General features: G+C 44.1%; 2 protein-coding genes across 5 annotated transcripts in view; both read left to right on the forward strand.

The window, feature by feature from the left end:
- Nucleotides 1–22,408: 22,408 nt before the first annotated feature.
- Nucleotides 22,409–50,762, forward strand: TRAM1 (translocation associated membrane protein 1). The gene is made up of 11 exons (XM_056522095.1): nt 22,409–22,960; nt 32,161–32,224; nt 34,726–34,844; nt 35,047–35,163; nt 37,454–37,512; nt 40,784–40,868; nt 42,781–42,851; nt 44,066–44,170; nt 45,675–45,818; nt 47,785–47,939; nt 50,040–50,762. Exons 1-11 carry the CDS (start codon nt 22,838–22,840, stop codon nt 50,111–50,113), a joined length of 1,116 nt encoding a protein of 371 aa, XP_056378070.1. The 5' UTR covers nt 22,409–22,837; the 3' UTR covers nt 50,114–50,762.
- Nucleotides 50,763–63,630: 12,868 nt separating this feature from the next.
- ORC5 (origin recognition complex subunit 5) overlaps nt 63,631–72,089 on the forward strand; it is a 31,853-nt gene continuing 23,394 nt past the window's right edge. Inside the window, exons 1-4 of one of the 4 annotated variants that reach the window (XM_056522098.1) lie at nt 63,631–63,722; nt 68,111–68,244; nt 70,375–70,467; nt 71,337–71,540. In XM_056522098.1, coding sequence (XP_056378073.1) covers nt 68,134–68,244; nt 70,375–70,467; nt 71,337–71,540 — 408 coding nt within the window. In that variant the 5' untranslated portion in view covers nt 63,631–63,722; nt 68,111–68,133. Of the gene's footprint in view, nt 63,760–64,768; nt 64,787–68,110; nt 68,245–70,374; nt 70,468–71,336; nt 71,541–72,089 lie in introns of those variants that run through there. The other 3 variants (XM_056522097.1, XM_056522096.1, XM_056522099.1) reach the window with 3 other exon arrangements.

Consider the following 72,089-nt stretch of genomic DNA (forward strand, 5'->3'; position numbering starts at 1 on the left):
GCCCTTCATACCATATCAGCTGTAAACAAAACAAAAAGCTATGATGCACATGCAACAGCCCACCACCAGGGAGAAGGATGGCAGATCTGATACACTGAAGAAATTTAAACTCTTTCCCTAATTCCCCCTACTATTCTCCCTAATTCTATCCCTTCATTAAAACTGACCCTACTATCACCCTATCTCTATCCCTGTATGCCTGTCCCTAACCAAAATAAAGGTACTCTACCAAAAAGGTCTAGTACCTAGGGCACATGAAAAGAAAACCCTCTCCATAGGAGAGAAGCCCTACTGGTACCAAGACTGCCATACTCCAAAGACCTGATCTTCCCGAGGTCACCGGTGATGTTCCTACAGACCTCCACCTCGGAGAGGACTTTCTGCTGGGTGGACACTAAACACTGTGCATTCCACGTGTGATACCTAACCACTAAGCTGACTAAAAATAAAGTGCCCCGATCTCGGCCACCGAGGGTCCTGAATGCCCCATAAGCCCACTCCGGATAGGTAAGGCCGGCAAGTTGACTCCAGCCGATGGAAGCGCCCACCCGGTTGTAGACCCCTACGTTAAAGGGACAATGAAGCAGGAAGTGGTCCATGCTTTCCAGCGTGTCCACACACTCTTCTCGGGGACACCTCCGGTCATCAGAGTTCCTGTACTTCAGGTTGTCCCTTACACCTAGCTTCCCCTGAAAGCAGCGCCAGGCCAAGTCCCAAAACTTCTGGGGGATCCTTTTCAAGTTTAAAAGATACAACCCCACCCTCAGATCCCGACCTGGGCAGTCCCTGAGCACCAGAGGCTTCTGGAAGTGGGTCAACAGAACCCGTTTGTCAAGGAACTGCCTTGACTGGGTCCTGATCTCCCACACTCCCAGACCCCACCGACGTATCGCCTTCAGAGTCGAGGTAGCGTAAGCCGGAAGATATCCATGTGGTGTACGGAGGTCCTTCACTTGCCCTCCTCTCTCCCATTCCTGGAAGAAAGGCCGAAACCATTCCCTGCAGGAGAGTACCCACGGAGAAGCCCTCTCTTTCCAGAGGTTCGAGATGTTAGCTTTCAAGGTGTTGGTTAAGAACACCACAGGGTTTACCATAGATAAACCCCCTAGTCTCCTCGTACGGTACGTAACCTCCCTCTTGACTAGGTTCAACCTGTTCCCCCATAACAGTTGGAAAAACAGGCTGTAGACCCTAGTGTAGTAAGCATCTGGCAAGATACATACACTGCCCAGATAGATAAACAAGGGGAGCAGGTATGATTTGATCAGGTGCACCCTTTCCCTGAGGGTCATAGACCAACCCTTCCACTTATTCACCCTCTGAGTGGCATCATGGAGCTTACCGTCCCAGTTTTTGGTGGAATAATCATCCTGGCCGAATGTGATGCCCAGAATTTTTGCTGAGTCTTGGGGCCCTGGGAGGGTGTGCGGGAGATCAAACGTGGGATCCCCCCCTCCCAGCCAGAGACTTTCACACTTTTCCCGGTTGATCTTGGACCCGGATGCCTCCGAGTAGCACTCCACCTCTGACATCACCACATCGACCTCCTCCCTCGAGGAGACGAAAATAGTGACATCATCAGCGTACGCCACCACTCTCTGGGTGACATCCAGCTCCACCAGACTCATCCCGACTCCCGCCAACGGCCCACGATCTACCCTCCGGACGAAGGGATCAATCGTGAACACGTATAAAAGCGGGCTCAAAGGACAACCCTGACGGACTCCGGACCCCACCTCAAAAGAGCGGCCAGACCACCCGTTCACCAGTGGGAAACTCTCTGCCCCGGCATACAAGATCTTAAGCCAATTCACGAAAGTACTCGGTAAGCCATACCTCAGGAGGACGGACCAGAGGTACTCGTGGTTCACCCGATCAAATGCTTTGGCCTGATCCAAGGACAGTAAGTACCCCTTCCAGAGACCCGCACTACTCCGCTCCACTGCCTCCCGGACACTGAGGACAGCACTTAAGGTGCTTCGGCCTGGAACAGAGCAGTGCTGAGCCCCCGAAAGGAGCCGGGGTGCAAACTTCACCAGCCGATTAAACAGTATCTTGGCCAGAAGCTTCCTGTCCGTATTGAGAAGAGCTATGGGCCTCCAATTCTCAATACGGCTAGGATCTTTACCTTTTGAGAGAAGAATCAGGGCCGACCTCCTTATTGACTTTGGCAGAGTGCCCGAGGAGAGACACTCATTGAATACCTTGGTCAAGAGGGGAGCTAAAGACTCCTTAAAGGTCTTATACCACTTGGATGTTAAGCCATCCGGACCTGGCGACTTCTTGGGGGCGAGCCCCTCAATCGCCAGTCTCACTTCCTCTTCCCTGATATCTTCTGCCAAAACATCAAGAGAGGGGTCTACCCCTGGCTAAGGAATGGTTTCAGCCAGGAAAGCCGACATCCTGTCTCGATCTAGATCCTTCCTCCCCAAGAGGTGCAAGTAGAAAGATCTGACGACCTCCAGGATCCCTGATCTGGACCGATTCAGGGATCCCGTACTATCAACCAGTCCACTTGAGACTACTTTACTACTCACTGACATCTTGCAGTTCCTGTAAGGGTCGGGCGAGCGGTACTTCCCGAAATCCGTCTCAAAAACCAAAGATGCGTGCCTATCGTACTGACACCTCATCAGCAAGGACTTCACTCTGGAGATATCCTCCCGACTACCTCCAGTCGATACAAGGAGCTCGAGTTTCCTACTCAGACCCTGATACAAGCGATACCTGTTCAGGGACCTGAGGCTCGAGAGCTGGCGGAAGAACCCCGCAACCCGCTTCTTGAATATCTCCCACCACTCTGACTTCCTACTGCAAAGGCCCAGTAAAGGTACCTGACTCTGAAGAAAATCCTCAAAGGACTGTCTTATCTCTGCTTCCTCCAGGAGGGACGAATTCAGCTTCCAATAACCTTTACCCATCCGGGGGGTCTCTGAAATATTCAAGGAAAACAAAATCATACAGTGATCAGAGAACTCCACCTCAACCACGGACAATGCGGAAGAGACGGCTTCCTCCTTCAAATAAAACCTATCTATCCTAGACCTGCGACTACCTTGATGATAGGTGAAACCCGCGTGGCCTGAGGGGCTCCGGATGTGGGCATCCTCTAGGCGAGCTTCCCTAACTATATTATTAAGGACCACACTATCGCAATCCAGCGGACCATTGGAGCCTCTCCTATCTTGGGACCTCGTGACATTATTGAAGTCCCCTCCAAAGATCACCTGCCGGCTTGTAAAAAGGAAGGGCTTAATCCTCATAAAAAGATTTTTACGGCCCAGCTTAGTTTGTGGGGCATAGATGTTTATGAGCCGGAGCTCTTGTCCCTTCATGAGGACATCTAAGATCAGGCACCTCCCCATTTCTAACTCAATAACCCGTCTGCATTCAACCGGAACGGTAAAAAGGACCGCCACCCCACTATACGGCTCAGCCGCAAGAGACCAGTGGGAGGGCCCGCGCCTCCACTCTCTTCTGGCTTTCACCAGAGAGACTAGATCTGACAACCTGGTCTCCTGTAAAAAGAAAATATCGGCTTCAACACGGCCAAGAAAATCGAAGGCTGCGAATCTAGCCGTATCAGACTTTATACTGGCACAATTAATAGATGCCAGCGTCAGTGGGGTGAGTGCCACCATCATGGGTGATTGAGTTAGACGGCCACACCTTTACTTCTGCTTCCCCTTCTTTTTCGCCCCCTCATCCCCTGAAGAAGAGGAAAGGGCAGGACCACTTTTGGACCTTTTCTTAGATTCTGATTGGTCCATGTGGTCCCCGTCTCCATCCGGCCCCAGTCTAGCCTTGCCCTCCGAGGAAGATGCCTCCGCAGGACAGGGCCCAGTTCCCCCCAGAGGCTCTCTCATCCTAGGCACCCCGCCCTCACCTTCCCCCTCCAAGGAGGGGGAGGAGATGGTATCGAGGACGAGGTACCGGTTTGACAGGTCAATCAGAGGGGGGGCAGTCAGGCTTCCGTTTTGGACCTGGTCCGTAGTACAAGGCTTAACAGAGGGCTCCGACCTCTTCTTTCTCCCTTTCCTTTTGCCCTTGTCTTTCTTTTTTGGCCTTTCCCCACTCTCCTCATCCACACTTTCATAGTGGGAGGAATCAGAAGGGTCGGCCATTTTGCCTTCCTCTCTGCGCAGCCTCCTGATCTCCTCATCCAGCACGTTCTCCCCCAGGGCTTCAGTGGTTACAGGGCCAGCTTCAGGAGCAGGGGCCGGAGCTACCCCAGTCACCTGGGCACTCTCCAGCTCCCTACTCCTCCTACGATTTTCCTCCCGCCTTAGTTTGGCGGGGCCCTTTTTCCTCGTCACTAGCCCTGTTATGCCCCCATCCCTGCTCGTACCCTCCCCAGCCGGGGCAACTTTACACCTCTCCCCGGCCGGAGCGGCCCCAGCACGGGCGAAGGCGCTTGGACAACGGCTGAAAGGGTGCCCGAGGACACCACACAGGTGGCACCGGATCTGTCTGCAGGATGCAGCCAGATGACCCACCCCACCACACAAAGCACAAACCTGTACAGTACAGGCTGCACTAAAATGGGTGGGGCTACCGCACCTGTGACAGACCTTAGGCTGCCCCTGGTAAAAGACCTGGATTCTGTCACGTCCAAGGAAGGCAGCTGACGGAATGTGGGCAACTGTACTACCTGAACGCTTGAGTTTGACGGAAAACGTCCAGGCCTCAGACCAGATCCCGTGCTCATCTAGATTTTTCTTGGGCATGTCCGTCACATCCCCATACCGTCCCAGCCAGGTCATGAGGTCATAGCAGGAGAGTGACTCGTTACGAGTCAAAACGGTCACTTTCTTGACTGAGTTCTGACGGGAAATAGCCTTTACAGCAAAATCCCGCCAGCCGGGCTCATTCTTCACCACTTCGTAGTTCGACCAGAAGAGTTCAAGACCCTCCGGTCGAACAAAACTGACGTCAAATTCGGACGAACCATAGGGGTGAATCAGGGCAAAGATGTCACTCGCCCTGAATTCCATCTGGAGGAGGAGCTCAACCACTTTAGCGCGAGGGGGGCACACATCCTTGCCCCTCCAAATCAGACGGACCACGTTCCTACTGTTATTGTCCTGCCCGGGTGTCGGGAGGGACCAGACCACCTCCCCATTCTGCTCTCGGAATGCCCCCAAACCGTGCCTCTCTATCCAGAAAGACAGGTCGACCTCACCCCTTCCCTCTACCTCGACTGACCTGTCGCCCCTACGTAGAGCCTCCAGGAGGCGCTGCTGCAAGTGACCCCCGGGGCCGGATGGAGAGGGGGACCCCCCGGCAGCGACATGAGCATAGCTCCTAGGAGCAGTCACTACCGGGGGGGCAGCCGAACCAGACCCAGACTCAGACCCAGGACCACCATTCACACCACTACACCCACCAACATTCACACCACAATTCTCATCATCCATACCAGACTTTGTATTCATACCACCACTACTCCCACCATTATTCACTCCACTAACACTCCCACATGCACTCTTCTCATTCACAACACTACCACACCCATCATCCTCACCCCCTACACTCGCGTCGTGCCTAACATATCCTGGGCTGGCTGGGACTTGTAGTACTGCCGGTTTTAACAGAGTCTTTTTTGCTGGCTTTGCTGTTGCTGGGGTCGACTCTGATGGCTCCTCCTCCATGGGCGATGTTACTGCCTGAGCCTGGGGCTGCCCCTCTAAGCGCACCCCAGCTCCTCCCACAACGCCATCACCATGTCTTCCCGATTGCACGGGCTCTGAGGCTGGCACTGGCACTCGGACACTCTCCCCCCTCACAGGAGAGTGCCCCGCAGCACCCACAGAACACACAGACCAACCGTTTTCCACTCCCGATGCCCGGACACTCCCCCCCCCCCCCCTCACAGAGGAGTGCCCTGCAGCGCCGGTAATGTCCACGGCACTCGGGGGACCGCCCCCCAAGCACACAGACATATCACTTATCTGGACACTCCCCCCCCCCTCACAGGGAAGTGCCCCTCAGTGCCAGCAACACCTGGGGAACCGCTCCCCGAGCAAACAGTAGCATAGCTTGCCCCTGGTGCCTGGACACGCCCCCCACCACCCTGGGGCGCTCCCGCAGCACCAGGGCTGCTCACCTTAAGCCCAATAGGACTTGCTGGCTCTATAGCGTCCTCTGCAGTCTTGGACACCATGCTGTACCCCCCTTTCTGGCCCTGCTTCACCACAGAAACGGGGACTGGCAGTTTGGAGGGCCCAGCAGTCTGAACCAACTTTACAGCTGGCCCGGACTGCTGGAAAGGACGAAACACATAAGTCACTGTCTCCTGAACCTTCTGCCTTTTCTTCCTTTTCTTTACTAGATCATCTTTACCGAGATCCTCACCAAAGGTAAAATCCTCCATACGGGTAGGGGACTCCTGCTGTATAATGGCTTGCAGCAAACCCCCACTGGCCAGCTCCTCCTCACCGCTCTCCTCTGTCTCCCCATCACTGGAGAGTAGCGCCACCTGGGCGGGCTCAGGGTAGCTATCTTGGGGGGGCTGGGGCTCACACACACTAGGGGTGGCATCCATTTCACTTCCCACAGCCGACTCTCCGCCATCTTCCTCCCCTCCTTCCTCCTCCTCCTCACTGCTCTCCTGAGGGCAGCATGCACCATACTTCCTTTCCTTGAATCTCTCCTCATTAACCAGTTTTTCTTTTAGGAATCCTGCCCCCTCAGAGATTTTTCTTTTGGCCTCCTCCACCTCTATCTTCAGAGCCCGCACCTGGGCAGTGAATTTCTGCCTCTTACCTGTAGGGCCCTGGTCAGCCTGGTAGCGGGCAAACCTCAGGTCCTCTCTCAGACTCCTCAGCTTCCTGCCCAGCTCTTCGTACTCTGCCATCTTTGCTTGTATCCTTGAGCCATATGTCGCCAATGACTCCCTTGGTCCCCGTACCCCCCATTGCTGGGGTTCCGGGGTAACAGAAGGACCGCTGGTCTCTGCTGATGCCTTATGTCCCTCTGATCCGGTCAGGGGAGTGGGCTCCACATTTCTGCGGGCCCTGCTGGAACGTCTCACCCCGACCTTGAATCCGGCTGTAGACACTTTATTCCCCCCTCTCGCCAGCCGGGAATGAGAGGTAGAAGCCCGAGACTCCATGCAGGAAAGCCCTCCCAAGGAGCCTGCCACGCTCCTGGGAAAGCCCGATGTAAAAACCTGCTTCTCTGCCTGGAAGTCTGGAGAGCAAATGGAGCCACACTCGACAGCTGCACACACTGAAACCACAGGATGTGCTCTCTGCTGACACCTCTGTCCATGTCAGGAACTGTCCAGAGCAGGAGAGGTTTGCTATGGGGATTTGTTCCTGCTCTGGACAGTTCCTGACACAGACAGAGGTGTCAGCAGAGAGCACTGTGGTCAGACAAAAAGAACAACTCAACTTCCCCTGAAGCATACATCAGCTGATAAGTACTGAAAGGATTAAGATTTTTAAATAGAAGTAATTTACAAATCTGTTTAACTTTTTGGCACCAGTTGATTAAAAAAAAAAAAATTCCCTCCAGAGTACCCCTTTAACCTCTATTTTCTTCTTACATTCTTGTTGTTTGAATCTCTTTGTCTTAGTGTATTGCTTTTTTGAAGTTACTTGGCTGACAACCACCTCTTCCTCTGTTTCTTTTTGACAACTTTGCTTTTTGTGTCATCCCCAGCACAAGATTGATACACTTCTCCTGTACACTCCTCTTTATTTTGACCAGAAGTTTTACCCTACTTACGAAAAATAAAAAATAAAAGTTATCTTTAGAATTCTTGTTTACTATCAGGATTCCTCCGAAAAGTAACTTTAAATTTCCATTTACATGTTTAAAATCCACACTTGTATATTTTTCCCAAATGTTTAAGTTTTTCACAACATCTTATCAAAATAACAACAATTTTCTTTTCTGATAATGTATATCCCCTTAGGGACTCAGCCTATTTTCACCGACTCTATTTTCACCGACTTTTTTGTGTTACCAATTGTACTTTGCAATGACCTCACTTATTTTAGAATATAACCTGCGGCGAAACCCCCAAAAAATTATTTGTGGGGTGAAATAAAAAAAACACACCATTTTGTAACTTTTGGGGGCTCCTGTTTCTACGCAGTGCACCTTATCTTTATTCTGTAGGTCCAAATGGTTACAAGGATACCCAATTTATGTAGGTTTTATTTTATTTTAATACTTTAAAAAATTATAAACTGCATGCACCAAAATTAGTATGTTTAAAATTGGCATCTTATGACCCCTATAACTTTTTTATTTTTCAATATATGGGGCGGTATGAGGGCTCATTTTTTTGTGCTGTGGTCTGTAGTTTTTATTGGTACCATTTTTGTTTTTATGGGACATTTTGATCGCTTTTTATTAATATTTTTATGGTATATGAAGTGACCAGAAATGCACAATTTTAGACTTTGGTATTTTTTTTCGTGTACGCCATCGACAGTGTGGTTAAGCTAACCCAATATTTTAATAGTTCAGACATTAACGCACGCGGCGGTACCCCATATGATTATTTTGATTCTTTATTACATTATTTTATTTAAAAAAAATGGGAAAAGGGGGGAGATTTTAACTTTTAATAGGGAAGGGGTTAATTAACTTTTATAACTTTTTTATTTATTTTTTTAGCCCATAGGGGGCCAAAACATGCAATCTTCTGATTGCATACACTGATCAGTGTTCTGCCATTGCAAAGCACTGATCAGTGTAACCGGCGATCTACTGCTCTACCCTTCTGCGCAGGCATGGAGCAGTAGATCGCCGATAAACCCGATAAGCGGGACCAGGGCGTACAAGTACGCCCTGAGTCCTTAAGGATCGGGGATGCAGGGCGTATGCATATGCCCTGCGTCCCCAAGAGGATATATATGGAGTATACATCTTCAGAATGAAAATTCTTTTAATATTTGAAAAATAAGCAAATATTTTTAGGCCTCCCAACCTTCCATCAGTCTTGAATCTCCCCATCTTTCATAAACACCTTTACAAATGTCAAAAGTTTTGAAAACCTACACTGTAGTTTCCCATCTTGAGAGAGTTCACCTCATTCATCAGTGTATTTTCCCAAAAATGGGATATTCTATTTATTAAAGGGGTTGTCCAGGGAATTATTTTCCATGGTACGTGTGATGTAAAAATAATAACAAAGTTATACTCACCTCTACTGACCCCCACTGCTACCACACAATATCTGTGTAGGTTTATTTCTGCTTTCATAAATTTCTTAGACTTTAATGCAGTTTCTATATTTTTTGCTTTTTCTAACTATACAAAAGCGACATCTAGTGTCAACTGCAAGCTATGACTTATTACTGATCAATGTAATAGTCCTTGGTCCTTTTTTTCAAGGAATACTAAGTGTTTTCATGTTGATAGGTGGGAAGTTCCATCACCCTTCATTTAGTTAATGTCAAGATTCCACCACTTATTATCAAGATACTATTCTATATATATGAAATGTCACATCATTGAGTTTTTAACCCCTTAAGAACGCAGCAATTTTTACTTTTTTCCTCATATTTAAAAGCCATGCCGGTATCCAGTATAGGAGATTTCTGCTGTATGCTATACAGCTTAGCTTCACTACCTATGAACGAGCGCAGGAAACGCGCACACACAGGCAGTGTGGAGTAATCCTGCAGTGTAAAACCTCCGCAGCATCTAACCCCCCAGTATTCAGCTGCGCCCGATCCTGTCCAGTAGCATCATAACCCCCCCCCCCTCTTCAGCTGTGCCCGATTCTGTCTGTGTGTGTGTTTGGGGGTTGGGGGACTGCTACCTAATGTGGGGGAACTGCTACCTAATGTGGGGGAACTTCTAATGTGGTGGAACTGCTACCTAATGTGGGGGAACTGCTACCTAATGTGGAGGAACTGCTACCTGATATGGGAAAACTGCTACCTAATGTGGGAGAACTGCTAATGTGGGGGAAACTATGCTAATGTGGGGGAACTGCTACCTTATATGGGGGAACTGCTAATGTGGGCGAAACAATGCTAATGTGGGAAGAACTGCTACCTAATGTGGGGGAACTGCTACCTAATGTGGGGGAAACTATGCTAATGTGGGGGAACTGCTACCTAATGTGAGGGAACTGCTACCTAATGTGGGGAAACTGTGCTACTGTGGGAGAACTCTGATATCTGAAGCTACTGTGGGGGGACTCCAGTGCCAGTAGCTACTGTGGGGGAACTCCGGTGCCTGTACCTACTGTGGGGGAATTCTAATGCCTGTGCCTACTGTGGGGGAACTCTGATGTCTGTAGCTGATGTGGGGGAACTCTGATGCCTGTTGCTACTGTGGGGGAACTCTGATGCCTGTAGCCACTGTGGGGAACGCCGATGCCTCTACCTACTGTGGGAGAACTCCGATGCCTCTGCCTACTGTGGGGGAACTCCAATGCCTCTACCTACTGTGGGGGAACTCTGATGCCTGTTCCTACTGTGGGGGAACTCAGATGCCTGTAGCTACTGTGGGGGAACTCCGATGCCTGTAGCTACTGTGGGGGAACTCTGATGCCTGTAGCTGATGTGGGGGAACTCAAGTGCCTGTGCCTACTGTGGGGGAACTCAGGTCTCTGCGCATACTGTGGAGGAACTCCGATGCCTGTAGCTGATGTGGGGGAACTCAGGTGCCTGTACCTACTGTGGGGGAACTCCGATGCCTGTACCTACTGTGGGGAAACTCTGATGCCTGAAGCTGCTGTGGGGGAACTCAGATGCCTGTGCTTACTGTGGGGAACTCCGATGCCTGTAGCTATTTTGGGGGAACTCTGATGCCTGTAGCTATTGTGGGGGAACTCTGATGCCTTTAGCTGTTGTGGGGAACTCAGGTGCCTGCACATACTGTGGGGGAATTCTGATTCCTGTACCTACTGTGGGGGAACTCTGATGCCTTTAGCTGCTGTGGGGGAACTCCGGTGCCTGTACCTATTGTGGGGGAACTCTGGTGCCAGCCAGTGACAGCTATGTTGATTAGCATCCAACTTTACTAGAAAAAGCTAAAACAGATAGAAAACATATTCATTAAAAAACTGTACTTTTATCTATAAAATCCTTGCACTCATTTTATGAAGATCTATTCTTATATTTATAAATTTTATCCTGTTATGGACTCTCCATAATGTCTTTGGAATACTGCAGGCAAGCTCCAAGCATGTACAGCATGAAACCAGAGAGGAAAGGGGTACAGAGTAGAGTGCGGTGATTGGCTGACAGCACAGGCTTTCTCCTGAGACTCAGAGCAGATGAGTCATCACAGTGAGGGAGACAGACAGACACGCCCCCTCCAGACTGCAAGATGGAAAAGTAACTGAGCAGCAGATAAATGCTTTTATCTCTGGATATAAAGATCCTAGAGATATAAAACATATATGTACATGGTCGAGATTATGTACTGAGTAACAGATCACTTTTTTTTTTTAACTATGACAGGTACGCTTTAAAGGGGTGGATAGGGGATAAGTTTCAGATCGTGGGGGGGGGGGGAGGGGGGCTTCAACCACTGGGCCCCCCAGCAATCTCCTGTACAGGCCCTCGGCTTGCTGACCAGATAGCGGGTGTCGAACACTGCATGAAGCGGCGGCTGACACGCCCCCTCAATACATCACTATGGCAGAGCCGGAGATTGCCGAAGGCAGCACTCCAGCTCTGCCATACAGTTGTATTAAGGGGGTGGTCAACACGCCCGCTTCACCGCGGTCTGCCAGGGCCCTGTACAGGAGATCGCAGGGGGCCCCAGCGGTCGGACCTTAGGATAGGGGATACATTTTTCAGCATTGTATATCTCCTTGAAGGACCAGAGCATTTATTGCACATCTGACCACTGTCCCTTTAAGCTGGGATGCTTTTACTCTGGGATGCTTTTAACTCTGGGATGCTTTTACTTTTCATTCTAATTCCGAGATTGTTTTTTCATGACATATTCTACTTTATGTTAGTGGTAAATTTTCATCAATACTTGCATCATTTCTTGGTGAAAAATTCCAAAATGTGATGACAAAATTGAAAATGTTGCATTTTTCTATCTTTGAAGCTCTCTGCTTGTAAGGAAAATAGACATTCCAAATAAATTATATATTGATTCACATATACAATAAATCTTATTTATGTTTGCATCATAAAGCATGTTTTTACTTTTGAAAGACATCAGAGGCTTTAAAGTTCAGCAGCAATTTTGTAATTTTTCACAAAATTTTCAAAATTGGAATTTTTCAGGGACCAGTTCAGTTTTGAAGTGGATTTGAAGGGCCTTCATATTAGAAATACCCCATAAATTACCCAATTATAGAAACTTTAGGTGCTTCACAGGAATAGCAGCAAAGTGAAGGAGAAAATTCAAAATCTTTATTTTTTACACTGGCATGTTCTTGTAGACCCAGTTTTTGAATTTTTACAAGGGGAAATAGGAGGGAAAAAAAAACTAAATTTGTAACCCAATTTCTCTCGAGTAAGGAAATACCTCATATGTTTATGTGAAGTGTTCGGCGGACACAGTAGAAGGCTCAGAAGGGAAGGAGCGACAATGGGATTTTGGAGAGAGAATTTTGTTTTTTGGGGGGCATGTCGCATTTAGGAAGCCCCTATTGTGCCAGAACAGCAAAATAAACCACATGGCATACTATTTTGGAAACTACACCCCTCAAGGCATGTAACAAGGGGTCCAGTGAGCCTTAACACCCCACAGGTGTTTGACGACTTTTCGGTAAAGTTGGATGTGTAAATGAAAATAAAATTGCCCTGACGTCTGATTCCCCCCGTACCACCTTAGCCTCCCCGTCCTTCTGCCGCCTGACCGCGACGTGACATCCGTTACTACGGACCTAGGATCTGGTGAGCTGCTACACAATTCTTTTTTCTTTTTGTGTAGTGATTTCATATGTTTGATTAGCGTGCAGCACCACCCGCAGTGATTCACAATTTGGCATTCAGTTACCATCAGCATACACAGAATATTGTAATTGGATTACCCAGGAAAAAACAAATGCAGTGACGGAATCTTTTTGACTTTCTTTCATGTGAATTCATCAAAAATAAAAATGTTTTACTAAAGTGCCGTTTTTTCTCCAAATTTACCATTTTTACAAAGGGTAATGGGAGAAAATGCCCCCCAAAATTTGTAAACCCATCTCTTCTGAGTATGTAAATACCCCACGTTAGGACGTAAAATGCTCTGCGGGCGAACTACAATGCTCAGAAGAGAAGGAGTCACATTTGGCTTTTGGAAAGCAAATTTAGCTGAAAAGGATTTTGGGGGGCATGTCGCATTTAGGAAGCCCCTATGGTGCAGGAACAGCAAAAAAAAAACATATGGCCTACTATTTTGGAAACTACACCCCTCAAGGAAAAGGAAAGTAATAAGGGGGTACAGTGAGCCTAAATACCCCACAGGTGTTTGACGATATTTTGTTACATTTGGATGTATAAATGAAAAACACTTTTTTTTTTCAATAAAATGCTTGTTTTTCCCCAAATTTTACATTTTACAAGGGGTAATAGGAGTAAATGACCCCCAAAAATTTGTAACCCCCTTTCTTCTGAGTATGGAAATACCCCATGTGTGGACGGCAAGTGCTCTACTGGCAAACTAAAATGCTCCGAAGAGGAGGAGCACCATTGAGCTTTTGGAGATAGAATTTGTTTGGGATGGAAGTCGGGGGCCATGTGCATTTACAAAGAACAGTGGACCCCCCCCCCCACACATGTGTCCCCATTTTGGAAACTACACCCCTCACAGAATTTAAGGGGCTCCATTTTTCATTTTCACGGACCACTGTTCCAAAAATCTGTCAGACACCTGTGGGGTGTAAATGCTCACTGCACCCCTTATTACATTATGTGAGGGGTGCAGTTTCCAAATTGGGGTCACATGTGGGGGGGTGTCCATTGTTCTGGCACTATGGGGGCTTTGAAACACAAGTGGCCTTCAATTCCAGACAAATTTTCTCTCCAAAAGCCCAATGGCGCTCCTTCTCTTCTGAGTATTGTAATGCACCCACAGAGCACTTTACATCCACATATGGGGTATTTCCATATTCAGAAGAAGTGGGGTTACAAATTTTGGGAGGCTTTTTTCCTATTTTCTCTTGTGAAAATGAAAAATTTAGGGTAATACCAGCATTTTAGTGAATTATTATTTTTTTCTTCATTTTCCCATCCAACTTTAACAAAAATTTGTCAAACACCTGTGGGGTGTTAAGGCTCACTCTACCCCTTGTTGCGTTCCGTTAGGGGTGTAGTTTCCAAAATGGGGTCACAAGTGGGAATTCATTTTTTTGCGTTTATGTCAGTACAGCTGTAAAATCAGCCAACCCTGTGCAAATCACCAATTTAGGCCTCAAATGTACATAGTGCGCTCTCACTCGTGAGCCTTGTTGTGCACCTGCAGAGCATTTTACGCCCACATATGGGGTATTTCCGTACTCAGGAGAAATTGCATTACAAATTTTGGGGGTCTTTTTCTCCTTTTACCTCTTGTGAAAATAAAAAGTATGGTATAGACCCCAACTTTTCCTTTTCATAAGGGGTAAATGGAGAAAAAATAAAAATTTGTAGTGCAATTTCTCCCGAGTACGGAAATACCCCATATCTGGCCCTTAACTGTTTTCTTGAAATACGACAGGGCTCTGAAGTGAGAAAGCACCATGCGCATTTGAGGACTAAATTAGGGATTGCATAGTGGTGGACATAGGGGTATTCTACGCCAGTAATTCCCAAACAGGGTGCCTCCAGCTGTTGCTAAACTCCCAGCATGCTTGGACATTTAGTGGCTGTCCGGAAATGCTGGGCGTTGTTGTTTTGCAACAGCTGGAGGCTCCATTTTGGAAACACTGCCGTATGATACGTTTTCATTTTTATTGGGGGGGACAGTGTAAGGGGGTGTATATGTAGTGTTTTACCCTTTATTATGTGTTAGTGTAGTTTTTAGGGTACATTCGCACTGCCGAGGGTTTGCGGTGAGTTTCCCGATAGGAGTTTGCGCTGCAGCAGAAAATTTGCCGCAGCTCAAACTTAAAGCAGGAAACTCACTGTAAACCCGCCCGTGTGAATGTACCCAGTACATTCACATGGGGGGGGGGGCAAACCTCCAGCTGTTGCAAAACTACAACTCCCAGCATGCACTGACAGACCGTGCATGCTGGGAGTTGTACTTTTGCAACAGCTGGAGGCACACTGGTTGGAAAGCCTTCAGTTAGGTTCTGCTACCTAACTCAGCATTTTCCAACCAGTGGGCCTCCAGATGTTGCAAAACTACAATTCCCAGCATGCACTGATCGTCGAAGGGCATGCTGGAAGATGTAGCTATGCAACAGCTGGAGGTACGCAGCACCAACTCCCAGCATGCCAAGACAACTGTTTGCTGTGTGGGCATGCTGGTAGTTGTAGTTTTGCAAGATCTGAAGGGCCACAGTTTAGAGACCACTGCACAGTGATCTCCAAACTGTAGCCCTCCAGCTGTTGCAAAACTGCAAATCCCAGCATGCCCATACAGGAGTTGCAGTTTTGCAACATCTGGAGGGCTAAAGTTTAGAGACCACTGTATAGTGGTCTCAAAATTGTAGCCCTCCAGATGTTGCTAGGCAACTACTCACCAGCTTCCGTAGGATTGCCGCAACAGGGAGCCACACGTCATTGCCGCACCAGGGAGCCGCATCGCTGTCCTCTGCCGCCGATCGCCGATGGTAAGTGGACCTCCGGCGCCTATCACTGTCAGTTCCTGCGTTCTGCCAGGACTACAGTGGGTGGGCAGAACAGATTAACCGAACTTTAACGCCCCCGATCTGCTATTGGTGGGTTGCTTCTGACCGACCAATAGCAGGGATAGGAGAGATGGCACTCCTGCCACCTCACTCCTATCCCTTCAGGGGCATCGTGGGTGTCTTGGACAACCCCGATCCCCCTTATTTTCCGGGGCACCAGGTCACCGGAGCCCCGTATGACCTGGAATCGCTGCAAATTGCCAATGTGAATTCACCGGCGATTTGCAGCAATCACCGATGTGGGGGGGGGGGGTCTCAGGACCCCCCTGGGCATTGGCACGGGATGCCTGCTGATAGATATCAGCAGTCATCCCAGTCTGGTCCCCACCCGGCGCATGGCAGGGACCGAAATTCCCACTGGCGTACAGGTACGCCCGTGGTCCCTAAGTGGTTAAAGGAAATATTGGCCATTGAACATTAAAAAATTATTCTTTAATAAAAATTCTGTTGCCATCAAAATAAATTCTTTCAAACCAGGGGAATATCTACTATAAGTGTCCATATGCCTAGCTAAAGCAGCAAGACCTTCCACCCAGGGAATAGATGAATACAATAATATAACATCACATGTCGGCCATGCATAGGTAGATTTCCATTGCATATGGTCCATCACAGTCAAAATATGTTTAGTGTCTTTAATAAAATATATATATATATATTTTTTTTTTTTTTTTTTTTTTTTTTTATGGTGTATTTTTATGGTGTATGGTGCCCAATCATAAAATATGATTATGCTGTTTACCTTCACATTTTCATCCTCATAATAAAAGTACCGTATATAAATATCTTGTAAGATATGGATATTGGATCTGGATACCAATATGTTTACGTACTTGGGCATATTTGCAATATTAGGAAATAAGAATGTTTAGATTTACAAGCATCTGTTGTTGAAAGAGTATAATAGCCTTTTGAATCCTGGATTCCATGTCGCATTATGTAGCTTTTACTGTTGACCTATTGGTAGGATATATAAGGGTGGATATGTCAATGTGTTTTTATGCCATGACTAAGGGCACTACTGCCCAAAATGCTTAGGCAACTACGCTCTGCCTGTGCGTTATACTTTATTCTTCAATAAAGATACATGTTTTACCTGCTACCTTGGTGCTGGACGTATGCTATTTTGCAACTCGCTTGTGTGGAGGGGAACGCTACCCGACGGTCCCGGCACAGGGGTGAAGGAAAGGATTTAAGTGGTCTTTCATCTTATGTGAAAGTTGCCGTGCAGCCCTAGCCTTAAAGGAGAACTATCGTGCACAAAAACATATCCCTATCCAAAGGATAGGGGATAAGTTTACGATCGCAGGGGGTCTGACCACTGGGACCCCCCGTGATCTCCTGCACACGACCCCGGCTTACTCTATTTACTGTAGGGGTGTAAGAAAAAATCGATTCACTATCGCGATTTTTTATTTGCCGATTCGGTATTGATTCAAAAATATTTTGAATCGATACCGTATCGCCAATCAGATATATGGAATTCGTATCTCCCGACGCCCGAAACATGCAGTTCCGGGCGCTAGGCAGGTGAATTTTTCCGGCTCCTGCAAGCAGGGCAGGACCTGACAAGTGCGGTGGCGCTCAGCAGTATGTATGGAGCGGGCTCCGGACTCCTGCCCGCTCCATACTCTGCAGCCCCCGGCTGTTTTCAGTGGCTGGGGCCGCCACTAATAGACAGCATGCGGTGATCGCCGTGGCTGGCTATTAACCCTTTAGATCGCCGCTGTCAAAGCTGACAGCGGCGTCTAAAGGGATTTGTGAATGCTCCCTGGTGGGCTAGTGGGGTGGATCGCCCCCCTGCAGCGTGATCGCGGGCGGGCGATCCACTGTGGAGGTAGCAGGAGGGGCTTACCTCTGCTTCCTACTCTCCGTGGCTCTGTCATTGATAGATCCTGGCTTGACTAGGCTCTATCAATGGATCACAGAGCAATGGAGTTCAATAGAACTCTATTCATCTGTCTGAGGAATCTAATGATTCCTAAAAGTCTAATAAAGAGTATAAAATAAAATAAAAAAATGTTTTAATAAAAGTGTAAAAGACATTGTTTTTGAGACAGAATCGGGATATATCGCGATGTATATATCGAATCGCCACACTGGTATCGCAATTTGAATCGTATCGCCAAATTCTTGGCGATTCACACCCCTAATTTACTGTAGTGGTTTTCTAAATAAAAAAGTATAGTCTTTGATCTTTGATGTCATCCATTGCTAACTATATCAGAATATAAAAACAATGCAAACAATATCCGTACAATTAATCAAAGAAAACAAAACAAAACAGGACTAATGTCATTGAAACAAGAATCCAAGGAGTGTTAGTTTTGGCAGGACATCAGTAATCCAATTGTCTGGATGTGTTAAAGATTAACCAGTGTAATAAGCCTGTGGACAGAGCATGGATACAAGTGTAAATGCTATTAATCCTGATCATCTATTGATGATTCACTTTATATAATTCACCTAAAAATCAATGGATTGTTTAAAGCAGACCTGTCCACAGGAAAACATGGATGTAAATAAGCACATGGCTAGATACACAATACACAACCTGAGTAAAATCATGTATCACTCACTCTTATATGTGGTCCCATTGTAGACCTAGAGCCTTTGATGCTAACATGAAAATATGCTCCTTTGCGCAATGGAGGCAGGGGGCGGGGCATTATCGTAATTGCCGATACCGATAACATCCAATATCGTGAATATCGGCCGATAATATCGGCAAAACCGATAATCGGTCGATCCCTAATTATAACTTAGTAGGGGCATGAAGGGGGCACAGAAAGAGCATTGGTACTGGGTTAGGGCACATATGGGGAATTATTATTGAAAGAGTACAGTAAGGAAACATTATTATTGAACACGGTCATAAAGGAGGGAACTATAACTATGAGGGGGCACTGTGCAAAGGGGGCATTATTACTGAACAAAGGCACAATCTTTGGGGAGACAAGAGTGGCACAAAGTGTCACAATTGCTAAGTAGGCATACTTAAAGCACGTTCACAACTATTTGTGCCTCTGAGGCACTGATGCGTCAGGAAATAACATGACATGTCATTTCACTGGCCCGAGCAAAGTTAGCTAGTGACTTCATTTGTTTTTTTTTTCATGCATATGTAAGTTTTGGCTCAGAGTGTGGTTTGCAGCACTGTCATTTTGACAGATTCCCAATGTTCCTCTTCCGTAGAGGCGCAAATCATGGTGTGAATCTTACTGCCTTACTGTGTAGAGCCAACAGGGGGCACATAAGGGGGTACTAATACATGTATGACACAAAGGGGGCCACTATTGCCAAAGGAGTACCATTACCATTACCATTGCCAAAGGAGTACCAGTCGGACCCCCCGCGATCAGACACTTTTCCCCTATCCTGCGGATAGAGGATAAGTGTCTTACACTGCAGTACTGCTTTAAATCAAGTTTACAGTATATTTAATTTATTTTCTTGTATAGTTATTTATCTGATACTGAATACATACACTCTTTTCCATACCCATTACATCAAAATTGACAGGTAAAGACACTGTCTCTCTAAAGTTGGGTTCACACATGTAAGTGGTAGGCAGAGGATTGAGTAAGTGTGAATTACTGGGTTAAAGAGTACCTGTCATCAAACCATATTTTCTAATCTAACTCGGATTATATTCCCTAACTACTCCTAACACCCCTCCTGCCCTTAATTTTCAAAAGTTTAAAAAGCTGTGTATCATACATTTCTCCTTGCTCACATTGTGCGAGCTCCCGGCAGGAGAAAATGAGCATTCCCCAGCAGGCGCGCAAAGTTGATCGCTGCGTCTAAAATGTAAAAAGAGCATTCCCGGCAGCTCAGTGGGGCTGATCGGGACCACCCCGGTGTCCCGATCAGCTAGGACCCAAGCGGATGGTCCCTTACCTGCCTCTGGCGCGTCCGATCGGTGATGGACTGCCCCAAGCATGAGATCCAGGCTTGACCAATCGACCGCTGATAACACTGATCAATGCAATGCTATGGCATAGCATTGAACAGTGCTGGCAATCAATGTACTGCATGTTATAGCCATCTATGGGGGATATAACATTGCAAAAAAAAAAACAAGTGTAAAAAAAAGAGTTAATAAATGTGATTTAACCCCTTCCCTAATAAAAGTTTGAATCACCCCCCTTTTTCCCATTTAAAAAAACAAAAACATGTAAATAAAAATAAATATAAACATATGTGGTATCGCTGCGTGCATAAATGTCTGATCTCTCTAAGAATATATTGTTAATTAAACCGCTCGGTCAATGGCGTATACGTAAATAAAATTCCAAAAGTCCAAAATAGCGTATTTTTGGTCACTTTGTATGCCATAAAAAAAAGGATTAAAAAGCAATCAAAAAGTCTGATCAAAACAAAAATGGTACCAATAAAAACGTTAGATCACGGTGCAAAAAATGAGCCCTCATACCGTCCCTTATACGGAAAAATAAAAAGGTTATAGGAGCCAGAAGATGACATTTTTAAACGTATTAATTTTCCTGCATGTGATTTTTTCCAGAAGTAAGACAAAGTCAAACCTATATATGTAGGGTATCATTTTAATTGTATGGACATACAGAATAAAGATGTCATTTTTACCAAAAAATGCACTGTGTAGGAACGGAAGCCCCAATTTTGTCGCACATTGATTTTTTTTCCTGCCATAGATCATTGGGTAAAATGGCTGATGTCATTACAAAGTAGAATTGGTGGCGCAAAAAAAAAAGCCCCCATATGGGTCTGTAGGTGCAAAATTGAAAGCGTTATGATTTTTAAAAGGTGAGGAGAAAAAACGAAAGTGCAAAAACGGAAAAACCCTGAGTCCCCAAGGGGTTAAAAAGGCCTCTAAAAAAAGGTTAAAACAATCTGGTTAGTTGCTATGGGCAACGGCACCACTTTTCCTCTGCACAGGTTTTGATGATTCTTCCCCTATGTGCATCTTAATTGCGCTCACATAGTTTAAAGCTTCACTAAATTCACTCAAAGGAAAAAGTATAAACCGCAGAGTATCTTATCAAAGGCAAACTGTTGCCACTAGCACAGTACATAAAGGAAACGTTAAAGGTTATCATTTTATGGGTGACATAGATAGTGCCCAAGGATAAAATCATATATGTAGGTCAACACATTAGTTAAAGAACAAAGGTTGGCGTTGCTTCTTTGACAAATTGAATTTCAAGGAAATCTGTTTCTGTTAAAGGGAATGAGATTTTACCCCCTGTAACTATTAGCAACAGGCTCGTCGGCTGGATTTGAATATTCATCGGCGCTGGTCACGTGAGCGCTCAACAGGCCCAAGCGCTTACATGACCAGCGCCAATGGATATTTAAACCCTGCATCGGTCTCCTGTTCACCCACACTATAATCCGGTGTAGCAGAAAAAGAATGGTGGTCCAGCTCTCAAGCCTAGTGGGTTCCAGTTAAAAACTTTACCTTTAATAAATCCAATTAAAACATGGTGCAAAAATCAAAACTAATGGGTGCATAAAAACACACACACCGACACATTTCGGGCTTAAGACAAGCCCTTGTCTGCCGTCGGTGTGTGTGTTTTTATGCACCCATTAGTTTAGATTTTTGCACCATGTTTTATTTGGATTTATTAAAGGTAAAGTTTTTAACTGGAACCCACTAGGCTTGAGAGCTGGACCACCATTGTTTTTCTGCTAATAAATACGGGAAGCGGCCTGCTTTGTCCGAGCTCCAGCGCTACATGTACTGCTATGTCCATCAACCACTGTTCAGATTGGTGAGTGAGCTGAGTTGCAATTTTTTGTCTCTCTTTTTGTCTTATAATCCCCGGTGTATCGGGTTTAGTGTGGGTGAACAGGTGACCGTTTTCTTTTAAAGGAGTACTATGATGCAGAACAACTTATTCCCTATCCAAAGGATAAGGGGATAAGTGTCTGATCGCGGGGGGTCCAACCACTGGGACTCCCCGCGATCTCCTTCCTTGTGAAAGGGCAATCTGCGCTCCATGCAAGGAGACTGTCGACCCCCCATAAAGCAGTGGTCAACAGGCAATATATCTCTATGAAAGTCGGAGATACATGACCGCTGTGACTCCAGCCCCCTCATAGAGATGTCCTCATAGAGATGTCCTCATAGAGATGTCCAGCATGCAGGGAGACGTAGTTTTGCAGCAGCTGGAGGCACACTGGTTGGGAAACACTGCTTTAAGACATGTGTTCAAACTGTGGCTCTTTGTCTGTTGCATAATTATAACTCCCAGTAGGCACAGAGAGCAGAATGCCGGGAGTTGTAGTTTTGCAAAAGATGAAAAGCCGCAGGTTGAGGGCCACTGCTTTGGGGGCTTCTCACCTTTTTTATCCCCTAAAAAGTTTATAATCACTTCCATATATTATAACTGAGCAGCAGAACCTATGAGGGGGCAACTGCTTCATATTGATGACTACTACACACATACTATATATATATTTAATATATATCCTAGTTATCCTATATAACTTGAGGCCTGGGCTTCCCTAACAGTAACCGCCTCAAACCGCACCGTATGAACACTCATCACTGTACTACGTGTTATAACCGACAACCAACCACTGAACACCACATCCATTACTGGCCCAGACCAGGCCCCTCCCATCCTACGTCATCACGGACTGCACGTAAAGTAAGGAAAAGCGAAACGTCTCATTGGAAACGAGACAAAGACGTAGCACGACGTAACGCTCCGTTCAGCCATCTTTGTTGTTGGAGCGTCGCTCAGGGCAGGGCGGGGAATAACCATAAACTGACAGTTCTACCAAATGAAATGAGGCGCTGTCTCGCTTGATTGCTCTGAAGATTTACAAGTAATACATTACGTCATGGTTTAATCTTAACAACACCAGAAACTTTGCCCGTAAGAAAGATGGCGCGCTGAGGGCAGAAACGGGCCGCCTGTCACGTGATGTGTAAACACCGTGGCTCCTCCCCTGTAGTGCTGACGTGGTGTAAGCAGCGGTAGAGCATAGCGTCATCTCAGAGAGAGGAGGTGGAGGAGGCAGTGGCACTCGGTGCTGCCCCAGTTGTCTCTGGTGTGTGCGAGAAGAACAGTGCCATCCGTGATCATGGGCATCCGCAAGAAGACCAGCAAGACCCCTCCGGTGCTGAGCCATGAGTTCATCATCCAGAACCATGCGGACATCGTCTCCTGCCTGGCTATGCTCTTCTTACTCGGGCTGATGTTCGAGGTGAGTAAGGGCCTGAGCGGAGATGACGCGGCTTTTAGGTGACAATACACACTGTGCGGCGCGTTTCATGGTGCGGCTTCTGTATACAGTGCATGGAGGTGTCACAGCTGTTCTCACACGTGTTACACACTCACATACACACTGCTTACGTGTTACTCTGCACTCTGCACACACCCCCTTGCATTGTCTGCACCGCTGTTTCTCCAGCTGTTGCAAAACTACAACTCCCATTGTAGTTGTAGTTTAGCAACAGCGTAATAGAAGTTGAAGTTTTGCGACAGCTGTGGGGCATAATGGTAGTTGTAGTTTTGCAACATCATTGGTTGTCAGACCTTAATGCAGTGTTTCCCAACCAGGGTGCCTCCAGCTGTTGCAAAACTACAACTCCCAGCATGCCCAGACAGCCGAAGGCTGTCTGGGCATGCTGGGAGTTGTAGTTTTGCAACAGCTGGAGGCACCCTGGTTGGGAAACACTGCCTTAATGGGAGTTGTAGTTTTCCAGCAGCTCTCACAGCCATGGCAGAAATAGGAGTTGTAGTGTTGTACTCTTACAACAGCTGCTGCGGCTGTCTGGACACGGTGGGAGTTGTAGTGTTGCTGCTGCGGCTGTCTGGACACGGTGGGAGCTGTAGTGTTGCCGCTGCGGCTGTCTGGACACGGTGGGAGCTGTAGTGTTACCGCTGTGGCTGTCTGGACACGGTGGGAACTGTAGTGTTGCCGCTGCGGCTGTCTGGACACGGTGGGAACTGTAGTGTTGCCGCTGCGGCTGTCTGGACACGGTGGGAGCTGTAGTGTTGCCGCTGCGGCTGTCTGGACACGGTGGGAGCTGTAGTGTTGCTGCTGCGGCTGTCTGGACACGGTGGGAGCTGTAGTGTTGCCGCTGCGGCTGTCTGGACACGGTGGGAGCTGTAGTGTTGCCGCTGCGGCTGTCTGGACACGGTGGGAGCTGTAGTGTTGCCGCTGCGGCTGTCTGGACACGGTGGGAGCTGTAGTGTTGCCGCTGCCGCTGTCTGGACACGGTGGGAGCTGTAGTGTTGCCGCTGCCGCTGTCTGGACACGGTGGGAGCTGTAGTGTTGCCGCTGCCGCTGTCTGGACACGGTGGGAGCTGTAGTGTTGCCGCTGCCGCTGTCTGGACACGGTGGGAGCTGTAGTGTTGCCGCTGCCGCTGTCTGGACACGGCGGGAGCTGTAGTGTTGCCGCTGCCGCTGTCTGGACATGGCGGGAGCTGTAGTGTTGCCGCTGTCTGGACATGGTGGGAGCTGTAGTGTTGCCGCTGCCGCTGTCTGGACACGGCGGGAGCTGTAGTGTTGCCGCTGCCGCTGTCTGGACACGGTGGGAGCTGTAGTGTTGCAACAAAGTTGAAAAGCCACAGCTTGGGAAACACTGGTCTATAACACTAAGTGCGGAGTGACAGCCAATCACATCGCAGCCCTCACTTCTCATAGTTGTTTATATTTATAGTTTTTAAAATGTAAATAGTAAACTGGTTGCTTGAAGCCACTAACTCCTTTCTGCTGTTCTACATTTAACCATATGTTTGGGAATTGGTGTGTAGCCCGGAGCTGTTGGAGCCACAGATGTAACACCAGAGCGGGCTCGGGACAGTAGCATTGAGCCGCTGATTCTCATCTCCTCCTAGAAGACGTCCACCTAGTGATCATGTCACTTGTCGGTCGCACCTACATAAGTCAGGAATAATGGTTACAGCCACACCTTTCATTTCCTGCAGTGATAATTTGGGGTTATGGATGAGCAGTGCTGGTTTTGCGATGTTCCTGGGTCTGTATCAGGATTGAACGTCTTGAGCTGCAGGAAAGTCAGTGTTTTCAACCTGCAGCTCTCAAGCAAAACTACAACTCCCAGCATGAAAAGTGTTCATTGGTAGATTTCCTAGATCAGTGTTTCCCAACCAGGGTGCTTCCGGGTAATGCAAAACTACAACTCCCAGCATGAAAAGTGTTCATTGGTAGATTTCCCAACCGGGTATTTCAAAACTACAACTCCCAGCATGCCCGGACAGCCAAAGGCTGTCCGGGCATGGTGGGAGTTATAGTTTTGTAACATCTGGAGGCACCCTGGTTGGGAAACACTGTCCTAGATAGTTGTCAGCATACAGTGATGCTTTCCAAGCCATTGACTGTTGCAAAACTACAACTTACAGAATGCCCTGACAGCCCGCAGCTGCCAGGGTATGATGGGAGTTGTAGTTTTGCAGCAGCTGGAGAGAAATGGCTTGGGAAACACTGCTTTATGAGAACCATTAAAGGGGTACTCCGGTGAAAAACTGGTGCCAGAAAGTTAGAGATTTGTAAATTACTTCTATTAAAAAATCTTAATCCTTCCTGTACTTATTAGCTGCTGAATACAACAGTGGAAACGATTTTTTCTTTTTTAAACACAGTGCTCTCTGCTGACTTTTCTGTCCATTTTGGGAACTGTCCAGAACAGCATATGTTTGCTATGGGGGATTTCAGATTTCCTTTTACTCTGGACAGTTCCTAAAATGGACAGAGATGTCAGCAGAGAGCACTGTGCTCATGGTGTCAGTAGAGAGCACTGTGTTTAAAAAAAAAAAAAAAGAATTTCTGCTGTAGTATTCAGCAGCTAATAAGTACAGGAAGGATTAAGATTTTTTAATAGAAGTAATTTACAAATCTCTTTAACTTTCTGGCACCAGTTTATTAACATTCACATTTTATGGCCTGAATCAGTAAATTATGTGCATGAAGTCTAGATGTATCCTTAGGCTATGTTCACACAGTGGATTGAGATCCCATTTATTATGTGCCAGGTATCCGAAGCTTTGTATCTTTGGTGTGTAGCAGATACGATCACTTATTTTGTGTTTTTGATTTGTTTTTCTCCATGATGGCAGCAAAAATCTGTTATCAAAGTTTACTTTGTGTGTGAACAAGGTTTTAGAAATCCCACTTAGGCCCCTTTCACACTACAGGTATCATCCTGAAAAAATCCCATTCACGTCAATGAGATTTTTTTGAACATCCTGTTGCATCGGGCATGTCCGTTTTTACTAATCTCCGTTATTTTTGCCGACACAAAAGACTGTGCGTGCAGTCATTTGTGGTCCGGCAAAAATAATGGTGAAAAAACAGCCGTTAAAATTTAACATTGAAGTCTATGGGAACCGAATGTTCAAAAATCATCCGTTATTGTCAGGTTTTTTTTTTTAACATCTGTTTTTTGTACTGAGCATGCTCAGTACAGCTTTACAAAAAAGGTTAAAAAACCTGATAAAAAACAAAACAAATACGAATGTAACCGGTGATAAAGGATGAACAACATCAGGTTTTTTTAAGAAACAAATCCTTAAAAAATAACAGATGTTCATTGTTATCATCAGTTATTATCAGCTATTCTATCCAGTGTTTTTCTTCCAATATTGAAAAATAACGGCAGTAAAAAAGCAGGATGATACCTTTAGTGTGAAAGGGGCCTTAGGCGGGGTTTCACACCACATTTTTGCAATACAGTTCCTGTATCAGGTTTTTGATTAAAATAATAAAAAATAAAAAAATGGATTCCTCAAAACCTGACTAAACTGTATCAAAACGTGTGTACAAATTTTTATCCGTATATGGTTTGAAAAATGATGTCCGGTTGCATCCGTTTTTTTAAAGAAAAAAAACGTATGTTTTAAATTTTTCACTCCATTATGAATAAAGTTTCACTTGTTTGGTTGAAATTCCAAGAAAAAACTGTGCAAAGTAAAAAAAAAAACGTATGGTGCAAACCAGATGGGACCTTACGCACATATGGTTCCTATTGACTCTCATGTTAAAATTTAAAAAGTATGAGGGAGATTTATCAAAACCTGTGTAGAGGAAGAGTGGTGCAGTTGCCCATAGCAACCAATCAGATTGCTTCTTTCATTTTCCACAGGCCTCTTTAGAGGCCTGTGGAAAATGAAAGAAGCAATCTGATTGGTTGCTATGGGCACCTGCACCACTCTTCCTCTACACAGGTTTTGATAAATCTCCCCCTATATGTTTCAATAGGTATTTCACCTGGCCAAAAACTGTGGTAGGCTACGGTTTGGGGTACGGGAAAAAAAGATGACAAAACCGTACAAGATGCAAAAACGGACACAACCTGATGCATCTTTTGGCATACGGTTTACAATGGAGTCAGCGCATACGGTTTTCAAATTGAAATCGTATACGGGACCTGTATTGCACAAACGTGGTGTGAACCCCGCCTGACATGCATAGGATGCAGCTTTCCATTAGATTTCACAGCAGAACAGGTGGCAGCTGCCTGAGAATGCATGCTGGGAGTTGTAGTTTTACAAGAGCAGGTTGTAGATCACTAACACACAGACGATCACTTCCATATGTCAACGAATGCATTTGCGTTGATTCATAAAAGGACAAAAATGACATCTTCTGTGCACATGTGGAGAAATTATCGCTGGCTTCCAGATGTTATAATGATGAAAGGAGTTGTCCAGGCTTAGAATAACACTGCTTTTTCTTGCTAATACAGCACCACTCCTGTCCACAGGTTGTACCTGGTATTGCAGCTTGGCTCCATTTGAAGTGAATGGGATTGAGCTGCCTTACCCCACACAACCTGTGGACAGGAGTGGTGCTGTTTTTGCAAAAAAGAAGCATCATTTTTCTAATCCTGAAATCACTGATTCCTGGAAAGGAACTTGCGTACAGCTGAATTTAGTGGATTGCCATATGACATTACATGAAGATAAGCTTACGTATGCAGCGGTAGATAAGGTTCTTGTAAGTTAAAGGGGTACTCCGGCGCTTAGACATCTTATCCCCTATCCAAAGGATAGGGGATAAGATGCCTGATCGTGGGGGTCCCGCCGCTGGGGACCCCCGTGATCTTGCATGCCGCACCCCGTTAGAATTAGTCCCCGGAGTGGGTTCGCTCCTGGTCTGGTTACTATCACGGGGACGGAGCATTGTGACAGCTGTCACACCCCCTCCCATAGGCTTGCATTGAGGGGGGCGGAGCGTTGACATCAAGGCTCCGCCCCGTGTGACATCACGCTCCGCCCCCCTCAATGCCCTGTGATCAACATTAATCGGACCCGGAGCGAACACGCTGTGGTGCGGCGTGCAAGGTCATGGGGGTCCCCAGCCACGGGACGCCCGCGATCAGGCATTTTTAAAGGGGTACTCCGGCGCTTAGACATCTTATCCCCTATCCAAAGGATAGGGGATAAGATGTCTAAGCGCCGGAGTACCCCTTTAACAATAGGTCATTTTACCTATAGTGACCAGCTTCCAAATTCATGTATCTAGGGCAGTATATTTCCCAACCAGTGCACCTCCAGGTGTTGTAAAATGCTGTCCGGGCATGCTGGGCATTGTAGATTTACAACAGCTGGTGGCGCAATGGTTGGGAAAACACTGATCTAGGGACTTGCTGCCTATCCCAAGTCTGCAAATGTTTGATTCTTTGTTTCCGAGGGAGATAAGCTGCTGCCAGACACCGATACCCATGGAAATAGATGTGTGCCTGGCCAAACTTGCTTGCTTATGGAGGAGTCAGCAGAGACACCTGTCATACAAAGCATTCAGCTAGAATATATTGCATATGTATAGCTGACAAAGCAGTGGAAAAATGTTATAGAATACTACAAAAATAAATTACTATTACAGTTAAAGGGGTATTCCAGGAAAAAAAAAAAAATATATATATATATATATATATATATATATATATATATATATATATATATATATAATAGTTTTTTTTTTTTTTTATAAAAGTAATAATATCTCAACTGGCTCCAGAAAGTTAAACAGATTTATAGATTACTTCTATTAAAAAATCTTAATCCTTCCAGTAATTATCCGCTGCTGAAGTTGAGTTGTTGTTTTCTGACTGGCAACAGTGCTCTCTGCTGACATCTCTGCTTGTCTCGGGAACTGCACAGAGCAGAATAGGTTTGCTATGGGGATTTGCTTCTACTCTGGACAGTTCCCGAGACACGTGTCATCAGAGAGCACTTAGACAGAAAAGAACAACTCAACTTCAGCAGCTCAGAAGTACAGAAAGGATTAAGATTTTTTAATAGAAGTAATTTACAAATCTGTTTAACTTTCTGGAGCCAGTTGACATTATATATCTATATCTCTATATCTCTATATCTCTCTATCTCTCATGGGTAGCAAAATCAGCTGAACTTAATGGTCCCTTTTTTTTTATTAAATTTTTTTGGGATCTTCAGTGCAGCATATTTATGTGTGAGTAATGGTTCTATTTATTGTATAACATTTCCTGCACTTAAGCAACTTCCTTAAAAGCCCGGACAGCGCCTTTTTATCACATTACACTGGAATCAGAGCTAACCGAATCGGGGATGGTCACTTTTAGGACTCCCGAGAAGGCGCTGCTAGTAGTTTGCACAAGGCCTTTTGAGGCTGGCTGGAGACCCTATTGAAATGCCATCCAGCTGTTGCACAACTATTTACTCCTGTGACTTGCAGGGCATGCTGGGAGTTGTAGTTTCCCGACAGCTGGTAAACCACAGAGTGCCGATCATTGCCCTAAAACAGTGTTTCCCAACCAGGGTGCAACAGCTGGAGGCACCATGGTTGGGGAAACACTGCCATAAATATTTAGGAAATTTGAGCACCTGTTCTTACTGGTCCTCATCTTGTTATTCCATATTGCTCTATTGGCCTGTACTTTGCAGTTAGCCCATCCAGGAATCCAGGTTGTATGTAAAGAAGACTGGATATAGATTGCCGGATTGTCCGAGCCACTTCAGAGTTCATTTATTTTTTTTGTTCCCAAGTAAAAATTCTATGATTCTTTTATTTATCCAAATCTATTTCCTCCCTGTGATCAGTTGTCTGTGCAGATGATACATATGTTAGTTGGTGCCGCTAGTCGTATCTCTGCATATTCAGACATGGTGTGCCTCAAAATCCAGAGATTACCGGAGGGATATTATGGCTTGGGCTGGTGGCCTTGCACAGGGTTAGCGTTATTTTGGCAAGTGACCTTATTTACGGTACGTGTAAAGCGTGCAGATATAATACTGATGTCGATTGTATTGTGTTCTTTTTTTTGTTTTTTTTTCCCCCCCTAGCATTTAGTTTTAGATATTGCATTTTGTGTGTGTACATGTAAGTGTATGATATATTACATACATTTTCTTATATAAAAAAATTAATAGTGTGTAGAGAGAGAGGAAATGTGAATATGTAATGAAAAAAAGAAAAACTGGGAACCTTTAAAACTTCACTTTTATTTTGTCTCTATAAAAAAATATATATAATATTTTTTTTTTTTATAGTGACAAAATGTTTTTTTTTCATTACATATTCATTCTCTCTCTCACACACACATTTTATACATTTTTTTTATATAAAATTTTTTATGTAATGTCATAAAAAATTTTTTATATATAAAAAATATGTTTTTTTTATAGTGACGAAATAAAAGTGAAGTTTTAAAGGTTCCCAGTTTTCTTTTTTTCATTACATATTCACATACCGTACTTTTTTTCTCTCTCTCTCTCTTTCGCTCTCGCTCTCGCTCTCTCTCTCGCTCTCTCTCTCGCTCTCTCTCGCTTTCGCTCTCTCTCGCTTTCTCTCTCTCTCGCTTTCTCTCTCTCTCTCGCTTTCTCTCTCTCTCTCGCTTTCTCTCTCTCGCTTTCTCTCTCTCTCTCGCTTTCTCTCTCTCTCTCGCTTTCTCTCTCTTTCTCTCTCTCTCGCTTTCTCTCTCTCTCGCTTTCTCTCTCTCTCTCGCTTTCTCTCTCTCTCTCTTTCTCTCTCTCTCTCTTTCTCTCTCTCTCTCTTTCTCTCTCTCTATATATATATATATGTGTGTGTGTGTATACCGTTTATATGTGTGTGTGTGTGTGTGTGTGTGTATATATATATATATATATGTGTGTGTGTACCGTGTGTGTGTGTATATATATATATATATATATATATATGTATGTGTGTATATATAATTTTTTTTTTATATATAATATTATTACGATTATTATATTATAATTTATTTTAAATTTTTTTACCGTATATCGACTTACCAGAATAAAATCTTGTCGCGGTCACTCGGTCTGCTCTCTGGGTGGCCTGCACTTTTGGGACATCCTATCTGCTCCAGCGGCTGCAGCGTGCTACTCTGGCTCCATGCCTAGAAATACAGGGAGATGTTAACGTGGCAGCACAGCACTGCCGAGTCCTGTCAGGAAGAACTTTAGCTTGTGGCAATGAAGTCTGTAGGAGTATAAATAAGGAAGGCTCAGACTTGTTAACTCTGTAGCGGGAGCTGTTTGGTGCTGGACTATTGTATACCTGGGCTTGGGTCGGTCATTTACAATTCCTATGCATTCGAATATTCTAATAGAATTTACTCTTAGCTAAGAGGTTCTCAGGCATCATGGTGTTCTATGTTGTGTGCCAATGGATTCTCTGTTAACTAGTGAGAGGACACCTTGGCAATATGGCACGAGGTGGAATATAGCATCATTCCCCCCTATGATATATATGAAAAACATATGCGCCTCATGTAAAAGACACGTATGAGACCGATATGTTTTGCATGTCTAGTACATTGGCACGTGGCATATATGGTCCTGACAATAGATCATCACTAGAGTGGAAGTCTATAGATCTAGTTCAAGGTTTCCCAACCATTGTGCCTCAAGCTGTTGCTACACTACAACTCCCAGCAGGCCTAAATAGCAAGTCATGGTGCTCGCCGTGCCATTGCCCGACTATGTATACACCCCATTGCATGTTGAATAAGGGTTCTTTATCATATTTTTATTACTAAGGTGCTCACTGTAGACCATACACCGGTGCTTGCCAACCAGTGTGCCTCCTGCTGTTGCAAAACTTCAACTCCCAGCATGCCCGGACAGCCTTCGGCTGTCCGGGCATGCTGGGGGTTGTAGTTTTGCAACAGCTGAAGGCATACTGGCTGGCAAGCACTGGCCTAGTCCTACTAAACTTGATGGCTTCAGATTTCCTACTTTTTCTGTTGGCTATAAGGTTGGTTATTGTACTCTTCTTCTGTATTTTTCTATTTATTTGCTTTAAACCTAAAAGGGTGGATCCTCCCCTAGTAAAGTTTTTTTTTATTTTTTTTTTTTATAACATTTAGGCCTCTAATTTTAATACTTTCAAAGGTTGAACTACCGTTTTATTAAGATCTGTTGTCATTCTTAAATATTTTTTTTTCTCTTGTTTAGATCACAGCAAAAGTTGCGGTTATGTTCGTCACGCTACAGTATAATGTCACCATTCCAGTGGAAGGTAAGTAGTTTAATCTTTACTGGATTCACTGACATTGTATTACAAAATTTGAAATAATGGATATTCCCATGTAATCATAGCAGAATTGGGCAATTTGGTAATTACTGTAGTAATCCTTCTTATCAGTAAGGCTTTAACTATTGTGGTATAATGAAGTTAGGCTGGGTTCACACCACGTTTTTCAAGTACGTTTCCCGTATACGTTTTCATTATTGAAAACATATGGAACCGTATTGAAAACCATATACATAGACAAAAAATTGAAAACCGGATGCATCCGGTTGTGTACGGTTTGCTTGCAATACATAGTTGACCACGGTTTTGTCTCCGGTTTAAAAACCGTACTGCAACCGAATACATTTTTTTTTTAAACATGGACGTCAATGGGAAATGCACATGTATATGGTTCCATACGGGAAACCGTGTACGGTTTTTACTTTGCACATGTGCATTTGCATCCTAAAGTCCCCACCCAACACCCCTCCCATTAAAAATGGACAACATTTTCAAAAACGTATGTTTTTTTTTTTTTTTCTTTTAAATAAAAACGGACGGAAATGTATGCACTTTTAAAAACAGTATACAGTATAAAAACACATACGGTTTAGGCTGGGTTCACACTACGATTTGTAACTACGGTTCCCGTATACGGCTGGGAGGAGGGGTGGGCGGGGCATAATCGCGGCGCCCGCACTCAGCAGTATAGGGGAACCATATTTAATGCATGTCTTTGAGCCGACCGGAGTGAACCGCAGCCTCCGGCCTGCTGCTTTTTCGGCCGTATGCGGTTTCCCGACCGCAGGCAAAAACGTGGTCGACTGCCTTTTTGCCTGCGGTCGGGAAACCGCATACGGACGAAAAAGCAGCCGACCGGAGGCTGCGGTTCACTCCGGTTGGCTCATAGACATGCATTAAATACGGTTCCCCTATACGGCTGAGTGCGGGCGCCGCGATTAAGACCCGCCCCCCCTCCTACAAATCGTAGTGTGAACCCAGCCTTACTTTTTCCCATACTGTTCCATCCGGTTTTTTTGCCATACGGTTTTCTTTAGAAAAACGGATTGAAAACAGTATGGCAAAAACGTCATGTGAACCCAGCCTTATAAGGTATCTAACATACAAAGAGTTTCAGTTGCTTTTAACTTTAAAGATTACCTGTCACCAAACTAAACTTTTAATATATTGTTCCTTATGTAATTATAAGACACTTTGCTATTTACGTGCTGTTAAAATTCTCAATCTTTATATATTTTTTATGTGATTGAAAAAACAACCACTAAGTGGCTCGGTTCTGTTCCCTGCGACAAGTCAAACGGTTAGTTTGGTCTCCTCCTGGCTTGGCAGGAGACCAAAATCAGGAAGTGTGTGTGGGACAGCACTCGCAGGCTTCAGTGACATTTCACCTGGTGGGGAACGCCCAGTTTCTCCTACTCTTTAAAGATCTTTGGCTTTTTTATTTAATTTTTTTATAAATATTCAGAGGATGAAATCGGTCTTTGTCCAGTTATTATTCTTACCTAAATACTACGATGTATCCAATCTAGACTGTATCACACCGATAGGACAAACATCTTTCCAGGCCAGTCACTGCCATCGCAGTGGTCCATGCTGTTAAATTTGAGTTATAGTCATGTCACAACGAAGAGGCGGTAATGCTCGAAACGCGTCGGAATTTTATATACATATTCTAGCTGTGTAGCAGTGTGTTTTAAAGGGTTGCTCCGCGTTTGGAACAAACTGTTCCGAATGCTGGAGCCGGTGGCGGGAGCTCGTGATGTCATAACCCCGCCCCCTCATGATGTCACACCCTCAAAGCAAGTCCATGGGAGGGGACGTGATAGCCGTCACGCCCCCTCCGATAGAATTGCATTAAGAGGGTGGGGCTATGACATCACAAGCTCCCGGCTCCAGTGTTCAGAACAGTTTGTTCCAAATGCTGGGCAGTGGAGTACCCCTTTAATTTATGCTGATAAAGCGGAGGTGTGTTTTTTTTTTTTTTTTTTTAAGAACTGGATGTCTACTCTTGCATCTGTAGACCGTGAAGTGTAACTAACCACATTTAGGCATAGATAGTGCGGCAAAACTATGGTGCGAGTTTAGAGCATAGTATCACATTGGACAATGCCCACCCCTGTTTGACAAAGAGTATTTAAAAAAAAAAAAAAAAGAAAAAACATTATTTTTTTTTGTGTGTAATATGCATACTAAATCCCAGTTGCTTTATGCCACAGCTCTGGTCTATCTTGAGCCAAATTTCTGCTGCAATAGCCATAGTAAATCTAGGTCAAGTATTAGATTGATCAGACACTTATACCCTATCCAGTGCATAGGGCAGTGTTTCCCAACAAGGGTGCCTCTGGCTGTCCGGGCATGCTGGGAGTTGTAGTTCTGCAACAGCTGGAGGTACCTTTGTTGGGAAACACTGGCATAGGGATTAAGTTTCTTATCTCTTCTTAAGCTTTATGTGTATTCCAGTAGCCTTTTTTTTCCTTATCTTACAGGTACCCTCGTTGAACCAGTGGCATTGTATCACTACGGTATCAAAGACGTGGCCACAGTTTTCTTCTATATGCTTGTGGCAATAATTCTACATGCTGTTATACAAGAATATGTATTAGATGTAAGTAATATAGAATATGGTCTAAATGCTTATGAAATGTGTAAACCACAGTTAATATAAGAGGATAAACTTAAAGGGAATCTCAAAGAGCTTAAGACACAATTGTATAGCTGTTGGGGCCCATTCACATTACATATAAAATATTGGATTGTATGTCTTTCATTGGTCACTTTGAACTTAAACCATTTTTATCTAATTTCAGAAAATTAACAGGCGCATGCATTTTTCCAAAACAAAACACAGCAAGTTCAACGAGTCTGGGCAGCTGAGCGCTTTTTACTTTTTCTCTTGCGTTTGGGGTACAAGCATCATTGTCTCAGTAAGTAAACTTTGTATATCGTATATACTCGAGTATAAGCCGAGGCCTCCCCCCCCCCCCCCCCCCATGTCATCCTCCAGACCCCCGTCATTTTCACCCCCGTCATCATCACCGCCTGTCAATCCCTTCAATTCAGTGGTCTTCAACCTGCGGACCTCCAGATGTTGCAAAACTACAACTCCCAGCATGCTGGGAGTTGTAGTTTTGAAACATCTGGAAGTCCGCAGGTTGAAGACCACTGCGGCCTTCGTCATCATCCAGACCCCCTTTAGTTTTCTACTCACCTCCGCTCGGTGGGAAGGAAGGGTGAGCTGTCCGGGCCATCTATGGGACCATCCGGTGGGGAGGGTTAGTCGTTCTGGGCTGTCCATTCTTCTCCGCTGCGGTCTGGCCCCGGCCTAGTGACATTGCCTTGAAGACGACGCACAGGGACGTCCGTGCGCAGTAGACGTCCTTGCGCATGAACTTCCCTGTGCGTCGTCGTCAAGGCAACGTCACTAGTCCGGGGCCGGCCCGGAGCGGAGAAGAGGGCCTTCCGGTGAAAATGGACAACCTGGAATGACTAACCCTCCCCACGGACTGTCCCTGCAGCATAGGTGGCCCGGACCAGCTCACCCTTCCTTCCCACCGAGAGGAGGTGAGTAAAAAACTAAGGGGGGGGGGGTCTGGATGATGATGACGACGAAGGCCGCAGTGGTCTTCAACCTGCGCACCTCCAGAGGTTTCAAAACTACAACACCCAGCATGCCTGGACAGCCAATGGCTGTCCGGGCATGCTGGGAGTTGTAGTTTTGCAACATCTGGAGGTCCGCAGGTTGAAGACCACTGCGGCCTTCGTCATCATCTGGGATGGGATGTAACCAAAAAAATCATGATTTTTGGATATTGGTATTTTTTACATTTACGCCACTTACCGTTCAGGTAGGTGCTTATTTAAAATAAATCATTATTTTATTTACACTTTTTGTTCATTAGGGTACTTTTTATATGTCGTCTTTAGATTGCGAACTCTGACTAATGCTATACCTATGCTGAGGCAGGCTGTATCTGCAGATTCCCCCAGAACCCACACGTAATAGATGAGGGGACCACCAACGGCCATTCATACTGATCGGACCCCCACATATATTTCGCAGCAGTGCCAATTGGGCAGGGGGAGTGTTATTGCAGCTCTTATGTGTTGTGATCACTATTAATCATGGTACTAAAGGGTTTAATGATGGATCAAGGTGAAATCGCTGTTGTCCATTATTGACTGTAAGTATACAACTGCTGATGGCGTCTGACACTCGCAGTCTATGAAGTAAGAGCAGCTTTAGCACTTGCTTCATAGTGTTAAATGCCAGGGCACCAGGACATACGTTGACATAAAATGTCCTTAAGGGGTTATCCAGGAATAGAAAAACTTAAAAAAAAAAAAAAAAAGTTAACCTCTTAAGGACGCAGGGTGTACCTGTGCGCCCGCACCCGTGATGTAACATAGCGGGTCAGTCCCGGAACCTAGCAACGGCTGGGACCAGTAGCTAATACCTGACATTGCAGATCGTGCCGCGTCTAAAATGTAAAAAAAATAAATAAATACAATTCGTGGCGCAAAAAACAAGCCATCATATGGGTCTATAGGTGCAAAATTGAAAGGGTTATGATTTTTAAAAGGTGAGGAGGTAAATGAAAGTGCAAAAATGCAAAAACCGAGTCCTTTAGGGGTTAATTTTATTTTAAATATAGCACCACAACTGTCCACAGGTCATGTGTGGTATTACAAATTGGCTCCATTAAGAGCTTCAATACCACCCACATGAGGACAGGCTTTTTATTTTTGTAATATAAAAGAAATCTCTCTTTCTCTGATCCTAGATGGCCACCTTTTAATTTCAAATAAATAACAACAAGAACCGTGTAAGCAGTATAGGCCTCACCCATGGGCACTAACCAGCAGGGGATGTACCTTTCATCTTTATACCCTGTTATGGTGCCTGATCTCCTTGCAGTAAATAGACGACATGAATAAAGTATGGCTGACCGTGTGGTACTGAACTGAAGAGGCTGCAGTGTTTGTGGTATTAGTGTTTCCATAGTAACCATTTCTGAACCGTAATGTTATTTTCAGCAAAATCACTACCTGCACAACCACAAATTACACTGTTTGGATACGGCTTTAATGGTTAATACATGCCGCCTAATACACCGAGGAGGGATATGAGCTTTGTCAGAGGCGTACGGCTGATAGATGGCGCTTTTATGCTTAGAGTTTATTGAATCTGTATATCTTTTTTTCTTTTGTCTTCAGGAGAACTACCTTTCAGATCCAACAAGTTTATGGAAAGGTTACCCTCACACTTACTTTCCGTAAGTACTAGCTTTCATTTACAACAATGCCCCATTATTTATTTTTTATTTTTTCTCTGAGAATGCATTTTGTTTTTCTCCAGCTTGTTTAAAGGGGTTATTCAGAAATAGAAAAACAGAGCCAATTTCTTAAAAAAAAATAAATAAATAAAACATTCTTGTCCTCAGGTTGTGTTTGGTACTGCAGCTCGATTCCATTGAAGTGAATGGAGCCAAGTTGTAATACCACGCACAACCTTAAAACAGGTGTGGTGCTGTTCACACTACGTAATTCCCGCAGAATTCTGTGCGGTAAACTTTAATACCAGTGTGAATGGGTCTTCCGCGAGACACGTTCACACTGAGCAATTTCAGCAGCCGACAATTTTGCCGCTGAAATTGTTCCGCACAGAGAATGAACATGTTCATTCTTTGTACAGAATTCCGCGAGCTCTGCATAGCCGTCAATGGTCACAGCACAGTACCGCGGGGTCAGATCTGCCAGATCTGAATCTCCGTTCGCTGAATTCCACAAGCGGAGATTCGGCGAGCTTTGCCCAATGTGAAGAAATATTCGCTTGGTTCTCTATTCCTGGATAACCCCTTTACATCCACTATGATTATTTTGGTATGGAAAAAAAAATTCTGCTCTCTAGGAGACAACTGCATCTATTGCATACCCCATTTCCTAACAGATCCAGACACTTTAAAATATAGACTCGATCAGCAGTTACTGCTGGGGTTAGCTTATTTTTTTATATATTTTTTTTTAATAAACTGGTTGCAGAAAGTTAAACAGATTTGTTAAAAATCTTAAAGGGGTATTCCAGGCCAAAACTCTCTCTCGATATAGATATACAGCAACAGAAGAATGCAGTAGCAGCACACTGCCAGCACAAGGATATAGGTGCAACATGAATATGCAGTTAAAACATGGAGAGCTATACAGCTATGGTGTAATAGATGCAAATGTGAAACTATGAAATAGTGAGGCACTTAGCTCGCAAATTTGTCTCCGCCGGCGGTCAAATAGCTTGGACCGTCCCACCGCGATAAGGTAGCCTCCTGGGACGGACCCTACACTGTGAATATGCCTCTGTGTGAACAGTTCAGTAAGCATGGCAGGATCTGGAACATCCAAGCCACCTTATATACACACCTGATAGAGGTGGGTGGGGTGCAAGGCCAACATGGAGGTAGCCACTCCCCCGTATGTGCAATACAGACAAAAAATAAGTCAGCCAGCACTTTAGTTGATACCAAACTATTATATGGACCTGGCCTACAGGTGCACGCTACTAGGCTAGATATACAGCAACAGAAGAATGCAGCAGCACACTGCCAGCACAAGGATATAGGTGCAACATGAATATGCAGTTAAAACATGGAGAGCTATACAGCTATGGTGTAATAGATGCAAATGTGAAACTATGAAATAGTGAGGCACTTAGCTCGCAAATTTGTCTCCGCCGGCGGTCAAATAGCTTGGACCGTCCCACCGCGATAAGGTAGCCTCCTGGGACGGACCCTACACTGTGAATATGCCTCTGTGTGAACAGTTCAGTAAGCATGGCAGGATCTGGAACATCCAAGCCACCTTATATACACACCTGATAGAGGTGGGTGGGGTGCAAGGCCAACATGGAGGTAGCCACTCCCCCGTATGTGCAATACAGACAAAGAATAAGTCAGCCAGCACTTTAGTTGATACCAAACTATTATATGGACCTGGCCTACAGGTGCACGCCACTAGGCTAGATATACAGCAACAGAAGAATGCAGTAGCACACTGCCAGCACAAGGATATAGGTGCAACATGAATATGCAGTTAAAACATGGAGAGCTATACAGCTATGGTGTAATAGATGCAAATGTGAAACTATGAAATAGTGAGGCACTTAGCTCGCATATTTGTCTCCGCCGGCGGTCAAATAGCTTGGACCGTCCCACCGCGATAAGGTAGCCTCCTGGGACGGACCCTACACTGTGAATATGCCTCTGTGTGGAGAGCTGTATAGCTCTCCATGTTTTAACTGCATATTCATGTTGCACCTATATCCTTGTGCTGGCAGTGTGCTGCTACTGCATTCTTCTGTTGCTGTATATCTAGCCTAGTGGCGTGCACCTGTAGGCCAGGTCCATATAATAGTTTGGTATCAACTAAAGTGCTGGCTGACTTATTCTTTGTCGATATAGATATAGATATCTATATCTATAGAGAGAGAGAGATAAAATATATATATAATATTACGAGATTACATATCTCAACTGGCTCCGCAAAGTTTAACAGATTTGTAAATGACTTCTATTAAAAAATCTTAATCCTTCCAATAGTTATTAGCTTCTGAAGTTGAGTTGTTGTTTTTCTTTCTATCTGCTCTCTGATGACTCACATCCCGGGAGCTGTGCAGTTCCTATGGGGATATTCTCCCATCATGCACAGCTCCTGGGACGTGACATCATCATTGAGCAGTTAGACAGAAAACTTCAGAAGCTAATAACTATTGGAAGGATTAAGATTTTTTTAATAGAAGTAATTTACAAATCTGTTTTAACTTTCCAGAGCCAGTTGATATATATAAAAAAAGGTTTTGCCTGGAATACCCCTTTAATTCTTCCAGTACTTATCATCTGCTGTATGCTCCACAGGAAGTACTTTTGTTTTTGAATTTCTTTTCTGTCTGACCACAGTGCTCTCTACTGACAACTCTGTCCGTATCAAGAACTGTCCCGAGCAGGATAGGTTTACTATGGGGATTTGCTTCTACTCTGGACAGTTCCTGACGTGGACAGAGGTGTCAGCAGAAAGCAATGTGGCCAGAATGGAAAGAACTATACAACTTCCTCTGGAGTAGTGTTTCCCAACCAGGGTGCCTCCAGATGCTGCAAAACTACAACTCCCAGCATGCCTGGACAGTCTTTTTAACTTGCTACGACCAGTTGATTTAAAATTATTTTCACCGGAGTACCCCTTTTTAAGTTTTCCTTTTTGAGCACCTACTACAAGGCAAATGTGGTATTACATCCCAGCCATTTACATGAAGTCTGCACAATATTCAGTCTTAACAAGCAACAAAGCAATTTCCTGTTTTATATGTGTATATATAGCAGTGGTCTTCAACCTGCGGACCTCCAGATGTTGCAAAACTAAAATTCCCAGCATGCCCGGACAGCCAACGGCTGTCCGGGCATGCTGGGAGTTGTAGTTTTGCAACATCTGGAGGTCTGCAGGTTGAAGACCACTGGTATATAGTTAGAAGAGAAGTTATGATACTATTTTGATTCTCCTTAGATTCCAGGTAAAGTTTTTCTACGTTTCCCAGTTGGCTTACTGGTTCCATGCCTTTCCAGAACTTTACTTTCAGAAGACAAAAAAGGTAAATGCTCAATATTGTAATGCAGATACTTTTCTTGTAATGGTCACTGTGGAGCTTGTCTGTTTTGTGGGCAAATCTAGGAACAATGTCATCCTATTCTTCATTAAAATCATATTTTTCTGTGTTTACTGTATACGAGAAAAAAAAAAAAAATAGCACTATTTCGTCCTGCAACATCCAATAAAAAGTATACTGTTATGATTATTTATTTTTAACATGGTAGTCTGTGGGTCCATCATATATATGCTACAATGGCGTTCTTAACCCGATAACGACCATGGACGTCTATACTTGTCCACTGGCCGTTAACTAGGTAGGAAGCGAGCTCCTGACTCGAGCTGCGTCATACTGGCCGGTCCCCAGCTGATTCCTGTAGCTGGGGGCCGGCGTTAATAGCCTACATGCGGCGATTGCTGTGGCCGGCTATTAACCCTTTAGATCGCCACTGTCAAAGTTGACAGTGGTGTCTAAAGGTGCCTGTATCCAGTCCCTGGTGGTCCAGTGGGGTGGATCCCCCCCCCCCCCCCCCCGCAGCATGATCACGGGGGGAGGGCGATCCACTACTGAGGTAGCCTGAGGGCTTACATCTCCTGCTGCGGTGGCTCCGGTGCTCAGAATGATAAAGCCTGGCAGGACCAGGCTTTATCAATCGAGCACAGAGCACACTGATCAATGGGATTGTATGTAACCCCATTGATCTGTATGAGGAATCAAATGATTCCTCATAAAAGTCCACTAAGGGGACTAAAAGTGTTTAAAAAAACATATATATATAATAAAAATAAACCTATGTGGTATCGCCACGTGCGTAAATGTCCGAACTATAAAAATATATTGTAAATTAAACCGCACGGTGAGTGGTGTACTCGCAAAAAAATTCCATAGTCCAAAATAGCGTATTTTTGGTCACTTTTCATACCATAAAAAAAAGGGAATAAAAAGCTATCAAAAAGTCCGATAATTTTTTTTTTTTTCTTTTTTACGAAAAATGTACGGTGTAGAAACGAAGCCCCCAAAATTTACAAAATGGTGTTTTTTTTCTTCAATTTTGTCGCCCAATAATTTTTTTCCTTTTTCGCCGTAGATTTTTGGGTAAAATGACTAATGTCATTACAAAGTAGAATTGGTGGCGTAAAAAATAAGCAATCATATGGATTTTTAGGTGCAAAATTGAAAGGGTTATGATTTTTAGGAAAAAACTAAAGTGCAAAAACAGAAAAACGCTTGGTCCTTAAGGGGTTAAAGGAGTATTCCGGTGGAAAACATTATTTTTTTTTTTTATATATAAACTGGTGTCAAAAAGTTAAACAGATTTGTAAATTACTTCTATTAAAAAAATCTTAATGCTTTCAATATTTATCAGCTGCTGTATACTAGAGAGGAAATTATTTTCTTTCTGTCTGTCCACAGTGCTCTCTGCTGACACCTCTGTCCATTTTAGGAACTGTCCAGAGCAGCATATGTTTTCTATGGGGATTTTCTCCTTTTCTGGACAGTTCCTGAACTGTGGAAAGAGAAAAGAAATCCAGAAAATGTAAGAATTTTCTCTGCAGTATACAACTGCTGATAAGTGCCGGTAGGATTAAGATTTTTTTTTTTATAGAAGTAATTTACAAATCTGTTTTAACTTTCTGGCACCAGTTGATTTAAAAAAAATATATAAAAAATTCCACCGGAGTACCCCTTTAAAGCAGAAATGTCATGAACAGCTGATGACCTATACATGAGATTCTATTATAGTCTGCGGGTGATGTTCCCTAGCATCCATCACCACCTCCATGTAACGTATATGTTGGGAACGTCTCCTGGCGTATACATAAAATAAGCGCCAAAGACATGTGAGCACAGCGCTAGTCTTTCGACATGTTATGACTGTTCAATTAATTCTCAAGGTTTAAAATCTCTCTTTCAGGAAGATATTCCTCGCCAGTTGGTTTACATTGGACTGTACCTCTTCCATATTATTGGCGCCTACGTCCTAAAGTAAGTTTAAAGCTGGGTTGAAAGCTTATACAATGTTGTAGAACAGTGTTTCTAAACCAGGAAGCCTCCAGCTGTTGCAAAACTACAAATCCCAGCATGCCAGGACAGCCAAAGGCTGTCCGGGCAGGCTGGGAGTTGTAGTTTTGCAACAGCCAGAGGCAGCTTGGTTGGGGAAACACTTTTCAAGGATATAATGGAAATTCGTAAAGAATATAAATTTGTAGTATATTTCCGGCAGAGAAGCAATTGCTCTTTACCCCCTCCCTCCCACTACCATCCTTCACTGCCCCAGTCCACATCCAGTTATTAAAGGAGAACTGTAGTGCAATATAACTTATCCCCTATCCGAAGTATGGGGGAGAAGTTATAGATCACAGGGGGGGGGTCCGATTGCTGGGGCCCCCCGCAATCTCCTGTACGGGGCAGGAAGCCTCGACAGACACATCCCTTCCATGTATCTCTATGGGGTGTCAGCCACCGTGTCATGTGGGGACGGAACGCCCCCTTCCAGCACACTGCCGCGGCCCCATACAGGAGATCGCGGATAGGGGGTAATTATATTGCAAAAATGTGAGTCAAAGCAAAAAAAAAAAAAAATAATAATAATTTACTTCAGAACACCATTTTGTATGTTTCCTCCTCTCTAGTGTTGACTTTTTGTGAGGCTTTTTAAAAGTGCCCTCCAAAGGCAGTTTTGTAAGCCAAGCCTGACCCGGCTTGGGTTTGTAACTTTTTTTTTTTTTTATAAATTTTTTTTTTTTTTAAATGCCTATGTGCGACATTCGCACTTCATAAATTCGTGGCCACTGCTAATTGAAAACTGAAAGTTGCCTAGGTAAGGTTGTTTGGTACTTTCTGCGTACCCACAAAAGCCGCAAAAAAAAAAAAAAATAAGTGGTTAGGCGCACATGTGAAATTCTGCGGCCGACGTAAGTTGGGGGAAAAAAAAGCTCTAAATGCAATGATAAATCTCCCGCTAGGTGTTTTTTTTGCACTAAAGTAGGATGTCATTGTGGCACCCACATTTCTGCATGCCATTGCTGATGACCACTGCTATTGTATTGATGGTTGCTTGTAATCAATGTAACAATAATATGAATAAATATACTAATATCAGAATTATTAATAAAAAAACTTATTTTTTAATTTTTTTTAAATTTTTTTCAGTTTGATACCATTATGGAGTTACTAAAAGTCTTTTCATTCTCTTACAGCCTAAACCACCTTGGTCTCGTTCTTCTGGTTCTCCATTACTTTGTAGAGTTTCTATTCCACATCTCCCGCCTCTTTTACTTCAGTAATGAAAAATACCAGAAAGGGTAAGTCAGTCGTTGCAGGACGCTAGCTGTACTTCACATTACGTTAGCGTTGGACATTGCACAAAATGATGTTTTTGCTTGAATTACATAATGTGCCTCCATAATTCCAAGGTTTATTGTTGGGATTCAGACGATTTCTGAATTTGAATAACTTATCCCCAGATCTATGGAGATTACGGGACCCAAGATGTCTGTAACTTGTTTTCTGAAAGCTACATTATCTTAATTATAATTGCATATTATACAATAAAGCAGCTGGATACTTTGATGGCTGTCCGGGTATGCTGGGAGTTGTAGTTTTGCAACATCTGGAGGTCCGCAGGTTGAAGACCACTGTTCTAGTTTAGGATTTTTTTTTTTTTTTAATACAGTCTTCTAAAATGTTATCTGTATTGTTTAAGTGTCTTTTTACTTGCTTAAGACATAAAGGGGTATTCTGATTTTAATAACAAAAGACACAGGCTCTCTTCATCATACTACATCATACTCTCTTCACCCAGTCCGTAGCCAGGGGACGTGTCCACCCCGGTGCACCTGCTGATGTGCTCTGCTGCTGTTTCAAACCCACTAAGACTGGGTTCACACCATGTTTGTGCAATATAGTTCCTGTGTACGTTTTCAATTTAAAAAATACGTACGGAACGGTCTTGAAAACCCTATGCATTGAAAACCGTATGCCAAAAGATGCATCAGGTTTTTTTCTCCCAGTACCCAAAACCGTAGCCTACCACTGTTTTTGGTCCGGGTGAAAAACCGTATTGAAATGTATAATTTTTAATTTTTTTTTAACATGGGACTCAATGGGAACTGTAAAGAACCGTATGTGCGTACGGTTCCATCCAGTTTTCACCATACGGTTTTTGACTTTGCACAGTTTTTTCCTTGGAATTTCAATCCAACAAGTGAAACTTTATTCATAATGGATTGAAAAGTTAAAAAAGTATGCGTTTTTTCTTTAAAAAACGGATGCAAACGGACATCATCTATCAAACTGTATACGGTTTTCAACCGTATACAGATTAAAATTTGTACACATGTTTTGATACAGTTTAGTCAGGTTTTGAGGAATCCGTTTGTCAAAAAACTGATACGGGAACTGTATTGCAAAAACGTGGTGTGAACCCAGCCTAAAGCAGTGGTCTCCAACTGTGCCCCTCCAGATGTTGCAAAACTTCAACTCCCAGCATGCCCGGACAGCCAACGGCTGTCCGAGCATGCTGGGAGTTGAAGTTTTGCAACATCTGGAGGGACACAGTTTGAGACCACTGCACTAAAGGCTTGGAGATTGGCTGCAGAGTGTTAGGAATGTCATCCCGGGACGTAAACAGAGCGAACATAGCGACTGCACTGAACTGGGCGAGACAAGGATGCTGCATTACATGGCGTATAAATCAAAATACCTCTAAGGTCAGAGAACCCTTGACATATGCCCATGGTATCTGACCACCATCTTAGAAATATTATACATATTTTTTTAAATAATAGTCTTTCCTCTTTTTGACAGCTTTACTCTATGGGCCGTGCTGTTTGTTCTGGGACGCCTCCTTACACTCATCCTCTCAGTTCTCACTGTTGGATTTGGACTCACTCGTGCAGAGAATCAGGTTTTGGACATAAGTTCTGGAAATTTCAACATTCTGGCAATAAGGTAATAATAATAATAATATATGTGCAGGAATTAGGCTCTAAGACAAGTGCACTAAAGATCCTGATATTGTAGGAGAGGAGACTTCAGTGTCAACTAATCATGCTTGAAGGCAGCTATTACATATTTAACATTTTAGTAGCTTATTTAAAGTGTTACCTGTTGCTTAAAAGAAAACTTCTGAAATGTTAAAGACCTGAATTACAGTGGGTGTGTATGCCAGTTATTGGTTAACCTTTAATAGCATGTAATATTATTAGAGATGAGCGCACTTACAGTAAATTTGATTCGTCACGAACTTCTCGGCTCGGCAGTTGATGACTTTTCCTGCATAAATTAGTTCAGCTTTCAGGTGCTCCGGTGGGCTGGAAAAGGTGGATACGGTCCTAGGAGACAATTTCCTAGGAATGTATCCACCTTTTCCAGCCCACGGGAGCACCTGAAGGCTGAACTAATTTATGCAGGATAAGTCATCAACTGCCGAGCCGAGAAGTTCGTGACAAATCGAATTTACTGTAAGTTCGCTCATCTCTAAATATTATGTCCAATCAAAGCCAAATATAGTCAGGAGATGGTTCGGGTAAAGTACATAAAGCACAGTCGATGCCATTCCCTAATTTAGATCTCCAGTGCCATGCGGTAGCAGAGGATTGCATTAACGCATTAGCTGCCATACACCATGGCTGACATTGACCATTGTCTTTAGACTGTTTTTTGTTTCTAGAAAATGTGCAAAAAAGCGCAAGCAGGGTTTATTTGCACCTTTTGGTTTACACATTTTTTTTTTGTTGCAATCCACAGATTTTGGCAATACACATGGAAGGGTTTTATGAACTGCGCCTTTTTGTGAAAAGGTGTAAAAAAGGCGCAAAGCCACTGAAAAGTCTATAAAACTACACCAGCCCAGACTTAGCCTAGCTTTATGGTGTATGTGGAGAGAGTAATTTCAGAAAATGTGATCTGCACAAAATGTATCAAATGCTCTGTAACCATTTAATAAATTTGGTGCTCATACACATTACCAGCACACACAAAAAGGTTCACTTACACCTACAATGATAAATGCCGGCCCATGTGTTTATGTAGTCCTCTGCCACTGCAGGGTGTATTTTCTACTGCACACCACTGAAGATCTAAATTGGGGAATTGCATCGACTATGTTTTAGGCAATTTACCCCAACCATCTCCTGACTATACTTGGCGCTCAAGTTCATAGTATTTCTTATTCCCCACCCTATAGCCGCTGTGGAATCCACAGATTGTGGAGGAAACATGTAGGGAGTCAATAGGGGTAGATCAGGACAGGGGGTCAACCTTTTTTAGGGTGACTTCCTGGATGAGCACAGGTATTCCCACCACACTTCTTTTAGAAAGGTTTACTAGGATTAATCTCCGATTTCAAGACAGGCCTTAGAATCAGTTATTACAATGGCTCTGTAGATTGAAAAATAAGAGTTATGGCTCTTAAAAGGCGAGAAGGAGAAACAAAGATGCAAAAATTAAATTGGCTGTGTCCTCTTAAGTTGCCCATTTACACTACTTATTTTCTGTACGACATTCTGCTGCGGAAAATACTCTTCAGCAGCCTCCCATTGTTTACACTGAGATTCTGTTGCACCATTCACACTATGGAATGTGCACTTATAGGGCATTGCCTTTAGAGACTGCACTTTTCTGAGTGGTCTTATCACTGGGTTGTTCTGCCGGTGCCCAAAACAGATGGAAATTCTCCAGGCGGAGATTCCGTAGTGTAAATGAGCCCTAGGAGGTTAAAGGAATATTTTCAGAATATCAGCCTCTTTACATTGAGCGCAGTCCTCAGCAGTTCCCAATAGAGCACTTGGCGAGCTAAAACCCTGTACCAGTAATAATTTTAAGATGCATAAAAGCTTGTCATCTGATGTGTAAGTGAAGTAAACTTCTGAAGAGTGCCAGATATAATTATACCCCTTATGCCTCCTGCTTTCAGAATCAGTGTGTTGGCATCTATTTGCATAACTCAGGCATTTATGATGTGGAAGTTCATTAATTTCCAGCTGAGACGATGGAGAGAACATTCATCTCCACAGCCTTCTCAGAGGAGGAGACCTGTTGCTTCTAAAGGCAAATCACGGAAGGAAAAAGGTGAGCATTTCAGATATTTCATGCACTATGGCTGAATTTAGGATTATTTGTCTACTCTTCCATTGTGCATATACCTTGGCCACTCTTAACATCCTGCATTGGTTGTCTGTTCTGTAGACTGTCTATCTCTCCCTATCTGTCACATTTGGCATTAGCATTTGTTTTTCAGTTTAGTGCAGGTTAGCTTGATCGAGAGAGATGTATAATATATATAGTGGTGCCACAACATGCGATCATTTCAACGTACGATGCTTCTGTGTGTCGGGGCCATCGCAAAACGGCAGCGCTGACTGCTTCAGCTGCCGCTGGATAACCATTTATTGTGCTCCGCTGAAGGATACTTATATGTTCCCGCCGCTCTGGCCCGTCATTACGCTGCTGCCCTGCGCTGTCGCTCTCCATCACTGTCATCACATCCGCGCAACATAGAGCGAAGGCGCATGGCAGCAGCAGCAATGGAGCAACAGAATGACAGACCGGTACAAACTATGGTACAAACGATGGTCCACCTGGAACCAATTAACATCATATGTTGAGGGACCACTGTATTTATTTATTTTGATAGGACACTGCTGCTGTACGTTGTTCGTAGGACCGTATTTAAATATTAGAGTTTGTAGCGCTTTCGCTAGGTCTCGCTGGGAGTCGGATCCCCACTGTCTTCTGTAGAGGATAGCCCTAAATTCCTAAATCTGGATAACCCCTTAGTGGCTCTCAACCATTCAGACAAGTATGATCAAATGGAAGTATGATCAAATGGAGATGTGACTTCCCATGCCATGGTCACAGTAAATTTGAGATATGTATATAAAAGCATTTTAACCCCTTAATGATGCAGGACGTATATTTACGTCCGGCTCCCGCATCATATGGGGTCGGTCCCAGCGGCCGTCGATGGCCGGGACCCACAGCTAATACCGGACATGACGGTGATGCCCGGTATTAACCCTACAGACGCATCGATCAAAGTTGATCGCCGCGTCTGAAATGAAAGTGAAACCTTCCCGGCAGCTCAGTTGGGCTGATCGTGACCAACGCATTGTAACTGCAGCATCCCGATCAGCTGCATGGACACGAGGAGGATGCCTACCAGCCTTCTGCGCGTCCGATCGCCGAATGACTGCTCCGTGCATGGGGTCCAAGCAGGAGCAGTCGAGCGGCAATAACACTGATCAATGCCATGCTATTGCATGGCAGTAATCAGTGTAGGAAATCAGTGTGTGCAGTATTATAGGCTCTCTACAGGGGCTATAACATTGCAAAACAAAAAGTGAAAATAAAGTGTTAATAAATGTGATTCAACCCCTTCCCTAATAAAAGTCTGAATCGCCCCCCCCTTTTCCCATAAAAAAAAAACTATGTAAATAAAAATAAATATAAACATATGTGGTATTGGCGCGTGCGTAAATGTCCGAACTATAAACATCGGCTTTTTAGGTGGAAAATTTAAAGGGTTATGATTTTTAAAAAGTAAAGAGGAAAAAAACTAAAATGCACAAACTGAAACCCTGAGTCCTTAAGGGGTTAAAGTGACAAAAACCTCATAATGCAAATAAATGGTTTCCGCTTACCTGAGTACAATGTGCGCGACAGTCCTCATTCAAACAGAAAAGAAGAAAAAGCGTTCAGCCAGCACTAAATTAAAAACGTCGTCTTTTATTTTAATCCATTAAAATTCTATATAAGAGGCAGAGTAGAAAACATATTTGGACATATTTCAAATGCAGCATAGGAGATTCCCCCAACACGCCTTGGGGGAATCTCCTATTCTGCATTTGACATATGTCCAAATACGTGTTCTACTGTACTCTGCCTCCTTTTTGTAATTTTAATGGATTAAAATAAGATGACGTTTTGAGGGAATCTCCTATGCTGCATTTTAAATACGTCCAAATACATATTCTCCTCTGCCTCCTATATGGAATTGTAATGGATTAAAATAAAGGTGTTTTTATTTAGTGCTGGCTGAACGCTTTCTTCTTTTGTTACAGAAACCTCATTTAAATTATGAAATGTATTTGTCAATCTATAAATACTATAACAACCCCTTTTGTATGTAAATACTGACTTTTTTTTCCCCCTTTAATTTTATTTCTTCAGAGAATGGCGTCAACGGAACAGTAACTTCTAATGGAGCAGATTCTCCTCGCAGCCGTAAAGAAAAATCCTCCTAAAAGCTAAACGAAAACACAAACCCTTTTAAAAGAAAACAAATTCGCAATTTATGTACTCTGCTCCCAGAGAGAAGTTGCCTTGTGCTGTACAGTGCCCCGCAGCACTAGATTTCTTACTGTTACAGCAGATAATGCAATGTGTTTCCAAACAATAGAATGCCATGGTCTCCAGACTCTACAGGGTGTTGTTTCTTTTTTTTTTTTTTTTTTTTTCCCATTTTAATTTTCCATTACTTTTTGCATTTCTTTTATGCTAGAACTATCACAATCAGAACAAAAAAAAGAGAAAAATGTGGGCTGAATCTCTAGTAAAAAAAACATTTTTTTGGCTTTACCTGTTTTGCGCTGGTAACCAGGCACAATATCCGCAAAGGAGCCAAGGCCAAGTGTAGAATTCAGATACTCCTTTCTAATGTATATGAGAAGTGATGAGGGGGGAAAAGAAGGGTAAAACCGCATACATTTTAATACACTTGCAGGTGTTGCTAATAATCCCTATCCCATTGTACAGTTCCAGCATCCTACACTTTTGATATGCCAACGGAAACGTTTAAAAGATGTAAATGCTGTGATAAATTTTCACTTCTGTTTTTTATAAGCCAACTTTTTTTTCTTATTTGATTAAAAACAACAAAATAAAAAAAATTTAATTGTGACTAGGTTACTGTCTTCATTTTAGTATCACAGATTGCCACATGTCGGGTTCACACGGCAGAATTTTTGCGTGAAATGATAGCCAATTCACTTCAATGAAATTGCTGCAGTAGGAATTCTGCTGTGTGAATGGGACAGCAGAATCTCATTAAAGTGTATTGGCTTTATATTCATGCAGAATTCAGGGCAGAAATTGTGCCGGTCTAATATGTTGTAATTAGAGATGAGCGAACTTACAGTAAATTCGATTCGTCACAAACTTCTCGGCTCGGCAGTTGATGCCTTTTCCTGCGTAAATTAGTTCAGCCTTCTGGTGCTCCGGTGGGCTGGAAAAGGTGGATACAGACCTAGGAAAGAGTCTCCTAGGACTGTATCCACCTTTTCCAGCCCACCGGAAAGCTGAACTAATTTATGCAGGAAAAGTCAGCAACTGCCGAGCCGAGAAGTTCGTGACGAATCGAATTTACTTTAAGTTCGCTCATCTCTAGTTGTAATACATCTAAAGGGCCCCGCAAATGGGAGGTGGTATGGTCGCAAGTCTCTGCCTGTCTGCGGTTCTGATGGCCCAAACTGATAGCTACCAGTTCAGGTCAACAACACTGTGGTCAGACTCCTACTTGGGGCTGTAATACAGAAGCAAAAAATGTGGATATAATATGCCCATGTTTGGGGCCCCTTTGTCTGGATTCACACACAGTATCTTGGTCAGTAGTTTTAGCCAAAAGTGCACCTTTTTCTGTGTTTTGAACCCAAAGTCTGTTCTATTCTTTCTGCTTTCTGCTAAAGACACAGACAATAATAGTGCGTGTGAACCCAGCCTGTAGTGTCACGCTTCTCTGCCTTTAGGTTCTACAGTGGTGCAAAAAAGTATTTAGTCAGCCAACAATTGTGCAAGTTCCCTCACTTGAGAGAGTGAGAGAGGCCTGTAATTATCATCATAGGTATACCTCAACTTTAAGAGACAGAATGAGGAAACAAAATCCATAAAATCACATTGTCTGATTTTTAAAGAATTTATTAGCAAATTATGGTGGAAAATAAGTATTTGGTCAATAACAAAAGTTCATCTCAATACTATGTTATATACCTTTTGTTGGCAATGACAGAGGTCAAACGATTTCTGTATGTCTTCACAAGGTTTTCACACACTGTTGCTGGTATTTTGGCCCATTCCTCCATGCAGATCTCCTCTAGAGCAGTGATGTTTTGGGGCTGTCGCTGGGCAACACAGACTTTCTATGGGGTTGAGATCTGGAGACTGGCTATGCCACTCCAGGACCTTGAAATGCTTCTTACGAAGCCACTCCTTTATTGCCCGGGTGGTGTGTTTGGGATCATTGTCATGCTGAAAGACCCAGCCACGTTTCATCTTCAATGCCCTTGCTGATGGAAGGAGGTTTTCACTCAAAATCTCACGATACATGGCCCCATTCATTCTTTACTTTTACATGGATCAGTTGTCTGTGTCCCTTTGCAGAAAAACAGCCCCAAAGCATGATGTTTCCACCCCATGCTTCACAGTAGGTATGGAGTTCTTTGGATGCAACTCAGCATTATTTCTCCTCCAAACACGACGAGTTGGGTTTTTACTGAAAAGTTCTACTTTGGTTTCATCTGACCATATGACATTCTCCCAGTACTCTTCTGGATCCTCCAAATGCTCTCTAGCAAACTTCAGATAGGCCCGGACATGTACTTGCTTAAGCAAGGGGACACCTCTGACAATGCATGATTTGAGCTCCTGGTGGTGTATTGTGTTTCTGATGGTAGCCTTTGTTACTTTGGTCCCAACTCTCTGCAGGTCATTCACTAGGTCCCCCCCATGTGGTTCTGGGATTTTTGCTCACCTTTCTTGTGATCATTTTGACACCACAGGGTGAGATCTTGCGTGGAGCCCCAGATCTAGGGAGATTATCAGTGGTCTTGTATGTCTTCCATTTTCTAATAATTGGTCCCACAGTTGATTTATTTACACCAAGCTGCTTGCCTATTGCAGATTCAGTCTTCTCAGCCTGGTGCAGGTCTACAATTTTTTATTTTTTTTTTCTGGTGTCCTTCGACAGCTCTTTGTTCTTGGCCATTGTGGAGTTTGACTGTTTGAGGTTGTGGACAGTTGTTTTTTATACTGATATCAAGTTCAAACAGGTGACATTAATACAGGTAATGAGTGGAGGATAGAGGAGACTCTTAGGCTAAGTTTCCACTTGTTTTTTTTTTTTTACTGGCCGTTTTTGAGCCAAAGTCAGAAGCGGATCCATAAGGGAGGAGAAGTGTAAGTCCTTCCTTTATATGTCCTACTCCTTTTGAATACATTTTTGGCTTTGGCTCAAAAACTGTTACAGGTCTGTGAGAGACAGAAATCTTGCATGTTTGTAGGTAACCAAATACTTATTTTCCACCATAATTTGCAAATAAATTCTTTAAAAATCAAACAATGTGATTTTATGGATTTTTTTTCCTCTCATTCTGTCTCTTAGTTGAGGTATACCTATGATGAAAATTGCAGGCCTCTCATCTTTTTAAGTGGAAGAATACAATTGGTGAATGACTAAATATTTTTTGCCCCACTGTATATAAGGATACATTTACGCACATGATCCTCTGCGAAGTTGTAAAATAAAAAAATTGTGGATTTTACAAGGCCATTTCTTTTGTATTTTTGACTGCTTTTGTAAAATGCAACTGCAGAACCTCAATAGTGTATGGTCACTTGTACCATATTTTAATGCATATTTTCTGCAGCTGATTTTGCTACCCATTGACATTGACATTGACAGTGAGTAGGAAAATATGCAGTAAAATACTGCACGTGTGACCCTGCACTAAGGCTGCATTTGCATTCACCTGACCTGAATTGCAGCCAATCTTCCATGGTGATTTGTACACATAAAATTTTAACTCAACACAAAAGTTGACCTGTGTAACAAGTTGTTCCCATAGTGGTGCAGATTTTGATGTGCATTATCAGAGGGTCTACAGAAAACTTGGTAGGTGCAAATATTTAAAATAATAAAAAAAAGCTGCATATTCACCTTACCAATTGCACAGAAATCCTATGGCTTCCCTGATCTGCTGTCAGATACTATATACTGACCTCCAGAAATCATTAACATATCTTAATTACATTTCATTATGGTGTTTATTTTTTTTATTATTATATTTAAAATATGTACTGCTATTTCTACATTTAACATGGTCTCTTCTCTGGCAAGGGCCCTGTAGGTGAAGTAGATAAGGTATTTGTGCAGGCATTCTGGGTAGGGGAATATGCAAATCAGCTCATTACATCACCTTCTCAGGCGATGTTCCCTGGTATCAGCTTAGCTCCAGTTACGGAATATAAAAAGCTAATCGGGATTAATGCCAAGCCAGAACTCTCTCTCCAGAAGGAAAGAGGACCCATCTGCAGACAGCTGTTTTGGGGTTCTTGCCCCTCGTCAGTACAGAGCAGGGTGATCTGGCTTGGCTGAGATGTGCGGCAGTATTATATTCAGGGGTACAGTGTGTGGCAGTAATATACCAGGGGCCCAGTGGGTGGCATTATTATATTCAGGGGCACAGTGTGTGGCAGTATTATATTCAGTGGCACAGTGTGTAGCAGTATTATATTCAGAGGGTACAGTGTGTGGCAATATTATATTCAGGGGTACAGTGTGTGTGGCAGCATTATATTCAGAGGGTAGAGTGTGTGGCGATCACACCCTATCGGTCCAGCTAAGACGCTAGAGAGTGTGATGGTGCAAGGGTTAAAGCCGCCAGACCTCTGGGTATCCACTACAAGTCCCAGCAAGTCACCAAATTAACCCTTAGATAAACGTGTTTTACCAGAGCCTCCTTCAGAAAGGTGAGCTCATATATTTAGAGATCAAAGACCAGAGCTGATTAAACATTTAATCTGATAAAAGGTATCACAGTGCTATATATATATATATATATATATATATATATATATATATATATGTATATGTGTGTACAGGAACAAATGACATATAGTTACAAAAATATATAAAAGAGTTTTGCAAGGCAAGTTCAGAAAACAAAAGATGAAGTTCTTACAGCATGATGGTATAGCAGTTCCAAGAGATTGAGTTTTAGCTGTTCTTAGGATGGTGCTTTTAACAACCAACTTTGAGTCTAGCATTGTTTTAAATAACATATCTGCTTTCTTGGGAGGGAGACTCCATTCCACCCTCCCCTCTGGTCCCACCAGGGGGTCTTCTCTCTTCCTGGCCCCTTATCTGTTTGATTATATGATGGGACCAGAGTGCACGACTTCAAAGGAGATACCAAGACAGCCAGACCTCCAATAAAATGCAATACACAAAACACAAGCCTGATTTTAATAATCAGGCCTTGCGCCTTACACCTCCCCCTTAATATGGGGACAGAGAGATCTTGCCTGCCAGGCGAATCGATCTGTCTCCATTACTCCTCTATTTCTCTTCTTGACACCACAGGCCCTGCATTCCCAGGCAAAGATGGCACTGAAGGGGCATATATATATATATATATATATATATATATATATATATATATGTATATGTATATATATATATATATATATATATATATATATATATATATATATATATATATATATAATATTTGTAATGATGTACTATATATACATCTGGCATGAGTGTTATTTATCTAATAGGGTGCCTCCAGCTGTTTCACAACTACAATTCTCAGCATGGCCTGACAGCTAATAGCAATCATGGCAATCTAGGCCCCTCCTCCCAGCCAAGCCAGATCACCCTGCTCCTGTACTGACGAGGGGCAAGAACCCCCGAAACAGCTGTCTGCAGATGGGTCCTCTTTCCTTCTGGAGAGAGTGTTCTGGCTTGGCATTAATCCTGATTAGCTTTTTATATTTTGGAGCTAAGCTGATACCAGGGAACATCGCCTGTGAAGGTGATGTAATGAGCTGATTTGCATATTCCCCAATATATATCAATTAGATATATGCCAGTACCCAGCTTTTTAGTTCTATCTCTTTTTTTGCACCTGGGGTATAGGCGTATTCCTGGCCAGCTCGATCTAACCAGTAGAATGTTTGGACAGAGAGCCATCCCAAAATTGCTATTTTGCAGAAAGTATTACTGTAGCAGCAATGAGATTTCAGATTTTAAAGACCTGTTACCTCTCCCAGCCAGCTGACTCAACGTCATATTGCCAGACTTTTCTTTCTTCTGAGAAGACCTCAACCAAGTCAACCAGTTCACTAGGACTGTACTATCCTCCGAAACCACACATGCTTTGGAAGACAGTGAGAACTTTTGCTTTATGATGCTGCTATTGCTGCTACCTGTGCTGGTACTGCCACCAACATTCTTACTGGCAGAGGATATGGCAGGGGTGCTCTATCCTCTACTCCGTCTTTGTCCAACATTTCCTTTACCAGGTTTTTTTTTTTTTCTTTATTGAAAAAGATTTGGAGTGTGATTTGGCACACCAAGTTTTCGAATGGTAGAGAAAGGAGAAAGTGCCAGTCAACTTTCACTCTTAAAGGGGTACTTCAGATAATATAGATATTCACCACACTACCTCGATATGTTCCCTGTAATTGATCCTGCCTGATATGCATGGCTCCTGTGGCCCTGTTGTCTTTGGCTGCTTGATATTCTTTGCCATCCTTCCCTCCCCTTTATCATGAATACTACATTTCCCAACAGCCATTGCAGCTTTGCTCTCACAGCCAGCCAGCTTCCTTTCTGAGAACAGCCCCCACCCTCCTGCTCTGTTAGCAGAGAGATACAGTGTGTGATTGGCTGAGGCTGCACACACCTCACAGCACCAAAGGGAACATGATTTATTAGTGCAGGACAGGAACCATGTGGTCTCTGTGTCTCAGGACAGAAGGGGCTGCTTTCAGAGAGGGACTTGGACAAAGACACAGTAGATGACGTCTTTTCCTCACTCCCTGCATGTAAGTGACAACTAAAAGAGGAAACCTATACTATATAGCTAATAATCGATATTTAGAAAATTGGCTATGAATATAATACTGCCACACATTGTACCATCTAAATATAATACTGCCACACACTGTACCCTCTGAATATAATAATGCCGCACACTGGGCCCCTGAATATAATACTACCACACACTGTTCCCTCTGAATATAATACTGCCACACACTGTACCCTGAATATAATACTGCCAGACACTGTACCCTCTGAATATAATGATGTCACACACTGGGCTCCTGGTATATTACTGCCACACACTACTCCTGAATATAAAACTGCCACACACTGTACCCCTGAATATAATACTGCCGAACACTGTACCCTCTGAATATAATACTGCCACACACTGGGCCCCTGAATATAATACTGCCCCACACTGTACCCCTGAATATAATACTGCCACACACTGTACCCTCTGAATATAATACTGCCACACACACTGTACCCCTGAATATAATACTGCCACACACTGTACCCTCTGAATATAATACTGCCACACACTGTACCCCTGAATATAATACTGCCGCACACTGGGCCCCTGAATAAAATACTACCACACACTGTTCCCTCTGAATATAATACTGCCACAAACTTTACCCCTAAATATAATACTGCCACACACTGTACCCTCTGAATATAATAATGCCACACACTGGGCCCCTGGTATATTGGGCCCCTGGTCCACCATGTCGGTGGACATCAAGGATGCCTACCTCCACATTCCGATATTTCCCGGCCATCAGCGGTACCTCCGCTTTGCGGTTCTGGAAGGTCATTTTCAATTTGTGGCACTCCCCTTCAGTCTGGCCACTGTTCCGCGGGTCTTTACCAAGATCTTGGCACCCGTCATAGCCCTACTACAGTCGAGAGGTGTCTCAGTGATTCCTTACTTGGACGACCTCCTCATCAAGGCTCCTACCAGAACCCAGAATCTGGAGAACGTAACTCTCACTCTCCAGACCTTATCTAGTTTCGGGTGGATGGTCAATCGGGACAAGTCCGTCCTTTCCCCCACCCAGTCTCTGGTATTCTTGGGGCTCCAGTTCGACACGGCTTCTGCCCGGATTCATCTTCCGCCGGACAAGCGACTGACTCTCTTGTCAGGAGTCCTCTCCATTTGGACGCAGGTCTCAGTTTCCATTCGTCTTTGCATGGAAGTCCTGGGTCGGATGGTGGCGGCCATGGAGGCCGTGCCCTTTGCCCAGTTCCACTACCGTCCTCTTCAACTGGCGATTCTCTCCCAGTGGGACAGGTCTCTCGACCGCAAGATTATTCTCCCGTGCTGGTCTCGTCATTCGCTTCTCTCGTGGCTCCGCTCTCCCCTGCTCTCTCAGGGGCGATCATTTCTTCCTCTCCACTGGCAGGTTGTCACGACAGATGCCAGTCTGTCGGGATGGGGAGGTGTTTTCAGGAACCGGACGGTTCAAGGCCTCTGGTCTCCCTGGGAAGCACATCTCCCCGTAAACATCTTGGAACTGAGGGCCATCTTTCTTTGTCTGCTTTATTGGGAGTCCCTGCTTCAGGGTCGCCCGGTCCGTGTCCAGTCGGACAACGCCACGGCCGTGGCGTACATCAATTGGCAGGGCGGCACTCGCAGTTCGGCAGTCATGGCCGAGGTGACAAAGATTCTCCTCTGGGCGTAACTCAGGGTGCCGGCCATATCGGCCATTCACATTCCGGGAGTGCTCAACTGGGAAGCGGATTTTCTCAGCTGGTCCTCGGCTGATCCAGGTGAGTGGTCCCTACATCCGGAGGTATTCGCACCGATCTGCAACCTCTGGGGCACTCCAGACGTAGACCTCTTCGCGTCTCTACACAACCGGAAGATTCTTCCGTTTGTGTCGAAGTCATGGGACCCCCTAGCCCTAGCCGTGGATGCACTAGTGATTCCATGGTCTGGCTTCGCCCGGCCCTATCTGTTCCCTCCCCTTCCTAGGGTCCTTCCTCAAGGCGGAGGGCGTCCCAGCCATTCTTGTGGCTCCAGATTGGCCCTGAAGGGCGTGGTATGCCGACGTGGTCAGGCTCCTGGACGACGTTCCGTTGCGCCTTCCACTTCATCCCGACCTACTGTCACAGGGTCCCCTTTGCCACCCCAATTTACCTTCGCTGCATTTGACGGCGTGGCAGTTGAGACCGCGGTTTTAAGGGCCCGTGGGTTTTCTTCCCAGGTGATTCGCTCTATGCTCAGGGCTCGCAAGCCCTCCTCCGCAAAAATTTACCACCGTACCTGGCGGTCTTATTTTCGTTGGTGCGAACGTCAGACTTTTTCTCCTGTTTCTTTTTCCGTTCCCCGTCTTCTCTCCTTTTTGCAGTCGGGGTTGGAACAGGGACTGGCTCTCAGCTCCCTTAAGGGTCAGGTTTCGGCCATTTCTATTCTTTTTCAGCATCCGCTGGCATCCAATTCTCATGTCCGGACCTTCCTCCAAGGAGTGGCACATGCGGCACCTCCTTATCGGTCCCCTTCTTCCCCTTGGGACTTGAATCTAGTTCTGAGTGCCTTACAGGGCCCTCCTTTTGAACCTCTCAAGGATGTTTCCCTTCGCCTCCTTTCCTGGAAGGTGGCGTTCCTTATAGCTATTACTTCCATTAGGAGAGTATCCGAACTGGCAGCTCTCTCCTGACGTTCTCCTTTTCTGGTGTTCCACCAGGACAAGGTTGTTTTCTGGCCAGATACGTCCTTTTTACCAAAGGTCGTTTCGGCCTTCCATCTCAATGAGGACATCGTTCTTCCGTCCTTTTGTCCCGCTCCTTCTCATCCCAGGGATCGTTTGCTCCACAAACTGGATGTGGTTTGGGCTGTTAGAGCCTCTCTCTCTGTCACCTCTTCCTTTTGTCAGTGCGATTCATTTTTCGTCCTTACGGAAGGTCATCGTAAGGGACAACCTGCTTCCAAGGCCACCATTTCTTGGTGGATCCGATCTGCTATTTCGGAAGCTTACCGCAGCAAGGGGAAGGTCCCACCCTTCAGGGTTTTGGCTCATTCCATCCGTTCTGTTGGGGCATCCTGGGCCCTCCGCAACAAAGCCTCGGCCTCGCAGATCTGTAAAGCGGCCACCTGGTCGTCTTTGCACACTTTCTCGTGGTTCTACCAGGTTCACACCTTCGCATCGGCTGATGCTAGTCTGGGCCGTAAAGTGCTGCAGGCGGCGGTGGTACAGCCGACTGCTTGACTGTTTCTCTGCCCACCCGAAGGGACGGCTTTGGTATGTCCCATGGTCTGTGTCCCCCAATGGAGCCGATAGAGAAAAGGAGATTTTTATGCTTACCATAAAATCTCTTTTACCGAAGGATCCATTGGGGGACACAGCTCCCACCCTTTCTGGTCTTCCTGTTTGGTTATCTGTCCGAGGGTGTGTTCAGTTATTTTTCTTCTGGTTCTCGGACAGTTCATGGTCTTTCTTTTGACCTGTTGGTCTTCTCCTGTTGCTCTGGGACTAAAACTGATTAGCTCAGTGGCCTGGAGGCGGGTATATCCTGCCAGGAGGAGCTGACTTTTTTCTGTTGCCATAGTGTCAAGCCTCCTACAGACAGCAGCATACACCCATGCTCTGTGTCCCCCAATGGATCCTTCGAGAAAGAGATTTTACGGTAATCTCCTTATTACTGCCACACACTGTACTCCTGAATATAATACTGCCGCACACTATACCCCTGAATATAATACTACCACACATTGTACCCCTGAAAATAATTCTGCCACACACTGTACTCCAATACAGAAATTTAGGTGCACTACTGTGGTAGATGTATACAATGACATTGGCTATCCCTCAACACTGATGTTAAAATTGAGACATTCGCCAGTATATCCTTAGATGAAGGACATACCAGAGCCCGCACACCAACGCCAAGGATTCTCAAGTGGCGCGGGACCTAACGCTAACCTACCTGTGCGTGATCAGCCAAAACCAGGGACCAGTGGGCAATTACAGCAGCATTAGGCCAACTTGCAGCCTGCTCCCAGTTGCCTCCAGTGTGGCTGAGCACACATACAATGGGAGGAGGGAGAGACAGGCTACAAGCCCCACCTAAGTTGGCTGATATGTGTGCCGGCCTCACAGGTGAACCTTAATACTGCCTTAATAGTGATCAAGGCACATTAAATGTGGAGTTTATACACCTCCAAGGTTAAGATTTAAAGGATAGCTCCCACCATCACTTTTTTTCTGCCCCTGCCTATTACCCATCTATCCCTAACCCCCTCCCTGCCTTTAATTTTTATTTTTTCATATTAAAAATGCCTTTTTGTCTGCCTGGTAGTATGCTCACTACCAGGCAGACTTCCCCAGCAGGCACCACATCACTGATGCCTGCTGGGGCCGAAACTTCCACCCTTAGTTCACCTATACAGGGTGCCTCCAGCTGTTTCCCCACTGCAACTCCCAGCTTGCCCTGAAATCTATTGGCTGTCAGGGCATGCTGGGAGTTGTAGTGGGGAAACATCTGGAGGCACCCTGTATAAGTGAACACCGGATCTGTGATGGCCAACGCCAAGGTTTCTCAAGTGGCGCGGGACCTAACGCTAACCTACCTGTGCGTGATAAGCAAAAAACAAGGGGCCAGTGGGCAATTACAGCAGCATTAGGCCGACTTGCACCCTGCTCCCAGTTGCCTCCAGTGTGACTGAGCACACATACAATGGGAGGAGGGAGAGAGGCTACAAGCCCCACCTGAGTTGGCTGATATAGGTGCATGGCCTCACAGGTGAACCTTATTAGAACAAGTCCCTAAAGGAAAAAGAGGTGGTGATCGTCTGGCCACCCTCAGGGATCAAAGGATTATGGTGGATATATATACGAATTGAACTCATTAAAACCTTTCGGGTTAAACGTAGATTTCACCGTCACACATGAAATATGCAATGCACGGTAGAACAACCATGACTGATCTGCTACATCTTGTTCCTTGTATGTTGATTTTAATTATTCTCTTGTTCTTTTTTACAGAAGTGGGCTTGTGGAATGGACGACGCACTCACATACAGGCAGATTCGGCATCATTTTGAGACATGTAAAATCTTTATTGTATATAATAACAACAATAACTGAAGACATCACGGAAGAACTGTTCCTGACTCCATGGCTCTTACCACTGGGTTGCAGTACTTCTCCAGATGCGGGCATGCACTGTGGATAGTTAAGCTGGCCATTAATTTGATTGGTGATTACTGTCCTAACATATGTGGCCTGGATGCCCGGTGTTTACACTGCGCTCCCGGTCCGCATGGTGCTGTTAAACCTGCTGGGTGATTGCTGTACTGAACCTGTGAAGGATTCCTCATTCCAATATGACATACTGAGCCTCAGTCTGACCTCTGAGCATGAGCGAGGAACAGCGTCCCTGGTCTCTTAGTTACAGAACACATGACCATCACGTGACGGCGTCAATGATGCCACTTCCGGCTTGAGATCTGAAAGTACTCCGGCGTTCTGTGATCTTGCACCGCGATTTACCACGCTGACTGCCTGGTGAGTGACACCGTCTCCTGGCCCACTATCTGGACATATTATACGTCACACCTGTACACAGAATCACTGTACTGCACGATTATATATTTATGTATATGTAGCATGATCGGAATGCTTGACTTGATTGTATATGCATTAATGTACCGATCATTTCTTTCTTGTCACTGTATGTACACCATCTGTATACTTTGCAAACTTTGTCTTCACTTAATATGTAAATTGAAGGGGCGGTCCTGCGTGACCTTAAATACCCACTGTTGTGAACCATTCTTTGCTTGAAAATGGCAACGTGAGGTTGCCGAAACGTATCTTCATTAGGGAGTAAATAAACATCACTTTTCACCATTTTTGAAGGCCCCCAATAGTTAGAATGAGTTGGGAGAAGCATGCTGCTGGGTGCTTCTCTTCCAATCTTCAGACGCTATAGTGGATAGGGGAGAATTACATTTTTGCTGTAGTTCTCTTTTAAAGGCTGCGTTGATAGAGATACACCGGCACCAGTGTCAGGCTAAGGGTTAATGCCACTATATGGAGAAGTGTTCGTACCCGATTTGCTATGTGAGTTTCAGTGGTGCAATGCGTTTTGAGCAGTAATCCAACAAACAGTAGAAGAGAGAAATAACGCAGCACTCACCACAAGCTCTTTATTCACCGTCTTCTTTATTCGGTTAAAAGCATGCAGACAGGTACAGCAGGTGAGAGGAGACCTGGCGTGCGGGGGGATGTGGGAGGCCTGCTGTACCTGTCTGCATGCTTTTAACCGAATAAAGAAGACGTGAATAAAGAGCTTGTGGTGAGTGCTGCGTTATTTCTCTCTTCTACTGTCTCTTTTAAAGGGGTTATCTAATTTAGGCCCCTTTCACACTGCCGTCGTTCCTAGTTGAGAAAGGCCTTTAAATCTTTATTTTTATTTTTACAGGAAAAGTGGGATAAAAAGATGGCGCTTGCAGTAATTTTTCTCCCGCTACTCCCCTGGGCTCCCCTGATGGCGGTCACACTGCGGTGTGCTATCGGTAGTGAAAGAAGCCTTTTACAATAATTACACATTGGGATTTCTGGCAGCCTTTGGCAGTCCATGCATGCTGGGATTGGTAGTTTTGCAACAGCTGGAGGCACCCTGGGAAACACTGCCAATAGATAGTACACTTGGCTGCCTCCTCTATAGACAGGGGTAGCAGATACATATAAATACACAGCTCTGGGACTATCTGAGATTTGGTGAGCAACTAGGAACCCCCCATTGTAGAGAGGAGTGGGGGTCTGTCAGACATTGATGTAGATGTGTGTACAGCGCGCTCAGCGGGTCATACACATTGCAGGGTTTACTCCATCTGCACATCCACAATAATGGATACAATAAAGAGGACCCAGAGGTCCACAAGAGGTTCACACAGGGACTACGCGGCTCTGGAGGAGGTGACGCGCGGCTGTCATGACCCCACGTGCGGAGGAAGTGACCGGCAGGGGGCGGGGCTGTGCGGAGATGGCGGGAACTGCTGTGCGCTGTGCAACCCGGTAAAGACACCGGCGGAGGCTGCGGGCATATCTGTGTGTGAGTAGCGGGCTCCCGGTCCTGACGCCTCCATACACCGGGACACTGCTTCTTCATAGGTTTACAGCTGTTGAAGACTGCAAGTTCCATCATGCCCATACAACCGAAGGTTCTCCGAGCATGCTGGGAGTTGTAGTCTTGAAACAGCTGCAGAGCCACACGTTAGGATTCACTGCTGTTTATTGCATAGTACAGTGTTTCCCAACCAGGGTGCCTCCAGCTGTTGCAAAACTACAACTCCCAGTTCACACCACATTTTTGCAATACGGTTCCCGTATACGTTTTCAGTTTGAAAACCGTATAGAACCGTATTGAAAACCGTATGCATTGACTCTCCATTGAAAACTGTGTGCCAAACCATGCATCCGTTTTGTGCGGTTTTGTCCTTTTTTTCCTGTAGCCTACCACGGTTTTTGGTCCGGGTGAAAAACCGTATTGAAACCATATACTTTTTTTAAAACCTGGGAGTCCATGGGAACAGTACAGAACCGTATGTGCATACGTTTCCATCTTGTTTGCCCAATAAGACTTTTGAATGTGCACAGTTTTTTTTCTTGGAATTTCAATCAAACAAGTGAAACTTTATTCATAATGGAGTGAAAAGTTAAAAACTTCTAAGGTTTTTTTTTCTTATAAAACGGATACAACCGGACATCATTTTTCAAACCGTTAAAATTTGTACACGTTTTCATACAGTTTAGTCCGGTTTTGAGGAATCCGGTTTTTATAAAAAACCTGATACATGAACTGAATTGCAAAAAACGTGGTGTGAATGAAGCCTTATAGTGTCAGTGCCGGACATATATATTATAGTGGTCAGTGTCTACCATGGTTTTAGGTCCGGTGGGAAAACAGCATACGGGGCAAAAATGAGCCGACTGGAGTCAGTGTTTCACTTCGGTCGGCTCATTTAAATACATTACATATGGGCCACATGCGACGGGGATACGGGAGCGCCCGGATTTAGCTCCCCCCAGCCGTATGCGGTCCCGTATTGCCTAAAAACGTGATGTGAACCCAGCCTAAGGTATACCAGTGTATCTAAGGACTATATAATGTATAAAAATGTATCTAAGGACTATATAATGTATAACAATGTATCTAAGGACTATATAATGTATAACAATGTATCTAAGGACTATATAATGTATAACAATGTATCTAAGGACTGTATAATGTATAACAATGTATCTAAGGACTGTATAATGTATAACAATGTATGTCTATAAATTGTATAATGTATCTCTAAAAACTGTATAATGTATAGCAATGATCTCTAAACGACATCTGCACAGATATATGGGGGGATTTATCAAAACCTATCCAGAGGAAAAGTTGCCCATAGCAACCAATCGGATCGCTTCTTTAACCCCTTAATGACGCAGGGTATTTTCCGTTTTTGCATTTTCATTTTTTCCTCATCACTAGAGATGAGCGAACTTGCAGTAAATTCGATTCGTCACGAACTTCTCGGCTCGGCAGTTGATGACTTATCCTGCATAAATGAGTTCAGCTTTCAGGTGCTCCGGTGGGCTGGAAAAGGTGGATACAGTCCTAGGAAAGAGTCTCCAGCCACCGGAGCACCTGAAAGCTGAACTCATTTATGCAGGATAAGTCATCAACTGCCGAGCCGAGAAGTTCGTGACGAATCGAATTTACTGTAAGTTCGCTCATCTCTACTCATCACCTTCTAAAAATCATAACGCTTAAAATTTTGCACCTAAATTCCATATTATGGCTTATTTTTTGTGCCACCAATTCTACTATGCAGTGACATTAGTCATTTTACCCAAAAATCCACTGCGAAACGGAAAAAAAAATAATTGTGCGACAAAATTGAAGAAAAAATGCCATTTTATAAATTTTGGGGGCTTCCGTTTCTACGCATATTTCGGTAAAAATGACACCTTATCATTATTCTGTAGGTCCATACGGTTAAAATGATACCCTACTTATATAGGTTTGATTTTGTCGTACTTCTGGAAAAAATCATAACTACATGCAGGAAAATGTATATGTTTAAAAATGTCATCTTCTGACCCCTATAACTTTTTTATTCTTCCGCATATGGGGCTCATTTTTTACGCCGTGGTCTGACGTTTTTATTGGTATCATTTTAGTTTTGATTGGACTTTTTGATCGCTTTTTATTCACTTTTTTATGGTATAAAAAGTGACCAAAAATTACGCGACATTGGATTTTTTTTTACGTGTTCTCCATAGACCGTGCGGTTTAATTAACAATATATTTTTATAGTTCGGACATTTCCACACGCTACGATACCACATATGTTTATTTTTGTTTACACTGTGTTTTTTTATTGGCAAAAGGGGGGTGATTCTGACTTTTATTATGGAAGGGGTTAAATGATCTTTATTAACACTTTATTTTCACTTTTTTTCTTCTACACAGATCACTGTCTGGCAATAGCCAGGCATTGATCAGTGTTATCGCCGCTCGACTGCTCCTGCCTGGATCTCAGGCACGGAGCAGTCATTCGGCGATTGGACACCGAGGAGGCAGGTTTCATCGCGGCGGTCCCGAACAGCTCCACTGAGTTAACTGGCACAGTTTACTTTCAACTTTGATCGCTGCGTCTGAAGGGTTAATACCGGGCATCACCGCGATTGGTGATGTCCGGTATTAGCCGCGGTCCTGGCCTTTGATGGCTGCCGGGACCGACGCGATATGACGCGGGGTCAGCGCGTGACCCCACTTCTTTCACGGGAGCCCACTCATGACGTATGCATACGTCATGTAGCGGGAAGGGGTTAATTTTTAACAATACCTCTGCAAAATGAAAGAAGTGATCTGATTGGTTGCTATGGGCAACTGGGCAACTTTTCCTCTGGACAGGTTTTGATAAATCTTCCCGATATTGTATAATGTAATTGATTGTATAACACTGTAAGATATTTTGTGACTTTTGTGACAAAATTTTCAATACTGAATTATGATATGTAATAGCATATTATTGATCAGTATAATCTAATGATTACTTACCAGAGTAAAAAATTAATCATTTTAAAATATGGTACCAATAAAATCTACAGATCACAATGCAAAATTAGCTCTTATACAGTCTGTAGACAGAAAAATAAAAAATAACTTATAGGGGAATAGGGAAATTTTAGGGATATTTAGTTTTTTAAGCGAAATCCCGACTTTTTAGGCGAGTCATACCGCATCTGCAGCCGGGGCCGAAAAACATCACACTGCTGCTCAGCCTATCACAGGCCGAGTCGGGACTTCGCTGGGGCCGGTGATTGGCTGAGTGCGGTATGACTCGCCGGCAACCAGGAAGAGGATCGCGGCGGAGACCGGAGTGGGTTACCGGCGGCATCGGTGGAGTGAAGGAAGGTATGGACCTCTTTATTTTTATTTTTTTACTGCTGGCAGTATGGAGTACAATTTTCCTATTCTGGATTACTCCTTTTAAAAAGGTATTCCAGAGAAAACCTTTTATTTTTTTTTCATATAAACTGGCTCCAGAAAGTTAAACAAATTTGTAAATTACTTCAATTAAAAAATCTTAATCCTACCAGTACTTATCAGCTGCTGAAGTTGAGTTGTTCTTTTCAGTCTGACCACAGTGCTGTCTGGTGACGCCTCTATCTGTCTTAGGAACTGTCCAGAGCAGGAGAGGCTTGCTATGGGGATTTGCTTCGGCTTTTCCTGAGACAGACAGAGGTGTCAGCAGAAAGCACTGTGGTCAGACTGGAAAGAAAAACTCAACTTCAGCAGCTGATAAGTACTGGAAGGGTTAAGATTTTTTATTTGAAGTCATTTACAAATCTGTTTAACTTTTTGGAGCCAGTTGATATAAAAAATTTTTTTTTTTTTTTTTACTGGAATACCCCTTTATCTTACCTCCTGTTCCCCCGGTGTTGCTGGAATTGCCTTCTTGTCCTCCGGCCCTGATCGTATTCCTGGTTTTGGGGCCTGACATGTCACACTGCACTCAATTGCCGGCCGCAGCGATGTCCTGCCTCAGCTGGTGATTGGTTGAGCAGCAGTGTAATGTATTGACCCCGACCTTGTCTCTGGGCCCATTATATCACACTGCAGCTCAGCCTATCACCAGCTGAGGCAGGACATCGCTGCGGTCGGCGCTTATGGTTTGTTATTTTAATTTCAGCAGTCTGAGCATATGGGGCAAAGAAATATTTAGCTGGATGACCCCCTTTATGTAACTTATTCTTCACCCGGGCTGTAGCTGTGATGGAAGTGTCACACATGCTTGTTTGTGCACATGAGCTATAATATCAAGAAGGATTTACTGTCCACGATCATTGAGAATTTGCTCTTTTATCATGGACACTAAAAGTCAGGTGTGAATTGTGTTTTTTAGCAGTTATTATGCTGACGTGAGACATGAGTGCCATAGAACGTTCTCCATATGCGGAGGAGAAGCTGCAGAGCCTGGAGAAGCTCGCCCTCTGCCGAGAATCACAGTTAACAACATTGCTTTCAATATTTGGAGAGGTATTACTATTTTTAATTTTTTCCTTATTCAGATATAATTAAGTCTGTAATGATCCCACAGTCATATATTTATATATATATATATATATATATATATATATATATATATATATATATGACGAATACATCCTTTCTAGTAGGCTGGAAGTAGCATGCTGCTACACTCCAAATATACTATAGGTAAACCCCTTAAGGACTCAGCGTTTTTCAGTTTTTGCATGTTCATTTTTCCTCCTTACCTTTTAAAAATCATAACCCTATGATGGCTTATTTTTTGCGCCACCAATTCTGCTTTGCAATGACATTAGTCATTTTACCCAAAAATCCACGTCAAAACAGGGAAAAAATTCATTGTTCAACAAAATTGTCGAAAAAACTTCATTTTGTAACTTTTGGGGGCTTCTGTTTCTACGCAGTAAAAATTACATCTTATTCTGTTGGTCCATACGGTTAGAATGATACCCTACTTATATAGGTTTGATCATCGTAATTCTGGAAAAAATCATTACTACATGCAGGAAAATGTATATGTTTAAAAATGTCCTCTTCTGACCCCTATAACTTTTATTTTATTTTTCCGTATATGGGGATGTATGTGGGCTAATTTTTTGCGCCGTGATCCGAAGTTTTTATCGGTACTATTTTTGTTTTGATCGGACCTTTTGATCGCTTTTTATAAAAAATTTTATTGGTAGAAAAAGTGACCAAAATATGCTATTTTGGACTTTTGAATTTTTTTTTACGTGTTCGCCATTGACCGTGCGGTTTAATTAATGATATATTTTTAGAGTTTGGACATTTACGCATATGGCGATACCACATATGTTTATTTTTATTTACATAGTTAAAAAATGTTTATGGGAAAAGGGGGGGGGGGTGATTCTGACTTTTATTAGGGAAGGGGTTAAATCACATTTATTAACACTTTATTTTTTTATTTTTTTTTTATTTTTTTTGCAATGTTATAGCCCCCATAGGGGGCTAGAACATGGCATACACTGTTTTCTTACACTGTTCACTGCCATGCAATAGCCGGGCATTGATCAGTGTTATCGGTGCTTGACTGCTCCTGCCTGGATCTCAGGTACGGAGCAGTCATTCGGCGATTGGACACGCAGGAGGCAGGTGGGGACCCTCCTGGTGTCCTGCAAGCTCTTCAGGATGCCGCGATTTCACCGCAGCCATCCCGAACAGCTCGTCTGAGCTGCCGGGATGCTTTCAGTTTCACTTCAGACGCGGTGGTCAACTTTAATGGGTCTGAAGGGTTAATACTATTCACGATTTTTGACATTATCGGTATCGGCAATAATGATAATGCGCCGCCCCGAGACCGCCGCCGCCGCTGCTCCATTGCCTCCCCCATCCCTGGTTTTATAATTACCTGTTCCCGGGGGCCGTGCTGCTTCTGGCTCCTGCGGCGTCCTGCGTTATTGCTGTGCACTGCGCTGCACAATGACTAGTGACGTCCTCAACGCGACGTCACCATCAGTGCACACAATGACAGCTCAGGACGCTGCTGGAGACAGAAGTAGCGCGGACCCCGGGAACAGGTAATTATAAAACCGGGGATGGAGGAGGCAATGGGGCAGCGGCGGTGGTTGGACTAGGGAGGGACCCCTAGACAGGCAGGGGGAGAGAAGCGGGTGGCGGCGGCGGCCTCCGGCCCCGCAAAAGCTGCTGTAGTTCATTGATTTAAAGCACCCACTTTAAATCGCTGATCTGTAGCGGCTTCTGGGGGGGGAGTAGCCGATAACTTATACTGGAATATCGGTATACGTTATTGGCTATCGGCCTCAAAGTTCACATATTATCGGCCCTAAAAAAATCAATATCGGTCGATCCCTAGTTAATACCAGCATCACCGCGATCGGTGATGTCTGGTATTAGCTGCGGGTCCTGGCTGTTGATGGACCGACCCAATATGACGCAGGGTCACCACGTGACCCCGCTTTATATTGCGGGAGCTGGCGCAGAAGGTAAATATACGTTCTGTGTCATTAAGGAGTTAACTTAGTCCCTTGTAGGAGACTTAACAAGACTTTCCTCATGTACCTCACAACCCTTAGTATAAACATGAATTGCTTTGCAGTGACATGGCACTCATTAATTTGATGATGGTCTGTATTTCAGCGTTCTCATTTAAGCTTTCCGTCTATTTTTATCTATGGCCACACTGGAACAGGGAAGACTTACATCCTGCAGACAGCGCTGAGTACACTTGAGGTAAGGCTGAATCTGCCCACCATTTTTTATTGTTCATCCTGCAGCATGGGGGATCAGTGGTTAGCACGGAAAGCCCACCAAGGACAATATATGCAAGAAGTTTGTATGTTCTCTCTGTATTTGCATGGGTTTCCTCCCGGGACACGTTTCCTCCCACGCTGCAAAAACACACTAATAGGTAAATTTGAAATTTAGATTGTGAGCCCCAATGGGGATATTGACAGATTTGAGTGATTCTTGGCTGTGTACAGCTCTGCAGAATATGTAGGTGCTTTATAAATAGAGGAATCATTATTATATTATTTATTAAAGGGACGTTCTCTTCTGTCCTTTTCAGCTCATAGCAGAGTCTACTCTCTTTTCCTGCTTCCAGCAGGGAGGGCTCTTGCTCTGTAATTGTATGTAATTTCTGACACAGAGGATTTGCTGGTTTAGTGTAGGCTACTAACACTTTGCATGACTCACAGACACCGTACAGCTTGCAGAAAAGCCTGTGTGACGGTGATTTTTGTTCAAATATATGGTTTCTGGTAGAAATTAAATTTGTGCAGAGAGAATGTGATGTCAGCACTCTGCTTCAGAGTAAGGAAAGGTGATCTGTAGCATAGGCAATGAGCTGTAAACAATGTTGCCCCCATTCAGCTATTTTTGTCTATATTCCCACTGAGTAATGGGCCTATGTTGCACATACAGTTTAAAGAATATTATAAGGAACTGGACCAGTAGCAATACCCTATTTCTGAAAATTTTACTCTATAAAATCATAATGGCGACAACTTGGAGAAAATTTTCTAATGGGCCTGCACTACAGTTTTTTTTTTTTTTTTTTTTTTTTGTATATACATGTTTATGAGATTTTTGTTTTGCAGCTTCCTCATACCTTTGTGAATTGCGTGGAGTGTTTTACAGCCAGACTTCTTTTTGAAGAAATACTGAGCCAGCTTTACAATCACTGCCCTGGTCCTGACAATGATTTTTCTTCATACGAGAGATGTGACACATTTAATGAATTTGTCCGCTATTATGAGAGAGCAATTTCAAGTCAAGGACTGGAGAAGGAGACTGTTTACATTGTGAGTAGTTTAGCCATTCCTATGTGTTTTCATTATCTATTTCAGACCTAACCAATAAACAATATTTTCAATAGGAGGTCGGCATTCAGATATTCTCATATGTTGCTTGCAGACGGAGAAACTTCAGAAAAATATGCAAAAAAATCTCAGCACTCACTATTGTAGCTTGAAATCAAACATCAGAGATGTTTACTGATGCTAAATAAAAAATGGATTTCAGGCTATAATTGTGAGTCCTGAGATTTTAGAACATGAAAACGCTGCTGTTAGTATTAGTGAAATGGTAACAAAAGGCATAAGTGCAATAAAGGGGTTGTCCAGTGGGATAAAATGGAATAAAAGGAGGCAGACTCTGTTATAAAGAGATAAAATTAAAAGGGGTACCTCGCCCCTAGACATCTTATCCCCTATCCAAAGCATAGGGGATAAGATGTCTGATTGCAGGGGTCCCGCCGCTGGGGACCCCCGTGATCTCCCTGCTGCACCCGGCATTCGCTCAGAGCATCGGGTGCAGCGCCGGAGGCTCATGAAGGCACGATCATGCCCCGC

Source organism: Hyla sarda, chromosome 5, assembly GCF_029499605.1.
Source record: "Hyla sarda isolate aHylSar1 chromosome 5, aHylSar1.hap1, whole genome shotgun sequence".
Taxonomy (NCBI): Eukaryota; Metazoa; Chordata; class Amphibia; order Anura; family Hylidae; genus Hyla; species Hyla sarda.

Bases quoted from the DNA above. Each gene is read 5' to 3' on its own strand.
- TRAM1 (XM_056522095.1), top strand. From the start codon at position 22,838: ATGGGCATCCGCAAGAAGACCAGCAAGACCCCTCCGGTGCTGAGCCAT. The intron at 35,164-37,453 runs GTAAGTAAACTT...TTTTGTCTTCAG, and splicing joins GTACAAGCATCATTGTCTCA to GAGAACTACCTTTCAGATCC. The intron at 40,869-42,780 runs GTAAATGCTCAA...TCTCTCTTTCAG, and splicing joins ACTTTCAGAAGACAAAAAAG to GAAGATATTCCTCGCCAGTT.